Source organism: Schistocerca gregaria, chromosome 5 (genome assembly GCF_023897955.1).
Source record: "Schistocerca gregaria isolate iqSchGreg1 chromosome 5, iqSchGreg1.2, whole genome shotgun sequence".
In the NCBI taxonomy this organism is placed as follows: Eukaryota; Metazoa; Arthropoda; class Insecta; order Orthoptera; family Acrididae; genus Schistocerca; species Schistocerca gregaria.
The window spans coordinates 119,942,337-120,014,425 of NC_064924.1; positions in this window are offsets into that span (position 1 = coordinate 119,942,337).

Below are 72,089 nucleotides of genomic sequence, written 5' to 3' on the forward strand. Positions count from 1 at the left end.
TATATTCGTCATCGCCATACTGGCGCCATTGGTTACACGTCTCGGTCACCTCTTGTTCGCATTGACGGCACTTTGAACAGTGGACGTTACATTTCAGATGTGTTACGTCCCATGGCTCTACTCCTTATTCGATCCCTGCGAAACCCTACATTTCAGCAGGATAATGCACTACCATTTGTTGCAGGTCTTGTACGGGCTTTTCTGGATACATAAGATGGTCGACTGCTGCCCTGGCCAGCACATTCTCCAGATCTCTAACCAACTGAAAACGTCTGGTCAATGGTGGCCGAGCACCTGGCTCGTCATAATACGCCAGTCACTACTCTTGATGAACTGGGGTATAGTGTTGAAGCTGCATGGGCAGCTGTACCTGTACACGCCATCCAAGCTCTGTTTGACTCATTGCCTAGGCATAACAAGGCCGTTATTACGGCCAGAGGTGGTTGTTCTGGGTACTGATTTGGCATGATCTATGCACCCAAATTGCGTGAAAATATAATCACATGTCAGTTCTAGTATAATATATTTGTCCAATGAATACCCGTTTATCATCTGCATTTCTTTTTGGTGTAGCAATTTTAATGGCCAGTAGTGTACAACGGCCACAGGGACGCCGACATTACCGTCTCACTATAGGCTAGTTTATAGCATGTGACAATGTTGGCGCGAAACTCGATGTACAGTTGACAAAAAGCTTGCGAGAGGTAAGAAACTAGGCACGTAAATATCTTTGCTGAGCAGCACAGTCTAACGAAGACATTTGGAACAGTTTCCTCTGAGGGCGTGCTGCAGCAGGCGAGCACAGACTCGGGTCAGGTCTCCTCCGCCTCTACTGTGTTGCTGCTGCTATGTTCGCCTCAGGCCCCTCCTTGTTCAGACAGTGCACTGCGCGGCGCACAGGCAGCAAAGCAGACGCCGATATCGATCCGAAACCAACAGCGTGTAGAGGTCCATTATGAAGCAGCAGGCGTTCCCCAAGGTACTGTTGCAGGCCCTTTGATCTTCCTTATCTATATAAACGATTTGGGAGACAATCTGAGCAGCCGTCTTCAGTTGTTTGCAGATAACGCTGTCGTATATCGACTAATAAATTCATCAGAAGATCAAAACAAACTGCAAAATGATTTACAAATGATATCTCAATGTTGCGATAAGTGGCAGTTGACTCTAAATAACGAAAAGTGTGAGGTCATCCACATGAGTGCTACAAGGAACTAGTTAAACTTCGGCTACGTGATAAATTCAGCTAAATACCTAGGTATTACAATTACGAACAACTTAAATTGGAAGGAACACATAGAAAATGTTGTGGGGAAGGCTAACCAAAGACTGCGTTTTATTGGCAGGACACTTAGAAAATTTAATAGACCTACTAAGGAGACTGCCTACACCACGCTTCTCCGTCCTCTTTTAGAATACCGCAGCACCGTGTGGGATCCTTACAAGATAGGACTGACGGAGTACATCGAAAAAGTTCAAAAAAAGGCAGCACCTTTTTTATTATGGCGAATATGGGAGAGAGTGTCACAGAAATGACATAGGATTTGGGCTGGAAATCATTCAAAGAAAGGAGCTTTTCGTTGCAACGGAATCTTCTCATGAAATTCCAATCACCAACTTTCTCCTCCCAAAGCGAAAATATGTTGTTGACATCGACCTACATAGGAAGGAACGATCACCACGATAAAATAAGGGAAATCAGAGCTCGTACGGATAGATATGCGTGTTCACTCTTTGCGCGCGCTATACGAGATTGAAATAACGGAGAATTGTGAACGTGGTTCGATGAATCCTCTGCAGGCACTTGAATGTGATTTGCAGAGTATCCATGTAGATGTAGCAGGCCGCTAAACGGCCAAAGATGCTCAGTTCTTTTTTGAAAGCGTTTGGTTATTTCTAAACTAAAATATTACTAGAAAAGAGGCAAATGAGTGTAAAATTATTCTGACTTGTACAAAACTGCATCAATATCACACTCCACCCCTCATCACTCAATAACAAACGCAAAGAAAATACGATTACAGTGGCACCAAAATGTTCTGGCACAGGTACCTTTCTGTATCGAATAGAAAATGTATAAATACTAGGAACATTATATGTATAACATTAACACTGACTCAATAAAGGCGATAATTTGTACAATAAAATATGGTCCCAACACAGCAGAAAGACATGTAATCAGTTATTTTTATTTTTATTTTTATTTTCCACATCAAGTTTAGTAGAACGAAACTGAAGAGCAAATCTCCAAGGTCATGGAACGGGTCACTACGTGAAATTACAACATAAAAGTAATAACAAATAAAATGTTTATGAATCCGAAGAAAGTGAATCCTTAAGTTTAAGTAAACGCAATCAACAAAACAAAAAGAATCAACTTAATTTTTCAAGGAACTCCCCGACGAAATAGAAGGAGTGTGGCCTATGAGGAAACTCTTCAGTTTTCATTTGAATACGTGTGGATCACTGCTAAAATTTTTGAATTCGAGTGGTAGCTCATTGAAAATGGATGCAGCGGTATACTGCACACCTTTCTGCACAAGAGTTAAGGATGTTCGATCCAAATGCAGCTTTGATATCTGCCGAGGATTAACTGAGTTAAAACTGCTTACTCCTGGGAACACGTTAATATTGTTAACAAGAAATGGCAGTAAGGAAGAGGCCAATGTCAAAATACCCAGACTCGTGAACAGGGGTCGACAAGAGGTTCGTGAACTTACACAACTTATTGTCCGAGCTGCCCATTTCTGAACAGAATATATCATTTTAAAATGGGAAGAGTTACCCCAAAATATAATACCATATGACATGAGAGAAAACAAGAAAAGTAGACTAATATTCATGTCGAATGACCACTTACTTCAGATACCGTTCGAATAGCAAAAATTTCAGAATTAAGTCCTTGAACAAGATCCTGAACGTGGCCTTTCCACAACAGTTTAGTATCTTTGTGAACAACTAGAAGTTTGAAGTGTTCAGTTTCTGTTGTGGTTATCAGGAGAGCCAACCCGTATAACTAAAGGAGGCCGAAATGCACGCGTTTTAGCTCACGCAGGCCGACGTGAGGTCTGGAACATGACAAGGAAATTAGAAGTGAGAAAAACGGACGTAGCTGGTGGAATACTTAACTTTAATCCATTAATGACGAACGTCGCTCTTTATGGTACATGATTCACAATACCAATAGTACGGATAATGGCACCTTGCTAGGTCGTAGCAAATAACGTAGCTGAAGGCTATGCTAACTATCATCTCGGCAAATGAGAGCGTAGAAGTCAGTGAACCATCGCTAGAGAAGTCGGCTGTACAACTGGGGCGAGTGCTAGGAAGTCTCTCTAGACCTGCCGCGTGGCGGCGCTCGGTCTGCAATCACTGATAGTGGCGACACGCGGGTCCGACGTATACTAAAGGACCGCGGCCGATTTAAAGGCTACCACCTAGCAAGTGTGGTGTCTGGCGGTGACACCACAGTTTCACTAATCATATTCCCATTCTGTGAAATTAAAACGTCAGGTTTTGTTGAACTGTGTATCAGAAATGGTAAAAACTGAGTCTTACGGTGATGTAGAGGTACTATATTTTCTGCATGCCATGACCTTAGGTCATGAACTGCACTATTTCAAACAGAGCCAATGTTGCACACAACATCCTTTACTACCAAGCTAGTGACATCAGCAAACAGAAATATTTTAGCGTTACCCATAATACTAGAGGGCATATCATTTATGTAAATAAGGAACAGGAGTGGGCCTAACCCCCTCCCCCCCCCCCCCCCACTTGATTTGTTGGTTGGTTTAAAGAGCCGTGGGGGGGGGGGGGGGGGCGGAAGGGACCAAACTGGTAAGTCATCGGTCCCTCCCAGTTGACTGTACCCCATTCAGACCTCACATCACAGCCATTCTCAACATCATGAACTTTTGCTGTCTGTCGCTAAAGTAAGACGTGATCCAATTGTGAGCTACTCCCCATATTCTGTAATGGTCCAACGTCTGGAGTAATATTTTCTGGTCAACGCATCAAATGTCTTTGTTAAATCAAAAAATATGGCTAGCGTTCGAAACCTTTTGTTTAACGCATCCAGTACCCCACAGAGAAAAGAGAATATAGCATTTTCAATTGTTAACTCACTTCTAAAGCCGAACTGTACATTTGACAGCAAATCTTGTTATATAAAATGTTCAATTATCCTCACATACACAGCCTTTTCCATGACTTTAGCAAACACTGATGGCATAGAAGAAGCTCTTTAACTGTCTACATTACCACTTTCTCCCCTTTTTTATAAAGTGGCTTTACTACTGAGTACCTGCATCGTTCAGGAAACTGACCATTCCTAAAGAAAAAATTACAAATATGGCTAAGTACAGGGCTAACAGGTGCAGCACAGTTCTTCAACATTCTGTTAGACGCTCCATATCCAAGAAAGTCCTTAGCCTTCAGTGATTTAATTACAAGAAACTTATATGATTCCATTTGCATACCACATAATCTTTGCCTACCTAATAACAATTACAAGCACCTTACAATGCTGTTTGTGATGGGCTACTGTAGCTTGACTGGGACTACTTCTAACATTTTGATATAATTCCCACTTTATTCTACATGATATCCCTATCCCACTAGACAGCCACTTGGGCTTCCTATTACTGCTAGTACCCCGTTTAGAACGTTCTAATGGAAAGCAACTCTCAAAGAGCATTAAAAATGTGTTAAGGAAAACTTTATATTTATCATCTATGTTATTGGCACTATAAACATCTTGCCACTATTGTTCCTTGAGAAGGTTTACAAAACTATTGCTGTTGCATTAACTTTCCTACATAGTTTGTAACTACATATTCATCTACATCTACATCTACATCTACATCGACGTGATTACTCTGCTATTCACAATAAAGTGCCTGGCAGAGGGTTCAATGAACCATCTTTATGCTGACTCTCTATCGTTCCACTCTCGAATGGCACGCGGGAAAAAGGAGCACTCAAATTTTTCCGTGCGAGCCCTGATTTTATCGTGATTATCGTTTCTCGCTATGTCGGTGGGTCCCAACGGAATGTTTTCATAATCGGAGGAGAAAACTGATGATTGAAATTTCATGAGAAGATCCCGTCGCAACGAAAAACGTCTTTGTTTTAATGATTGCCACTCCAATTCACGTATCATGTCTGTGACACTATCTCCCCTATTTCGCGATAATACAAGAAGAGCTGCCCTTCTTTGTACTTTTTCGATGTCATTCGTCATTCCCACCTGATGCGGATCCCACACCGCACAGCAGTACTCCAGAAGAGGGCGGACAAGCGTGGTGTACGCAGTCTCTTTGCCTACCCACAATATTATATATGTGATCGTTCCAATTTAGGTTATTTGTAATTGTAATCCTTAAGTATTTAGTTGAATTTACAGCCCTCAGATCTGTGTGACTTATCGCGTAATCGGAATTTAGCTGATTTCTTTTAGTACTCGTGTGAATAACTTCGCACATTTCTTTGTTCAGGGTCAATTGCCACTTTTCGCACCATACAGATATTTTGCAAGTCGTTTTGGTCGTCTGATGACTTTATAAGACGGTAAATGACAGCATCATCGTCAAACAATCTAAGATGGCTACCCAGATTGTCTCCTATGTCGTTAATATAGATCAGGAACAATAGAGGGCCTGTAACACTTCCTTGAGGAACGCCGGATATTACTTCTGGTTTACTCGATGACTTTCGGTCTATTACTACGAACTGTGACCTTTCTGACAGTAAGTCACGAATCCAGTCGCACAACTGAGGCGATACTCCGTAGGCACGCAGTTTGATTAGAAGACGCTTGTGAGGAACGGTGTCGAAAGCCTTCTAGAAGTCTAAAAATATGGAATCAATTTGACATCCCCTGTCGATAGCACTTATTAGTTCATGAGTATAAAGAGATAGTTGTGTTTCACAAGGACTATATTTCCTGAATACGTGCTGACTATAAGTCAATAACTCGTTTTCTTCGAGGTACTTCATAATGTTCGAATACAGTATACGTTCTAAATCCCTACTGCAAATCGACGTCGGTGATATAGGCCTGTAAGTCAGCGGATTACTCCTACTTCCCGTTTTGGGTATTGGTGTGACTTGAGCAATTTTCCAGTCTTTAGGTACGCACCCTTCTGTGAGCGAGTGGTGACATTGGCTTGAGTAAAAGAGCCTTTTAGTGTTAAATTTTGTGCATCATTGTCTGAAAAGGCATTCACCCTTTTACTAACAGAATGCCCAACTAGTAATGAAGAATGAATAAAAATATTGTCTACGGCTGTGCTACTGTTGACCTGCACCTAAGTTAGAAAAAACACATTCTGCAACAGATCAGATGAATTTAGGAGATCTATGAACATTTTTTTCTTACACCATCATATACAAAATTTATGTTGAAGTCACCACATGTAACTAATTTCTGGTACTACCTGCAAAGTGAATCAAGAACCCTCACTAGCTTGAGCAGAAATGCTCAGAAGTCAGAGTTAGGGGACCGATAAACAACAATTAGAAGTTTAGTTTCACTAAATTCAAGTGCCCCTGCACAACATGCAAACACCTGTTCATTGCAATGCTATAATACGTCTATGGACTCAAATGGAACACTGTTTTTTACATACACAGTCACTCCTCCACCCCACAAGGAACTCCTTGAAAAGCAGACAGCTAATCTGTATCCTGGTAAAGGAAGCCTCTGAGTTTTCCAATTATTTAAGTGATCCTCCGATATACCAATAATTTCAGAGTCAACATCTATAAGCAGTTCACTAACTATGTCTCTAATATCTCTTATATTTTGATGAAATATGCTAATTCCTTCTCTACTTGGAAAGATGACGTCCGCTGAAGATGAGCTCTTAGTTAGCGGGACTTCCTTTAAGCAGGTATACTTATCAGCTGACTTCAGTCAAAAAAGTTGCAGCTCTAAAACCAACACTACAGAAATTTTTCCATGAGTGATCCCACCACTACCCACTACACTGTAACTGTTAGCTTTGCCAGCCTCCCTTCACATGCCTATTGAGGAGCAGGCCATGCCTAGTGAAACCCGATTTGCTGATCCACCGAGCTGGCACCACTGAAATGTGACCCATGCCCTCTTCCATCGGTGTCCCATGTTAACGCATCTAACAGCCGCATTAAGATGAGGCTGATCATGACACTGAAACAGTTGCACGAAATGCACATTAGTGTCACCAGTTTGAATAGCTATCTTTACTAGGCCACCAACTACATCGTGTTCCCTGTCCCCATCAATACTGTTTCCTGCTCCACCCACTATCACTACATGATTCTCCTTCGTAAAATTCCTACGTAACTGCCCTATCCTGTCAGTCACATGAGCCAACCCTGCACTAGGCTTCACGGTGGTGGTGATCTGGTACTCACTCCCCAACACTTCCGGCAACTGCTGGCCACACCTTTACCGTAAGAACTGCCTAGCAGCGGAACCTTCTTCTTTCTGTTAGACTTTGCAACTGACCCAGACCTCCTAACAGCTGAGGACTGCTGCATGTTCGCTACATCTTCAGCTACAAGAGGCTCCTCTCTACTCAACTCTGACAGTTGGTCAAGTCTATTGCATACAAGCAAAATATAATTTACTGGATACGTCCTCCTCCTGTCTGCCTTCTTGCCAACAGCCAGTTCCCATTCCTCACCACCCTTCCCCCTCCTCGACCTATCTAGATCCTCCTTTGCGTGTTGTAACTGCACCTGAAGGGCACAGATCATATGCTCCTGCTCCTTATCAACTTATTTCTACTACAGATGCTGCATTCTCAGGATAGAATCTCACTAGACTGCCCACTGATTTCCCCACTGCACCCCTTCCCCTCCAATGAAAGTAGTGTGAACAAATCCCACACCGTAACCCACTACTCACAAACCTACGACAGAGCCCACACTTCTCCTTGATGGTAAAATGTTACAGTTACTGAAAAAACTATACGTCTACATTACCTACGTTCAGTTACACCAGTAGAACTATTTATAGAACTAACAATTGTGGTCTAGAAATTCTTTGTCTACTGAGAAAGCAACTACTTGTATTAATAGTACTATACCACAGCTAATACCAATATATAAAAAAAAATCACAAAATTATTAGTTAAATCCAAAACTTCAAGCGGACACTGGAACACTCAACGATGAAATACTCCACTAGAAACAATATGAAAAGTCAGCTGGAAACTAAAACACGAAGTTTACTAAACGACTTCAACTCACAGAAAACTCTAAAATACACGGCAAGCGAACGTTTCCAAAAGCTTATTAACTCATTATCTCGTCACAAACAGCACAAAACGCCGCTGAAAACTACTAAATTTAGTAACCGTTCAACTATGTACAAATAACGTTGTCAGAACGTAGCTTCATAACCGCTGCAGTTGCAACTGCACACCACAAAATGTAAACACACTACTGAGGAGTGAGGTTAGGACGAACGACGTCAGCACACTCAAGAATGTAAATGAGGGCTTTCTACTGCACAAAAAGTAATGGCACACTGTGAGACGTTTATTATTGTACCTGGCATACAGCGCCGCGCTTTTCGATCCGCCGTGGCCCTCAGTGGTTCACAACCCCACCCCACCACCGCACCACACCGAACCCAGGGTTATTATGCGGTTCGGCGCAGAGTGGAGCCCCCCCCCCCCCCCCCCACACGGATTCATGCTGGGGACCGGTACGCCTTCCCACTCGGGAATCAGCGCGTTAGACTGCGCGTCTAGCCGGGCGGGCTTACCGTGAGATTTAATAAACCACTTTCTGTTAATTACACAACAGTGCGGGCAATAATCAAGAAGTTTCGAGAGATACGTACAACAGACAATAAACCCAGATCCGGACGTCCAAGAGTCGAAGGATGGTTCGTCTTGCCCAAAAAGAGTCCTTTAAATGCTCAGTGTCCCTTGCATCGGGCGCCCAGTGAACATCCAATAAACAGGCCAGTGCTTAAACCGTTACGACTGTTCTGAGGGCAGCTGATATTCAGGAGAGAAGTCCCAGAAATAAGCCATTCAGATTTCGAAATACTGTGCTCTTTTTATGACGACTCTAAGTTAAACTTGTATGGATCTGACGGAAAGGAAGAACTGTGGCGCAAACCAAATACAGAGTTCCTATAACAACAGTGTTACCTACAGTAAAACGTGGGGAATGAATAAAAAATGTTCGATGATGCTTGGCAGATTGTGCAATTGTTGTAGGTGTCATGGATCTTTCTGAATACATACATCAAGAAATGTTTTGCATCACCCCGATTACCAGAACTCCCGCTCAAAGATGTAAACAACCATGAATGAGCAGCACCTATTAGACGAAGGGGTCCGACAGAGGATCAGTTCCACTCATTCCACCAGGAAGGAGATACATGGCTCGTGTTCTCTTTAGTTCAACCATACGTAGGCGGTCAATACCGCTTTTAGATCGCGTCCCCAGTGTTACTTTGGGCCAGAAAGGGCTTTCAGCAAGGGAAGTGTCCAGTCGACTCGGAGTGAACCAAAGCGATGTTGTTCAGACATGGCGGAGATACAGAAAGACAAGAACTGTCGATGAAATGCTCGCTCAGGCCGCCCAAGGGCTACTACTGCAATGGATGACCGCTACTTACGCATTATGGCTCGTACTAACCCTAACAGCAACGCCTCTATATAGAATAATGCTTTTTGTGCAACCACAGGACGTGATGTTACGACTCAAACTGTGCGCAATAGGCTGCATGATGCATAGCTTCACTCCCGACGTCAATGGCGAGGTCCATATGTGCAACCACGACATCATGCACCACGGGACAGATGCGCCCAATAACATGCCGAATGGACCGCTCAGGAATGGCACCACGTTCTCTTAACCGATGAGTTTATCATAAGCCTTCAACCAGACAGTAGTCGGAGAATTGTTTGGAGGCAACCCGGTCAAGGTGAACGCCTTAGACAGACTGTCCATTATTTAAGGCCGACGTACGCCGCTGGTGGTCGTGGGGGGCACCGTAACGGCTGTACGATACGTTAATGCCATCCTGTGACCAATAGTGCAACCATATTGGCAGTATACTGGCATTCGTCTTCATGGACAACACTTCGCGCCCCTATCGAGCACACATTGTTAATGACTTCCTTCAGGATAACAACGCTCGACTAGAGTGACCAGCATGTTCTGCGGACATCAACTCTGTCGTACATGACTGGGATAGTTTGAAAGTGCTGTTTGTGGATGACGTGATGCACCAACCACTCTGAGAGATCTACGCCGAACCGCCGTTGAGGAGTGGGACATTCTGGACCAGCAGTGCCTTGATGAACTTGTGGATAGCGTGCCACGACGAATACACGCACGCATCAATGCAAGAGGACGTGCTACTGAGTATTGGAGGTTCCGGTGTGTACAGGAATCTGGACCACCACCTCTGAAGGTCTCACTGTATAGTGGTACAACATGCAATGTGTGGTTTTCATGAGCAATAAAAAGGGCAGAAAGGATGTTTATGGTGATCTCTATTCCAATTTTCTGTCCTGGTTCCAGAACTCCCGAAACCGTGGTGATGCAAAACTTTTTTTGATGGGTGTATATCAATGTATTGCAAGGCCGTTTACGTTGCAGTGCACAGGAACTGCGTCTTGATGGCGTATTTTACTTTCAACAAGACAACGACCTTAAACATGCAGCTCTGGGTAGTCGGGAGTGGTTATTATGTAATGGTCCAAGAAGGGTTTTCACACCTCCACAGAGCACTGACCTTAACCCGATATACCATCTATGGGCACACTTGGATACAAAAGTTCGTAAACGGAGGAGCTTCAGACGGTGTTCTCAGATCTCACCAGACATTAGTCGCAGCAGATTCCACAAAGTAGCATTTCTACGGAGGCACATAGATAGCAGCTTTCCCTCGCGCTATTTGCGAGTGGAACAGAGAACGAAGCAACTAGTTGTGGTACACGGGACCCTCCGACACGCACTGTACGGTGGCCTGCACAGTTTCGATATACACTACTGGCCATTAAAATTCCTACACCAAGAAGAAATGCAGATGATAAACGGACATTCATTGGACATATATATTATACTAGAACTGACATGTGATTACATCTTCACACAGTTTGGGTGCATAGATCCTGAGAAATTAGTACCCAGAACAACCACCTCTGGCCGTAATAACGGCCTTGATACGTCTGGGCATTGAATCAAACAGAGCTCGGATGGCGTGTACAGGTACAGCTGTACATGCAGTTTCAACACGATACCACAGTTCATCAAGAGTAGTGACTGGCGTATTGTGACGAGGCAGTTGCTCGGCCACCATTGACCAGACATCCTCAGTTGGTGAGAGATCTGGAGAATGTGCTGGCCAGGGCAGCAGTCAAACGTTTCTGTATCCAGAAAGGCCCGTACAGGACCTGCAACATGCGGCCCTACATTATCCTGCTAAAATGTAGGGTTTCGCAGGGATCGATTGAACGGTAGAGCCACGGGTCGTAACACATCTGAAATGTAACGTACACTGTTCAAAGTGCCGTCAGTGCGAACAAGAGGTGACCGAGACGTGTAACCAATGGCACCCCATACCATCACGCCAGGTGATAGGCCAATATGGCGATGACGAATACACGCTTCCAATGTGCGTTCACTACGATGTCACCAATCACGGATGCGACCATCATGATACTGTAAACAGAACCTGGATTCATCCGATAAAATGACGTTTTGCCATTGGTGGACCCTGGTTCGTCGTTGAGTACTCCATCGCAGGCGCTCCTGTCTGTGATGCAGCGTCAAGGGTGACCGCAGCCATGGTCTCCGAGCTGATAGTCCATGCTGTTGCAAACGCGGTCGAATTGTTCGTGCAGAGCGTCGGCCGCGGTGGTCTAGCGGTTCTAGGCGCTCAGTCCGGAACCGCGCGACTGCTAACGTTGCAGGTTCGAATCCTGCCTCGGGCATGGATGTGTGCGATGTCCTTAGGTTAGTTAGGTTTAAGTAGTTCTACGTTCTAGGGGACTGATGACCACAGATGTTAAGTCCCATAGTGCTCAGATCCATTTGAACCATTTATTAGTGCAGATAGTTGTTGTCTTGCAAACGTCCCCATCTGTTGACTCAGGGATCGAGACGTGGCTGCACAATCCGTTACAGCCATGCAGATATGATGCCTGTCATCTTGACTGCTAGCGATACGAGGCCCTTCTGAACCCACCGATTCCATATTCTGCCAACAGTCACTGGATCTCGACCAACACGAGCACCAATGTCGCGATACGATAAACGGCAATCGCGATAGGCTACAATCCGACCTTTATCAAAGGCGGAAACGTAATGGTACGAATTTTACGCATGTCTCCTCCTTAGACGAGGCATCACACAACGTTTTAAAGGCAACGCCGGTCAACTGCCGTTTGTGTATGAGAAATCGGTTGGAAACTACTCATGTCAGCACGATGTAGGTATCGTTACCGGCGCCAGCCTAGTGTGAATGCTCTGAAAAGCTAATCATTCGCATATCACAGCACCTTCTTCCTCTCGGTTAAATTTCGCGTATGTAGCACGTCATCTTTGTGTTGTAGCAATTTTAATGGCTAGTAGTGTAGAAAAACGTAATTTAATGCGAGTGAGTAGGGAGATCAAACATGTGATATTCGGATACAGTATTGCTAGTGTCCTGCTTGACACTGTCAAGTCGTTTAAATGTCTGGGCGTAACGTTGAAAAGCGATATGAAGTGGAACGAACGTGTTAGAGCTGTGGTAGGGAAGGCGAATGGTCGATCTCGGTTTATTTGGAGAATTTTAGGAATGAGTGGATCACCTATAAAGGAGATCGCATATAAGACGTTGGTGCCGCCTGTTCTTGAGTACCGCTCGAGTGTCTGTGATCCTTTTCTGGTGGGATTGAAGGTAAATTACGCGAAGCGAAATGTAGTGTGAGGAGGGCTATGCGAGAGGCTTTCAATGAATTCGAAAGTAAAGTTCTATGTACTGACTTGGCAGAAAATCCTAAGAAATTTTGGTCCTATGTCAAAGCGGTAGGTGGATCAAAACAAAATGTCCAGACACTCTGTGACCAAAATGGTACTGAAACAGAGGATGACAGACTAAAGGCCGAAATACTAAATGTCTTCTTCCAAAGCTGTTTCACAGAGGAAGACTGCACTGTGCTTCCTTCTCTAGATTGTCGCACAGTTGACAAAATGGTAGATATCGAAGTAGACGACAGAGGGATAGAGAAACAATTAAAATCGCTCAAAAGAGGAAAGGCCGCTGGTCCTGATGGGATACCAGTTCGATTTTACACAGAGTACGCAAAGGAACTTGCCCCCCTTCTTGCAGCGGTGTACCGTAGGTCTCTAGAAGAGCGAAGCGTTCCAAAGGATTGGAAAAGGGCACAGGTCATCCCCGTTCTCAAGAAGGGACGTCGAACAGATGTGCAGAACTGTAGACCTATATCTCTAACGTCGATCAGTTGTAGAATTTTGGAACACGTATTATGTTCGAGTATAATGTCTTTTCTGGAGACTAGAAATCTACTCTGTAGGAATCAGCATGGGTTTCGAAAAAGACGATCGTGTGAAACCCAGCTCGCGCTATTCGTCCACGAGACTCAGAGGCCCTTAGACACGGGTTCGCAGGTAGATGCCGTGTTTCTTTACTTCCGCAAGGCGTTTGACACAGTTCCCCACAGTCGTTTAATGAACAAAGTAAGAGCATACGGACTATCAGATCAATTGTGTGATTGGATTGAGGAGTTCCTAGATAACAGAACGCAGCACGTCATTCTCAATGGAGAGAAGTCTTCCGAAGTAAGAGTGATTTCAGGTGTGCCGCAGGGGAGTGTCATAGGACCGTTGCTATTCACAATATACATAAATGACCTGGTGGATGACATCGGAAGTTCACTGAGGCTTTTTGCAGATGATGCTGTGGTGTATCGAGAGGTTGCAACAATGGAAAATTGTACTGAAATGCAGGAGGATCTGCAGCGAATTGACGCATGGTGCACGGAATGGCAATTGAATCTCAATGTAGTGAAGTGTAATGTGATGCGAATACATAGAAAGATAGGTCCCTTATCATTTAGCTACAAAATAGCAGGTCAGCAACTGGAAGCAGTTAATTCCATAAATTATCTGGGAGTACGCATTAGGAGTGATTTAAAATGGAATGATCATATAAAGTTGCTCGTCGGTAAAGCAGATGCCAGACTGAGATTCATTGGAAGAATCCTAAGGAAATGCAATCCGACAACAAAGGAAGTAGGTTACAGTACGCTTGTTCGCCCAATGCTTGAATTCTGCTCAGCAGTGTGGGATCCGCACCAGGTAGGGTTGATAGAAGAGATAGAGAAGATCCAACGGAGAGCAGCGCGCTTCGTTACAGGATCATTTAGTAATTGCGAAAGCGTTACGGAGATGATAGATAAACTCCAGTGGAAGACTCTGCAGGAGAGACGTTCGGTAGCTCGGTACGGGCTTTTGTTAAAGTTTCGAGAACATACCTTCACCGAAGAGTCAAGCAGTATATTGCTCCCTCCTACGTATATCTCGCGAAGAGACCATGAGGATAAAATCAGAGAGATTAGAGCCCACACAGAAGCATACCGACAATCCTTCTTTCCACGTACAATACGAGACTGGAATAGAAGGGAGAACCGATAGAGGTACTCAGGGTACCCTCCGCCACACACCGTCAGGTGGCTTGCGGAGTACGGATGTAGATGTAGATGTAGAAACATCGAAGCAGTTCAAAGGCGGGTAGGTTCTGACCACACGTGTTATTGGGATGCTTCGGGATCTCAAATGGAAATCCCTGGAGGAAGGCGACGTTCGTTTCGACAAGCACTGTTGGGAAAATTTTGAGAACCGGCATCTGAAGCTGACTGCAGAGCGATTCTTCTTCCGCCAACATACATTGTGCGTAAGGATCATGAAGATTAGGTTCCCAAATTACGTAGACTCTATTTGCGAGTGGAACAGGGAAGGAAACAACTAGTTGTGGCACAAGGTACCCTCGGGCACGCACTGTACGGTGGCCTGTGCAGTATCGATGTAGATGTAGGTAGCCACGGGCCAGACTGCGACGCTCCTACGGCCAGGCTAAGTGCTGATGCGCGCTGCTCGGGTTGGCCGAGTCGACGCGGAAGGCGGCCCGGGCCGAGCTATGTTCCCGGCCGCTCTCGAGCGAACCGAGTTGCTGCCGGCGGCTGCGGCTGCGGGGTGGGGGCGGAGGCAGGGGCCGTCTCGTCTCGGTGGCCGGGAGCGCCTCCGTCGGATCTGCACCCTCGGCTCGTTACGTGTATATGGGATGGCCCGTGGCGTCCGAATGGCCGCATTACGGCCGGTGGCCGTAAAAGGGGGTGCCGGCCGGCCGGCGGAGCGCGAGCTGTGTCTGCGAGCGACGACACGGCCAGGAGCGACGACCGGGAGGGCGCCAGGGCGCATCCTGTGAAGGTCCCCTTAGACGACCAAAGTACTTTGTCACACTTAACCACGCGCGCCAAATATCTGACCGTGTGCGCTGCAGTACAACGTGTTTGTCAAGCATAGAGAAATTATGACTGACAGAAAGTTTGACAAAATGGTGGACCCTGTTTGTGTTGGGATTTCGCCGCATACGTTTCTTGAATACTTGTTTTATTGCGATTTATCTCACTTTACAGTGAGTTTCCACAACTACGAAAACTACGGTCAAGTAAAAAAACAAAATAGCGCTAACAGTTACCGAAGTGGTACTGTTGTGGCTGGCAGGAGAGCCAACACCTTGGTACTAAAGGAGGCCGAAAGGTACGCGTTTTAGCTCACGCAGGTTGGCGTGAGGTCTGGAACAGGGCAAGGAAATCAGAATTTAGAAACAACGGACGTAGCTGGTGGAATACTTAACTTTAATCCATTAAAGACGAACGTCGCTCTTGACATTACATGATTCACAGTATCAATAGCAACAGATAATGGCGCCTTGCTAGGTCGTAGCAGAAGGCTATGCTAACTATCGTCTCGGCAAATGAGTGCGTATGTTGTCTGTGAACCATCGCTAGCAAAGTCGGCTGTACAACTGGGCGAGTGCTAGGGAGTCTCTCTAGACCTGCCGTGTGGCGGCGCTCGGTCTGCAATCACTGATAGTGGCGACACGCGGGTCCGACGTATACTACCGGACCGCGGCCGATTTTTAGGCTACCACCTAGCAAGTGTGGTGTCTGGCGGTGACACCACAGCTACAGGTACCACACCTGTCCCAGCCATTTTTTACGCATGACGAGGTTCCCAACAAAATCAACATTTTACGCATACAGTGACGTACAAGCGGAGTGGAATGAAATAAAAGAAATCGTAGTTCTTCGGCTCTTCCGCGGACGATGTGGGCTATATTGATCCCACGTTGCGGTATTTTCATGACCTGTCATTAGAGGACCAAGTAGAAGACAATATATTTCGCTTACCTGCGCCGTCTTTTTCAATGTGGGGGCGAAGAACGCTAAACAAATTATTATACGTTAGATGGTCCATCAGTAGAAAGTTGATGTAATCACCAGGTTCTGAGTGAAACATTTCCATTAACAGGTTTCCAGATGAACCTTCAGTTTCAACCATTCCCTGGACTAGCGTCTTGTAGTCTTCTTCTTTAAACACAATTACAGAGGCAATGTTAGAAATGCTTTATCTGCATTTGTACCCATTCCCACAATTGCCAAAATACAGCATACACAAAAACTCTCTGTTTTAAAAGTAAGGTTAAATAGACAAGTTTCCTCAGTATGTGTTAGGGTGTGGTGTGCGTACTGTAAGACCTTCGGTACACACACCATCAGATTATTTGACTTGTCGCTCTAACGAAGTAGGCGAGTGTCAGCAATATGTCTCGTGGTCTTATCGTGGCGTGTTTATCTTCTGCCGTTAGGTCAGACGATAGAAATGCCACTTGCACGCATAGAGTAGCATATTGACGGTCACCAACTTTAAACAGAACTTGATTAATTTTCACACATTTTTATTAAAATAATAACAAGCCTAAAAATTACTTAACTTGGTTCTGGATGCTATTTACAATTGACAATCTGAAGTTCCTTCGGTCTTGGTCAGTTAATCTTGTTCTCACATACCTCTGATACTTGACAAAGTGTCTATACATGTATCTTCATGGCTATGTACAGGAATATGGTAATCTTATTACATGCAGACTGAAACTTGACTATAGACTGGTACAGACTGGTGCAGACAAATGCAGACTGACTAATCGGAGATCTGTACACTCGTTATAATACCTCACGCGTTCATGTATCACTACGCGAGTGTGATCCGCGAGGAGAAAAGGTTCTACGTTAGCAGCAATCTCACTGGTTGTGTTACATATTAATACGCGGATCGTCGAAAGCTGAATTTGGTCTGACTAAGACAGCGCCATCTCGTAGTGCGGAGACGGAAAGGCGCTGCGCCTGCGTTGATGTGCTTAGCGGGGCGCGCTCTAGTGGGAAAGTTGTGTACGCGCTGACTAGGCAGAACTATGTACACAACAAAGGGCTTCTTTGACACATCCGTCGCTGAACAAGAGCCAACTTGGCAGGGAAGTTTTAAAATGCCTCATTGCCCATTCGAAGAAATTTGATGGAATCATCGGGTTCTGAGATTAATACGAGGGTTGAAACTTTAATAGTGACGACTATTTATTTACAACTCGTACAAAATAGATACGTGTTTCAAAGTTTTACTCACCTTCAGAGTGGTCACCAGCTTTGTGTATAACCAGTTGCCAGCGATGTGGAAGTCGTTGGATACTCTTAGCATTGCCAGTTGTGTTGACAGCTCGAACGGCGCGGTCTATTGCCCGACGAATTTGTAGCTTTTCTGAAGGGAATTCCCTAAAGTGTTTCCTTCAGTTTAGAAAACGAATTGAACTTACGAGGGCTTAAGTCAGGGGAGTGCAGTAGGTGGTATAGCACTTAGCAGCCTCATCAGTCAGACAAATCAGTAACAACTTGTACTGTACGTGCTTGAGCATTGTCCTGCAGAAAGTGTCACCACTTCTTTCTCTACGCTGGTCGTAGGTTGTATTCCAACACCACTTCTTTCTCTACGCTGGTCGTACGTTGTGTTCCAAAAATGAAAGTTCCAAGCCTCGTACTTCCTTTAGCATATTTTCAGGCATAAATGTCTCACTTTAAGCCATTTCGTCTATATTTGTGGCCATACACACTACGCTCAGTATACATACGAGCGCGGATAACGTCTGCTCCAAAGTAAAGTTAAACTGACAAACATCATTTGAACGTATACGGCCTTGCTTGACAAATTCGTGGTTAGATAAGAGCGATTTTGTCAAAGACGTTTGATCGTTTGTGGGGGCCCTAACGGTGCCCAGCTCCGCTGCATAACTTCGCAGCTACTTTGTCGATGAAATCACTTTTCGACGTAAACCGACCGCAAGATGCGTATTGCCACGAAGGAAATACAACTTCACAGAATGTTCACGAAGTCTCCTTAGCAAATACTGAGAGGTTTGCGAAGAGTGCTATCTTCGTTTCATATCTGTGGCACAAAGGACTCAATCCAGGATATACTATATTATCTCCACACACGCGCTATTGCCAAAGACACGACATAAGGCTGGATTAAACGTTTGGTCTACAGCAGTGGTTGTCAATGCGGGCGTCTGCCTTTCTGCAATTTTTTCTACATAGGTTTAGCGAATTTTTAATCATCTAGGTGGCCTTAATGGCAATGAAGATTTAATGAAAAATGCTCCTGTAGTATGTATCACTTCACTAAGTAAATTACAAGTTATATAAACTTTCTAAATAATCATTGGTTCAGTATGATCAATAATAAAGAACGTATTTTCATTTTTCTCTTAAACTGTTAACAATGCACAAATTAGTAATTAAAAAGAAAAAGCCCTACAATTGGGCATGAGAAAATATCAATTTTCAGGGACTATGCATTTTCTTCAGATTTATCTTGCATTCCTTACTTTCAGCGAATCAAACACATTATGTTACTGAAATCAAGTTTAGCAGCTGTGTCGTATTCTATCGACAAAACAGCTATAAAATTACTAAATCTGACAGTCTTTCTCCATTCATAGTCCGCCTTAAGTAGTTTTTTTGTCACCTATTATTGCTGAAACGGCGTTCACGATATGCTGACATCAATGCCATTACCTTAGATATCCTCAAAGCTATTTCGATTTCTCGATAAGCATTTCCTAACGCATACTTTGAAAAAACCTTCAAAATATTCATATGGGAAGCCATATCAATGCACCTCATCAGCTCTTCCGCATTGAACTTGAAAACAGCTATTTCGTTTACTAGCTCTTCTATAAAGAGCAGCTGTTTCGTTTACTAGTTCTGCTATAGGGGGGGGGGGGGGGGGGGAGTGTTGTTTAACGTCCCGTCGACGGAGCGCAAGCTCGGGTTAGGGAAGGATGGGGAAACAAATCGGCCGTGCCCTTTCAAAGGAACCATCCCGGGATTTGCCTGAAACGATTTAGGGAAATCACGGAAAACCTAAACCAGGGTGGCCGGAGACGGGATTGAACCGTCGTCCTCCCGAATGCTAGTCCAGTGTGCTAACCACTGCGCCACCTCGCTCGGTAGCTCTGCTATAAAAGCATCTCTTCTGTAATTGGCACCAAAACAAACTGCACACTTTTCCAAAAAAGAGTCAGAGTTTTCATTTAAGCCTCTTCCTCATAGATAACTGAAATCAGATGAAATGGTGTGATGTTCCAGAGATCTTTTTCCATTTCACTTATTATTATATTAAAGTCTTAGAAGTACTCTTTATCGAACTGTCTCGCTCCAGTCCTCAGTCGGCAGAAATCGACCAAAATAGTAATCTTTCGGTCAAACTGCATTCTTAATTCAGCACTCCTTTACCAGTCTTCGAGATCCTACAATACGTTTCCGAAACTCAGCTTCACTCTCTCTCACATGATAGCTCCTGAACCATGGATGAAGGGTAACAGGCAGACTCCGTGTTCCTAAATACCCAGAGAGAATTTGAATCTTCATACTGTTAACGAAGCTCCGAGTATAGGGATAAGGTTCCAGATAGCTGACTGCTTCCAAGATTTCTTAATTAGTAGAAACCATCACATTGCCCCCTCCTTGGTGAGTGTTTAGCAGATCAAGGCTATCTTCAGGAGTGCCACAAGAAACTTTCGCAGAGGACCGCTCTCATCTCAGTATACCTGAAATATCTGACGCAGATCGTGAGCAACAACTTGTGGCTGCTGCTGACGCTGTGGCGTACGGGAAACGAGTAAGAGGCTACAAGATTACTTAGATAAAATTTTAGTTGTTGTGACAAATGGCAACTTGCTCCAAATGCCGAAAGGTAATGTACATGAGTAGCAAAAACAATCCCGAAAGGTAATGCATATGAGTAGCAAAAACAATCCCGTAATCTTCGACCACATCGTTATTACTCTGCTGCTTGGCACAGTCGCTTCGATTAAATACTTACGTGTAACATTGCAAAACGATATGAAATGGATCGATCACGTAAGGACAGCAGTAAAGAAAGTGAACAGTCGATTTTGGTTAATTCGAAGAATTTCAGGAAACTGCAGTTGATCTGTGAAGGAGACTGAGTACAGTTGATCGAGTATTCAGGAACCACAGCTGGTCGGACTGAAGAAAGACATCGAAGCAAATCAGTGGCAGCTACTGAATTTTATCACTAAATCCCAGCAATACCCAATTAGTACGAAGATGCTTCGAGAACTGAAATGGGAATCCTTGGAGGGAGAAAGAAGTTCTATTGCGAAACGCTGTTGAGAAAATTTAGAGAACCGGCATTTGAAGCTGACTGCAGAACGATTCTACTGCCACCAACGTACAGCTCGTTCAGGGACAACGAAGATAAGAGAAATTAAGGCTCAAACGGAGTCTATTTGCGAGTGGAAAAAGAAAGAAAATAACTAGTAGTGGTACAAGGTTCAGCCCGCCAAGCTCCATACAGTGGCTTCCGGAATATGTAGATGTAGTTGTAGATGTCACTAACCGCAGGCAGCCGTTAAAGGGAGCTAAGGGCGCTGTCCTGATCCAGGGTAAACCTGGGGAGCGTGAGCAATCAAACGACGAATGTTACACAGGCAGAAGAAACTGTCGTGAGCGCGTGGGCAAAGCGGTTGAAGGACGTTGAAACCATGTGTAGGTGACTAAGTGCCGCTAGCCCACACCTCATTACTCGACGTCGAAGTCAGAGGCTTGCCTACCTGCTCTGTCAAACACGACTGGCGGTTGTCTGTGGCATATCTGGCTACAGACTGGTGCAGGAACAAGTGTTTCGTGGTCACACCATTCAGTGTAAATTGTTAAAAATGGCGCCCCGCAGCAGACTATCGCTACGTGTTTCCTGTCGAATGTAAGCATTACTAACACCTTCTGCTCATTAGTAGAGTACTGTGTTAAAGACAAAAACATTATCTGTAAGCATCTCAACATATGACCAGCTCCAACTTCTATTTGCAATTTTGGGGTTATTTATTACATTTTTGACCGATTTTCTTACATTTTCCTAGATCTTTAACAAAAGATGAACGTAAATATGAGACTAGTAAATTTTAACAGTTATCACATTCTATCATTTAAACACATGGAGTACTTTTTCTTTCTTGTATAGGCAGCGTCTAACAGATAAACTGCACTCACAAACTGTTAAACAGCGTGCATAACAATTTGAAAATTACCCCGAAATTAGAGTCAGAAAAGATTATCAGCTTCCTTGACTTAAAAATGGTATGTAGAAATTTGGACATAATTTTGGATTTTATAGGATCTCTTCAACAAGATATATGGTAGCTAATAGCATCTCTTATCACCCAACAGCACATTAAAGAGTATTCTCCCATTCCATGTTGAATCACATTACGTGCCTTCAATTAGAAAAACACAAAACTGGTAGAGAACCAAGAATATTAGAAGTTATAGCTAAAAACAAAGATTACAATTCAAACATGATGAACGAAATGTAACAGCCGATGTTGGGGGCTAAACAGTTAATAAAACTGATGAAATTACGGTTCCTAGGGAAGTAAAACAACAATATCTCAAATACATTGTGATGCCTTACATAGGAACGATTTCACATAAACTAGCGTGTGTGTTTTGTAAGAATAACAATCATATTAATTTCGTTACCAACAATATAATAAATGATGTGAACCATCACAAAACGCAGAAAGAGCCGCCTTTCAATTAATCCAGCATTTACAAAATAAAATTCGGAGAATGTGACAAACAGGGAGAATTTTTAGCACATGGTTTGAAGAACATGGCAGACAGAATGAAAGTAATCCATCCACATTTAGTATGCATCTGACAGGAGACAGGCACTTCAGATTAGACGTAGATAAAGCGTAGCAAATTTTACACAGTGGAGATAAGCAAAACCCATGTATATCAATGAAGAGATTGAAATATAAGAGCCCCTCATACAGCAGCTGATAGAAACAGGCTTGTGAAATAGAAGATATTTAGACAATTTAATTGGTATTTTGTATTTTATGTGAGTTAAGTAACCAGAGTGGCTGTTTTTACCATCAAGAAACCTGGTAGTTTTTTGCTGAGCCACATTGAACCTTTTTTTTTACTAATGATGTAAATGATTAATTTCATTACACTATTTTAGCAAAATGAGCGTTTTAGACCATTTCAGAATGACACTTATCTTTATGCAGCAGTTGTGAATGTAAATAATTTTAGTATCTGAAAGTACTGTAAACAGTTTTAATTGAGTGGAGACAAAGGATTTCAGTGTAATACAAGGATTGTTTTACTATGGTGGCAAGAGACAATAATGTTGTGCCACTTTATAGTTTGTGTAATGACAACGAACATAGAGGCTATTTCTGCCATTGCATATAAAACAGAATGCATTTTTTAAAAATATTAATAAGACTGCACCCAAACTTGCAACAACATCGAACGTTTGGTTATGCCTGTAATAGTTGCAGGTAATGTCAAAGTCTATTTTCTAACAATTTTAATAAAAATTAACGACATATATCCAACACTGTGATCATGTGACAACACTTCCCTCTTGTGATATCTTTGTCCCTGCAAAATGACAGATATTACCATACTCTTCGGATGATGCATTTTCTCATGATCTGTAACACGTGTTTTTATGAATGTGTAAAAGCACACAATATGCTGTTAAACGAATATGCATGAATTAGAAAAGCAAAGTTTTTGGCCTACATTACGTGTTGTGCAAAGCTGCTTGGTACGTTCAAGACTATACTCTGTATGTAATGTGCATCTACCTGTTTCTGGGGCTCAGTGACTGCTCCACTAAACTTCGGGCACACAGCCACATAAATTCCTCTTCTTCTTCTTCTTCTTCTGATATTTTGGTTGTATATCGTTCAGCCAGCTTCAGATTGACCTCACTCTGTAGACAGCTGTACGACACACAGCTGAAACATCAGAAGAAGAAGTGGAATATATGTGGCTGGGTGCCCGAAATTTAATAGAGCAGTGTACACATAATACTTGGCATGTGTATATGTGGGAGCAAGTCCATATCCCACATAACATTCAATAATTTTTTTAAAATATGAGGCACCACATCACCAATATCCTATAAGCAATTTAAAAAATTCAAGCATGTTGTTCTCAATAAAGTTTACATCTGAAAATCGCCAAGGGTCAAAACTGGTCAGTAACGTAATTTATATGCATGTTGCATTCCACAAATGAAACTAACAGCCTACATTGATTGATAGATTTCCATCATACAGACAAAAAAACTGTTGCTTCATGCCAAGTATATGATACAATTATTAGTAGAGTAAAATATCATTAATATTTGGTGTTAAAGTGCGTTAAAACAATTGCATTTTCTGTAAGCAATCCAATATACGACCACCTTCGACTCCTGTTTACAGTTTTGGAGCATTTTGTTGGGAGTTCGTCGATTTTCTCTCCATATTCTAGAAATACCCTTTCTTGAAGACGGCATATGTAAATATGAGGTAGCAGATGTTTGACAAACCCACCACAGTGCTTTATTTAAACACATTCACCGATATCCCAAAACTTAAGTGTTTAAAAATTACATCAGTATGACAAATACTCTCTTGCAAGGTTCCAAGTGTACAACTTTCTGTAAGAGATTCACCTCTGCTTTGTTATTGTACTAAAAACAATGGTGCCCTAGTGTCTTAAAAACAGTACTGTCGCTATAAGGCTACCTTAGATGAGTCTGATGCTGTAAAACTCTAAAACAATGGTAGGAAGCTCAAGAAGTAACATTTCCATGAACAACAAGCTAAATATAAACTGTAAATATCATTTCCAAACTACCTACGCTACTATCTACCGACACCAGGACAAAAATGAATTCATAGAGGATTATAGGAGAGGAGACAACTTTATGAGTATCTGACACCATGGGATTATAGTAGATATGTAAATAACGAAGGAAAATCCAAATAGGTTCACACCCTTCATTAAATTTACAGTGTAACTAATAACCCCCATCCACCACCATCAATCTCATAGGATGGGAATATTATAGATAAACCCCTCATTTAAAACAAACTAAAAATGTAAGGTACACTCTACTCTATGTCCATGTGTGACTTTCCAGATAGTTGGCTCAAGACTCATTGCAGCAATAGCTCAGTGCCACAAGATGCAGTACACGTCAGATGGTCCTGACTCGACAATAGCTGACAGGGTGGAAATCACTTACATCATGTGCCTTGGCTGTAATCAGCTGTCAGAATGACTCACACATCTGACAGACATAGCTTGGATGTTCTTTGTCGTTCCAGAATCATCCTACACATCTGAGATTAGACTGGCAGGCCATTTCCTATCATGTGTGAAGTACTCAGCAGGGGGCAAAGAATGCATGTCATCTTAAACCACTCTAATATTTTCTTCTTACCTTTCTGACACTAATCCTTGAGAATTTTTCCAGGTATAAGTCGTTATTAACATTCACTCACCTTGATATATTACTACTGCCGCTAGCAAATTTATCCTGTACAGTAATTTTTTTTTTATGTTGACAGTTCTAATACACATTTTGGGACACTGGCGACAGTACTTATGCTTACAACTGAACATGACCAACTGATGTGATGGAATCACTTTTTCTTAACATACAAATATACGCTGCTAAACTATGATTGCTGAAAGATAGTGTCAGCCATCATGTATCACACATCATTGTGCAAGATGTTTCCTCGCGTTGGTTCCTCTAAGTCACTGCCAAAACTTGTAACCTAAGACAGTTCTCTTCAAAGAAAAACTGAGGCCAAAACCAATCATAAAATTAGATATTTCTACTTGCATGAACTAAATAATTTAAATGTAGAATTTTACATGATCATTCGGTACATTGATCCCAAATTAGTTTATTTCCAGTTTTCCTTAACGGCTATTTATTACCTGTGACATTAAAAACATGAAGAACATAGCTAAGAGCTGATCTTAGATGCCAACTTTCCTACTAATACAATGACTATATCACATATTCCTCGGTTACAACATTAGCATTTCTTAGTATATCAGATTACAATGGTCAACATTTCATTAATACGTATACCATTTTCTTTTACATACTGGGATGTTACGGCTGTCATACTGCTTTGTGAAATTTGAAGCACCCTTTCCAGTATACAGGATGGCGAACTGTTAGATGATCATCGAATCGTGACATATCTTCAATTACACTTGCTTAGATGCCTCTTCCTGTCACACATTACCCTTCCAAGGCAGGAGAGATGCTACATTTACCATGAAGCTGTATTTTGCAGAGACGAATCAAACAATTCCACTTGACTCTAACATGTGACATTACATAATTTTTCGTGCATCCCTTATATAGTAAACTCCCATTGATCAATTGTTATCTGTGAGCACTTCATGTGTGACCAATATCCATCAGTATTTACAGTAAATGAAGACTTTTGTATTATCCACTCGTATGGAGATTTTACTACACACTGTGTTTAATGTAATATGTGATACTTTCCTGCACATCTGAGGCAGATTCCGCTTTTCACAATAACGGTTTATATTCCATCAACAAAGGAACTGTTTTTGATGTACATGCAGTTCTCATTTTTTAAATTCTGCTTGTACCAGTTACAGTCTTCTTTTTCGCACATGTAACAAATTATCTGTACTTAGGGCTGGAATTTCTTTAAAGGGCTCGTGTTGAGTCTGTTCGATAAGTTTCTTTTCTTTCTTAAATCTTGCAGAACAACGTTATTCGTGGAAATAAACCCTTATTCAGCATTATAAATAATTGACAGTACTGCAGAGAATGAGGTTCTATATTGACAAATATGTTCTCTCCAGCTTATTTGCAAAATATATACATCGTATTTCTTGGAGTCTCTATCAGCAAGCTGCTTCTAGTTGGCAGATAGAGAATTGAAACTATGGCCAGATGGAGCATACTTCAAATCTTTACTCAATCTTCATTTTTTGGAAGGTGTACTTCTACAATAGTCAACTTCAGTTTGTCCTTATTCAGCACTCGCCCTCCCCTCGCCTGGTACACAAACAGCAGAACGAAATCACTAATAGGGAAAGGTATAAGTCGGCTTGATACATTGCTTCCTTTGCATATTATCCATCTTGGAACAAAATTGCAGAGCATAGCATTCCACATTATCAAAGTCCTGAATTGACAACTATTATGTATTCCCCAATTTTAAATTATTGCTGATGTGTAAAATGTGCATTGTGGTTGTTATCTGTATTAACAACCTCCACGCTGTTTACATCTACACCTATAGCATCACTCTTCAGTTCGCAATTAAATGCATGTCAGAGGCTTGATCGAAAGACTTTCACTCCACTTCTGTACCGTCCCACTCTTATACAGCGCATGGGAGAAACGAACACATAAATCTTCCAGTTGTCATTTCTCTGATTTTATTACGATGGTCGTTTCATCCTATGTAATTCAGTGTCAAAAATATTTTGCCATTGGGAGGAGAATTTTGGAGATTGATATTACGTAAAAAGATCTCGCCGCAGCGGAAAACGCCATTGTTTTCTGTTTGCTTCCCCAGCTTGCATCCGTGACACAATCTACTCTATATCGTGATAATATTTAACGAGCTGTCCTCTGAACTTCCTCGACGTTCTCCGTCAGTCCTATCTGCTAAGTACCCTATACCACACAGCAGTACTTTAGCAGAGGGACGACAATCATGGTGTAGGCAGTCTCTTTAGTAGACACGTTGTTTCTGAGTGTACGTTCAATAAAACATAGTTTTTTGTCCTAGAAGCGAGCCAAGACGGACGCTTTTCTGTGATTATGGCAGATTTGTACGGCACACCATCATTACTTATATTTTCCTTAATGTTAAGTCTCGTTGTAAATTTATTGTTTGTGTGTGGTGGTTGAGTATAGTGATATTACTTAATACTTGTTTCATTTTATGTTAAAAGTCATTGTCAGCTATATTGCATCTTGACATGGCGAAACGTTCCGTGTACTTTAACTGCACATATTTAGTCCAGTACGGACCATTTCTTCAGTGATTAAATGTTTTTGAAGTCCGAGAGAAGTTGCAAGGAGTCCCACAGTCGAATAAAAAATGTCAGAACGGACCTTACACACAACGCATTTTCAAACGCGCCAAATGAGAGAAATGAATTAACAGAAATTATTTAATAAATTACTTAATTATTTTAATAAGTGTCACTCATCCCTAGCATTCATCCAAGCAAGACCCTGTACTAATTAATAATAAAAGAAAATTTAAACTGGCGGCTTCGTGCCTGGCCCAATTATTGTATACACTATATTGCGTTTCTTCGTTGCATGGTCGATGGGAACATATATGAGGAGCCATTACCACTGAAAAAATGTAACAATACAACTGGAGAAAATATAATGGAAACTATAACGAAACCTGGAATCTGCATTGAAAAATAGGATCCAAAGTAAGATATCACATTTATCTGTAGCACGCTAGTTCACGCGCATTCGATAATTGTACGTTGCTTCGTAGCTTCCATAAAAATTTTCCCAAAGTGTAGCAACCACTTTTGCTCAAAATCGTGAATTGTAATTTATTTTGTCTAACAGTCCACTGCAACAATGGACTTACACAATTTTACAAAATGGCAGAATTATGCCTAGTACGTTGCAAAATGGCATAGAGCCATTGCTGCTAAATATTTTCCCGCCAATTGCTGTTCTTGCTCATTAAAACCATCATTGTTCCTATACTGTATTTGGCGAAATGAATTTTCACGAATTTAATTTCCTACGAGTATAAAGATTTTTCCTTCCACTATACGTTACTTATAGCAAGGTGATGACACGGAAATAGTTCGCGAAGATGGGAGCACGATAGACAGCAAACCCAAACAGAATATAACATGGACATTGAACAGAATACTAATAATAATTTTAATGTTGACACAGATGTTCATGAGAATTAAATAGTTGAAATGCCTAATGACGACAATTTTGGTTAATTTTCTGGTCATCAATCAATTATTAAAAACCAGCCCTGAAACAATTCTTGACCGTGACATGTAGACAGGCGTGGTGGCGACAGAGCAGTTTCAATCTCAAGATATATGGTTAATATTGTAACCCAACAAATGACCGAAAATTTAAAAAAAGGCAGTGACACACATGACATCAATACAAAATCATCTCATCAAAAATATACAAAATCCTATGACCAAAACTAGAAAAGGCACTGACGCGCGTATCGACACACTACGTGGGGTCATACAAAAAGATACGGCAGTATTAAAGGACACTTCATGCGAAACCATAGACGAAATAAACGTAAGACGAGTGGACAAGGGACTGAATCTGTTAAAAAAATTTCCGAACTAAATTTACACCAGGAAAATACCCCCAAGGACGTAATAATCATTCAGAGCGAAGTCAAACAGTTAAACGCCACGTGCGAAGCTGTCGCGACTCGTGTGAAGTCTTGTCCGTCAATACATGAATCAATAACTAAGCGGGTTACAGAAATTGAGGACAGCTGAATACATTGATCAAAAAGTTAACAGGCAAGCTTCAGTTAGATACAGACAACCACTTCGCAAACATAAACGAAAAATTTCACAACTGAATTGACGAGAAGAACAAATTATTTCTGTCAATGCATAGATGAAAAATCACCGACAGTTGTGCATGAGACCGTTAATGAATATGTTAAAAACAATAAACAAATCATAGCTGATGCAGCACAAAGTAAAGCAGCACAGCATGTTTAATGATTATATCCAACTGGACTGTACTAACGATCACAGTAAAATGTTCAATATGGAAATGAAAACCGATACATGTATGACATCTAACCCATGTATACACCATACACACCAGGATACACATCATCAAATCGCGATGAACATTACAGTAATTACAGTGAAGGAAACATGTATTACACTGATACAAAGGAGGAAAGCCTAATCAAACATTGCTAATTTCAAACGTTTATTCAGGATAAAACGTTGTGTAGACTCTTTGGTTTTTATCAAAGTATTCAGAAACGGGTTCCCCTGATCATGGTGTGACCGGAGAAGAATTTCATATGTGGTAAGAAAACTACGTCCAGGGAGACGCAGCAGTCCGGGCATACTACGAAAGCCACAATGCATAACTTACGAACAGTTCGATAAAGCTTTGTTGGTAAAATTTTGGTCTCAGACTGTTCAACAGCGACTCAAAAAACAGATCATGCAACCAGAACCGCTCATTGTCAAATATGGTAATTTACGAAGATATTTTGAGATATACCTGAGTATGACGATAGCGTCGTTAGGCGTGAAAACAGATCATGCAACCAGAACCGCTCATTGGCAAATATGGTAATTTACGAAGATATTTTGAGAAATACCTGAGTATGACGACAGCGTCGTTAGGCGTGATACACTCCGGCACTGAAAGACTTCCGTTCTATATCAAACAGAAACTACTGCGCATTCTTGACAACGAGACGGAATATTTTTGACAGTGCTGGATTCAGTTGACATGCTGTATGAAAATCAACGGTGCGGGCGGAAAAACAGCTACCTCAATGGTCACATGACTGCCAAACAAGGCACGCAGGTTAGCCAACACAATCCTGGCGCGCCAGCTGCATTCGGTTCAATAGCGCAACAGAATCCACAACTTGCTTCCGCAAACTAGTTTACTCATCAAAATCAGCAGACACGTTCTCATATGAATGTGAATCATAACATCATACACATGGCAGGTGGTAACCCAAAAATGAGGCACTGAGACAATAATGGTAACAATAGAAACGGAAACAATTGGTGCTGGAATACGAACCCCCTAGTTCCGGATCGGAAACTATTGGCAGCAATCGGGATATTTCATGACGTGGTGTGGCAATTTATTCCTGTTGCCAACTGTGCAGCGTAGAGTGCATTTCTCATCTGCTTTGTTGCGTGCTATGTCGGTCACTTAGCTGTGCTGTTGCTGTTAGTGTGTAGTAGCTGTGTTTTCATTGTTGTCACTCTTCCGAAAACGAGTGATGATCCGGTCGCTGGTCCATCGCGGGAGTTACCGTCGACTCCAGTTCGGAAATAGAATCTGGTTATAAGGAGCGCTTGTCGTAAAATGATGATGAATGTAGTGAAACGCTACGATGATGAGAAAAACCAAAAATCATTATTACTCCAGGTTTGGCAATCTCCCCTCAGAGCTGCGACGTACACTGGGAAGAGACTGCGTAGTATTTCGGTAGTTAGAAAATTTGCCAGGAATCACCAAGATGTATCTCTAGAAACTACAGTTATAATTCTATTAGAGAATATTTCTAAATAGCTCCACGTTTGGTTGTAATTAATCTAAAATGTGTGATCTTTTACTGATTGAGCCAGTAGAAAGTCAGAATGTTCGAATGCAATTCGACGCATTCGAGAACGCAACGTTACAGGTGAGCATTCTGAAAGTCTGTTGACTCTTGCGAGCGCTTTTTCTCAGGCTGTTACTGAGGAAGGCTGGAGAGATTACTGCAAAAAGGTAGAACAACTTGAGCAGGAGCACTGGAGGCATGACCGTGTGACGCAAATAGCTATTGTCGACGTCGGCCTTAAAGATACCAGTGACGAATCAGAGAAAACCATTACGTGCGAACGTGAAACTATTAGTGCATCAGTATTATCAGAAGCTTCAGCAAAATTGGCCTGTTCGATTCTTGTTTTATTCAACATTTGTACTGAATGTTATTATACATTTGCTGAAATGTGTGGCATCCAGTAAATTTAAAAAATAAACATTTAGTTAGTATCTTCCGGAAACATTTACGTTAGTGATTGTTTTGCTTTTCAGTAGCTGTTATATATCAAATAACTTTTTACGTCTGCAGTGACGACATAGAATAGGCAAACGTTGCATACAGAAACGACTGAAAAATTTGAAAGCGAACACATCACCAGATCCGGATGGAATCCCAGTTCGTTTTTACAATGAGTACTCTAGTGTAGTGGTCTCTTACCTACCTTGCATTTGTCGTGAAACTCTCGCCGACCACAAAGTTCCACGCGACTTGAGATAAGCGCAGGTGACTCTAGTATGTAATAAGGGTAAAAGAATGGACCCGCAAAATTACAGACCGATATCCGTAACTTCTGTTTGCTGCAGAATGCTTAAACAACTTTTCAGTTCGAATATGATAAACTTTCTTGGGACTGAGAAGTTCACGTCCACGAATCACCACGGTTTTAGAAAGCATCGCTCATGCGAAACTCAAGCTTCCACTATTCCCACATGATATTCTGAGAACTACGGGTGAAAGGCAACAGGCAGATTCCATCTTTCTAGATTTCCATAAGGCACTTGCAACGGTGCCCCATTGCAGGCTGTTACCAGCATATGGAATACATTCAAAGATTTGTGAGTGGCTCGAAGACTTATTAAATAATATTACCCATTATGTTTACTCGACGGTGAGTGTTCATCAGAGACATAAGTACCGTCAGGAGGGCCCCATGGAAGTGTGACAGGACCGCTGTTGTTCTCTATATATATAAATGATTTGGCGGGCAGGATGGGCAGCAATCTGTGTTAGTTTTCTGATGATTCCATGGTGCACGGTGACGTGCCGAAGTTGAGTGACTGTAGGAAGATACAAGCCGACTTAGAAAAAAATTGCAGTTGGTGTGATTAATGACAGCTAAAGGGAGAGGATTGTAAATTAATGCGGATGAGTACGAAAATCAACCCCTTACTGTTCGAATACAGAATTACCGATGTCCTACTTGGAACAGTCACGTTGTTTAAATATATCGGCGTGACGTTGCAACGGAGTATGAAATGGAACGAGCATGTGAGAACTATGGTAGGAAAGGCGAATGGTCGACTTCGGTTTATGGGAGAATTTTGGGTATGAGTGGTTCACCTGTAAAGGAGATCGTATATAACGCTGGTGCGACCTATTCTTGAGTATTGCTCCAGTGTTTGGGATCCATACCAGGTCTGAGTGAAGAAGAAATCGAAGCAATGCAGAGGCGGGTTGCTAGATTTGTTACCCGTAGGTTCGAACGACACGTAAGTGTTAAGGAGATGCTTCTGGAACTGAGATGGGAATCCATGAAGGGAAGGCGGCGTTATTTTCGAGAAAATTTACAGAACCGGCATTTGAAGCTGAGTGCCGAACGATTTTACTGCCCCTAACATACATTGCTCGTAAGGACTACGAAGACAAGATTCGAGAAATTAGGACTCATACGGAGGCATATAGACAGTCGTTTTCCCCTCGCTCCATTTGCGAATGGAACAGGAAAGGAAATGACGAGTGGTACAAAAAATGGTTCAAATAGCTCTGAGTACTATGGGACATACCTTCTGAGGTCATCAGTCCCCTAGAACTTAGAACTACTGAAACCTAACTAACCTAAGGGCAGCACACACATCCATGCCCGAGGCAGGATTCGAACCTGCGACCGTAGCGGTCGCGCGGTGCCATACTGTAACGCCTATAACCGCTCGGTCACCCCTGCCGGCACAAGTGCTACAGGGTGCTGTCCGCCACGGACCCTAGGGTGACATCCGTTGTATCTGTGTAGATGTTGATGTACGCATATACAAAGAGCTTCAAGCGTTTTATTAAAGTGTATGTAAGAAAGATAAAGTCAATAAAAGGTGATTATTGAAATTAGAATCTTGAGAAAATCCCCTGTACAGTTTCTTAGAGGTCACATTTCGTTATCCCATGTGAACCATTTTATTTCTAACTAACGATCGCTCTCCGTCCCTCCTACTAGGGATGGCACGATGACTTGTCCAGCGTAGCGGTGATTTCATCCGCAGATAGTTGAGTAGAGTTAACGATTAAAAATCAGAGAACAACACCAGATAACTGAATACCATCACTTTCAGATAAATTAATCGGTATTTGCAGCACACGCCACTTCCAGCCTACAGCAGCGCCTGAAGCCATGAGCGGACTGAGCAATAGGAAACGGCTAAGAGCGCGAGACCTAATGAAGACCTAATGGACACTGGTATGAATCCCAGGACTCAACCACATCACTGACAACGTTTGTGGGTGCTCCGGCACACTGAGCAGCTACCTTGTACTCTGGCTGATCGATTACACTACTGTTCATTAAAATTTCTACACGAGGAAGAAATGCAGAAGATAAACGGGTATTCATTGGACTATTATATTATACTACAGGTGACATGTGATTACATTTTCACGAAATTTGGGTGCATACTTCCTGAGAAACCAGTACCCTGAACAACCACCTCTGGCCGTAATAACGGCCTTGTTACGCCTAGGCATTGAGTCAAACAGAGCTAGGATGGCGTGTACAGGTAGAGCTGCCCATGCAGCTTCAACACGATACCACAGTTCAGCAAGAGTAGTGGTTGACGTATTGTGACGAGCCAGTTGCTCGGTCACCATTGACCAGACGTTTTCAGATGGTGAGAGATCTGGAGAATGTACTGGCCAGGGCAGACTCGATCATGTTCTGCATCCAGAAAGTCCCGTACAGGACCTGCAACATGCGGTTTTGCATTATCCTGCTGGAATGTACGATTTCGCAGGGATCTAATGAAGGGTACGGCCACGAGTCGTAACACATCTGAAATGTAACGTCCACTGTTCAAAGTGCCGTCAATGCGAACAAGAGGTGACCGAGACGTGTAACCAATGGCACCCCATACCATCGCGCCGGGTGATACGCCAGTATGGCGATGACGAACACACGCTTGCAATGTGCGTTCACCGCGATGTCGCCAAACACGGATGCGACCATCATGATGCTGTAAACAGAACCTGGATTCATCCGAAAAAATGACGTTTTGCCATTCGTGCACCCAGGTACGTCGTTGAGTACCCCATCGCAGGCGCTCCTGTGTGTGATGCAGCGTCAAGGGTAGCCGCAGCCATGGTCTCCGAGCTGATAGTCCATGCTTCTGCTAACGTCGTCGAACTGTTCGTGCAGATGGTTGTTGTCTTGCAAACGTCCCTATCTGTTGGTTGAGGGATCGAGACGTGGCTGCACGATCCGTTACAACCATGCGAATAAGATGCCTGACACCTCGACTACTAGGAATACTTAGCCGTTGGGGTCCAGCACGGCGTTCTGTATTGCCCTCCTGAACCCACCGATTACATATCCTGCTAACAGTCATTGGATCTCGACCAACGCGAGCAGCAATGTCGCGATACGATAAATCACAATCACGATAGGCTACAATCCGACCTATATCTAAATCGGAAACGTGATGGTACCCGTTTCTCCTCCTTACACGAGGCATCACAACAACGTTTTAATAGCAACGCCGGTCAACTGCCGTTTGTATGAGAAATCGCTTGGAAACTTTCCTCATGTCAGCACGTAGGTGTCGCCACCTTGTGTGAATGCTCTGAAAAGTTAATCATTTGCATATCACAGCAACTTCTTCCTGTCGGTTAAATTTCGCGTCTGTAGCATGTGATCTTCGTGGTGTAGGAATTTCAATGGCCAATAGTGTATATTCCCAGTTTCTTCGTTTGATGCAGGTGCTACACAGACTGCAGTTACTGCAGCTCCGGGTCAACTTACTACACGCGAGGAGATTTCGAACTACCGCATCGCCAACTGTTCTATCGAACAGATATTATTAAACAATAAAAATCATACACAATGTGGAAGTGTGGCATGCAACCAAAAAAAAACGGTATAGGCCAATTAATGACGGCAGTAGTAGGGTAATGAGGCTCTACCCCAGTTTTTATATCAAATTCTTATGCAGATTAATTAAGCTGATTAGCTAGTTACAATTAACTGCCCTCCACCTACTCCCACCCCCGCTCCAGAAGCCGTAATGTGTCCCCCCAGCATGCGGGTCCTGGCCCCCTCTCCCTCCCCACCCCCCCCTCTCCTGCTTCCCCACCTGCCCTATTGGCGGTAACTTCTAATTTTGGCGGGAATTTCGAATTATTCTCTGAATTTCTTTGTCCCAGCACTGTGCTGAAGTACCACCCCACCTCCCACCCTGGAATTCGTGGTAAATTAAAAATGGCGGTGCCCTTTCTGTGGCCGAACCATGGTTCTTCTGGACAGAATTCCCAAGTGTAACCCCCCCCCCCCCCCCAACGCATGAAAACTGTCCAGATGAAGGAGTCGAAGCTTAAGAAGTTAGTGTACTTTATTTTGATTGGGACACTGCAGTAAAGGTCGGTCCTAATTACGTAATTAATCATAAAGATCGGTCCTAATTACACAACTATATGTATAGTGCTACACAAGGAATGCCTAAAATCGCAATGAAGATCCGAAATTGGAGATGGCATACAAATGGTGTTATTCTGCTGGAAAAAATATCACAATATCCCTCGAAATTAGTGGCAGACGTACTCAAACTGTTCCCATTATCAAGAAGATGGCAGGAAAAAGAATGGAGTGGAAGCTACTATCTTTATTTTTTGGTGGGAAATATGTTCAACTGACGAGATGCTGGTGCTGGATGGAGCTTCATAAGTGTATTGCCTGTAAGCATACAATTGAGGACAGTATCTAGCGCTGTTTGACGTCAGAGTTCGCTACAGATGGTTTCCCATGCATTACTCGACGATCACCCAGCAGCCCAGGGCCAATACACGCTACCATAACAGAGAAAATGCTTCGCTGTTCTAATTACACATCGAAATTGTCGTAAAAAATAACAGCCCTAGTAATCAACGGGTCATAATGCAACACATGTTAATTGATTAATTTACTTAATTTACATATCAATTTGATATCAAAATTGTGATGGTGCCGCAATCTCCCTGCTGCTGACGGTTAATGTGTCGCTACAATAGCAGGAAAAGCATGAGCACCGAGCGGGTAGATACTCGTAGTTACCGCAGTAAACTGGCGCACAAACCATCTGGAGATCGAAAGTAGTTAGTGAATGATTTTAAAAAGATATCTGCACCGTGGAAAAGTAGCAATTCGCCTTAAATAATGAGAAGTAAGAGGTTCTCTATGTGAGTAACAAAAAATCGCTTAAATTTAGATTACGCTGTAAATCACGTTGCAAGTAGGCTGTTTAGGTTTTTATGTTGGTAGCGCCATGTAGCGCTCTATATGAAAATCACTGACTGTGCTGTGTGCAGACTGTGGCTGGTTGGCATTGTTGGAATTTGGGCAGTTGGCTGTTAACAGCGCGTAGCTTTGCGCAGTTGGTGAGCCGCCAGCAGTGGTGGATGTGGGGAGAGAGGTGGCGGAAGTTTGAGAGCGGATGATCTGGACGTATATATATATATATATATATATATATATATATATATATATATATATATATATATAAAATCACTTTTGAACACTATTAAGGTAAATATCAAAATCTCTCATTTGCTAATTATGCCTATAAGTAGTTAGTGCCTACGTATATATATATATATATATATATATATATATATATATATATATATATATATATATAAAATCACTTTTGAACACTATTAAGGTAAATATCAAAATCTCTCATTTGCTAATTATGCCTATAAGTAGTTAGTGCCTTCAGTGGTTAGAATCTTTTATTCAGATGGCAGTATTGGCGCACGCTGTATTGCAGTAGTATGAGTAACGAAGATTTTTGTGAGGTAAGTGATTCTTGAAAGGTATAGGTTATTGTTCGTCAGGGCCATTCTTTTGTAGGGATTATTGAAAGTCAGATTGCGTTGCGCTAAAAATATTGTGTGTCAGTTTAAGCACAGTCATTTACAATGTTTCTAAGGAGACGTTTCAACGTTAAGTTAAAGGTTGTTGATTCAACTAAATATCTTGGGTCTACAATTATGAAAGACTTAAATGGACCCATCCCACAGATACTTTTGTGGGAATCCGAGGAAAAGCTGCGTTTTAGTGGCAGAAAAATGAGAAGATCCAACATATCTGCGCTGTGTTGCCTCCTTACCAAATAAATGCTACTGACCGACATCAAAAAATTCTGTCAAGGGCAGCTCGTTTTCAATTATTGCGGAAAAGGGAAGAGTGTGTTACGTTTATGGCAGCCGATTGTGAGTGGCAGTCTTTAAAACAAAGGAGCTTCCCGACGTGGCGACTTTTTTCACGAAACTTCAGTAACCAACTTACTTTTACGAATGCGAAAATGTTTTGTTGATTCGCACTTACATAGGAACAAACCAGCATCGCAATAAAATAAGAGAAATCAGAGCTCGCACGGAAAGGTTTTCGTGTCCATTTTTGCGACTGCAACGATACAGAAATAGTGAAGGTGGTTTTAGGAACGCTCGTCCAAGAACCGTATTACGAATTACAGAGTAGTCATGCTGGTGTAAATTTATATGAAATGAAGATTCGAAATGAAACCAAGAAGAGTTACACTATTCCTATCAAAAATGTTCAGATGTGTGTGAAATCTTACGGGACTTAACTGCTACTGTCATCAGTCCCTAAGGTTACACACTACTTAACCTACATTATCCTAAGGACAAACACACATTCCCATGTCCGCGGGAGGACTCGAACCTCCACCATGACCTGCCGCACAGTCCATGACTGCTGCGCCTGACACCGCTCGGCTAATCCCGCGCGACACTATTTCTATAAAACAGCTGGGAGGATTAAGATGTTATTGCAACTAGGAGGGACCGAGGACATGTGCAGGTAGTAAATTTTTAGCGGCGAGGGAAACTTCCACGTAAGCACAAGGTTAACCGTGACAACATGTGTATATGGGGTGTCATTGAACCAAAGTTAATGCGTTCTGTGCAATTTCATCATAAGAATTGTATGGTTCATTTGAAAGCTTCCTTTTCCGTCTTTAATACACAACTTGGTGGTAAAACTAATTAATGGTATCACTGTCGAGTATCTAAGAACAATTTCTTGTGGGGTGTGCTAAACGGAATGTTAAACTTACGCATGCACTTCGAGCCCAGCCTTCTCCACACTAATTTGGAAATTAGAATGAGCGATTAAATAGCGGGCACAAATAGTGATCATCGAATTGTCGCGCAACGGAATCGAAATGTATCGATTAGGTGGCGGAAGATGGCTTCGAGGAGACTAGCGGTTCGAGTGATTATTTCGTAAAACACGATCAACTAGTCGAAAACATATGAACAGTACCAAAACAAGATCCTCTTTCTGCTGAATGCCTCCTTCGCTATGGCAATTCGAGTTTCCCTCATTCTCCATTTTCTCTATTTCGTCGCATTTCTGTTTCAACCATTTTCCCTTGCTTCTTCAGTTTCTCTTCTTAATTCATTATTCAGTTTCCTGTACCTCTTTTTCCCTTCGTCAGTTGCTACACTTTTCCACTTTCTCCGCTCTTCCATCTTTTTCAACATGTTTTCTGTTATCCATTCTCTTGATGCTTTGGGATACTTTATTCTGTGAACTATATATTTTAGATGATACACTTTGACGACCGTGCTAAGCACAGTTAGGCATGGCTAGCGATGTTTGTACGACGAGACGATGACGACGAATCCAAATCTGTTATGCGTAATTATTATGTTCGCGATAACCCTAAATCGGGTATAAATGTGTTGCTTGAATGTTGTAATTTTCTTCTCATTATGGCGCGTTGTTTTGTTTTATGCACTTCAAAACGAGCCATTCCTGAGACTAGTACTGCTAAATGAAGTACGTTTGTAAAATACATCGACGGTGGTATGACGTCTTTCCTGAAATTTATGGAGGCTGTGGTGCCCACCCAGAAGAAAACTAGCAATGTATTCTTTCCACCCTTCAGTCCGCCCTTCCCCCTCTACCATCCAGCTTGTTTACGTTCTACTGTCTTGCCATTTGACCTCTTGATGCTCTTATTCTTTCTTCCAGAGATTTGTTTATTACGGCTATACGTAGCATTACCTTATAGCCGTTCCTGTTTTTGCAGTTTTACACATATGTTCTAGCCATTATCACTTTCTGTCAATCTAATTTTTTATACATTTGTACGCCATTTATCAGTCACTTCTTCCGTCGTTTTGTATTTTTCGCTTTCGTCAAATAAAATTTATAGGGGACGCTCAGAAAGTTTTCCGTCTGAAGGCATTGCTGCAGCGTGTATGCAACGTAGCACGACTCCGATGGGCTTGTATGTGCTACCGCATGTGGCATTCGGGTCTTCCCGACGCCCTCTCAGGTGGATGAGACTCGAGTAGCCGCCCTATGCTTATGGTCTGTCGCCATGGGATTATCACCCCTTCGCCCGGTCCCCTAAAAATGGCACTGATGATGCGCAGCAGGCAGTTGCGAACTTCTTCACGCAGCAGGACACTGCGTTTAATCCAATGGCCATCTCCAACCTGGAGCGTCGATGGGGTGATTGCTGCAGTGCCCACTCTGAACTGTATGGCCTTCGAACAGAAACGGCTCGATCGCCAATTTCAATATCTCGTGTGTTACGCAAGATTTCTACATATTCTCTTCCCTTTCCCTGTTTATTCCTCTAGTGCCTCCGCTATTTCATCTCTCTTACGTACCAACGCGTATCATGATGAATTTCGTTGCCCTGTGTCAGTCAATGGTTGCCTATTTCAGACTTAGAAGTTCCCAACAACACTGTGGTTCTTTCATCTTATCCAGGTACCATCTCATAGGTTTCATAACTTTTTTTTCAATTTTTTCAGCCATAGCAATGCACTATCCATGATCTCGCAAATATTTATATCGATGAGCCAAAACATTATGACCCCGTATTTGACAGCGTGTTGTTCCACCTTAGGAAAATATAGCAACCCTTTAGCGTGGTATGGATCCGAAAAGTCCTTGATAGGTTTTTGCAGATGGCTGGCACCAGCTGTCTACATACAGGTCACTGAATTGCCATAAATTACGAGTCCGTGGCTTGTGGGCGAAGAACTGGTGAACAGCAACGCCCCAGATGTGTTCCATCTGGATCAGAAAAGTTTGGTGCCCTGGCCGTCAGCATGAGTTCACAATCATGCTCCTCAAACGACTGTAGCATCAGCCTGGACTTGTCATACTGACAGTTATCCTACTGGAAGATGCCGTCGCCACCGGGAACAAAAGCGGGCATGAACGGACGCATGTGGTTCACAGTTATCTTCACATTTCATAACTGTCAATGTGCCTTAGATCACTACCACAGTTTCCAGTGAATCCAATGTGAATGTCGCCTCACAGAAAAGCATTACCACCACAGCCATGTGTCCGCAAGTGCGGTGGGCGTTTCGAGCAGCCATTATCCTGGGTGACAGCTTAACGGGACACGATCATCGACCTGTCGTAATGAGAAACGTGATCCACGCTGATCCTGTGGGCACTGCAGTAAGGGAGGAGCAGAAACTAATTACCTTGGACCCTGGAGAATCCGAGCTGGCTGCTGGGCGTTACATCGGTTATCTGACGGAAATAGCCCATCGCAAATATTAATTTACCTTATCCGTCTAGATCCAGAGAAAGCTGCAAGCACTTGAAACGAGGCATAAGCCGCACCAAGTTTTTGAGACAAATCGAAGAGCAGATGCCTAAAGTTCACGTTAATATACGAGTAATTGTACTGATTAACTCCGGCGGTTGATGGTAAATTTTTTTTATACATTACGAATGAACACTAGTATTGTTATTTGTTACACGAACCGTATGCGGCTATTACGCCATCATCAGTTACAAATATTAAGTATGTAGAGCAGTGATATTTTGGTGGATCAAAGATTTTAAACTAGTGCATGACGGAGTATCTCCATTTCCAGAGATGAAAAACATTAATGTTAGAATTGCGAATAAAACAAGAGGGACTATTTCAGGATAAATGCGATGTAAGATTGCTTAACTAAGATAAAATATGTGACACATTAACTAATGAACTATAGACCAATTACAATAGTTTCACATAAAAGGAAATAGCTGAACAATAAACTTTTTTGACGTATTCCAAATGTTCAAATCTGTGTGAAATCTTATGGGACTTAACTGCTAAGGTCATCAGTCCCTAGGCTTACACACTGCATAACCTAAATTATCCTATGGGAAAACACACACACCCATGGCCGAGGGAGGACTCCAACCTCCGCCGGGACCAGCCGCACAGTCCATCACTGCAGCGACCTAGACCGGTCGTCCAGTCCCGCGCGACGACGTATTCCAAAGATGCGGTTGAACAAAATAATCGTGTCTTTGTTAAATGCTAAATTATAAACAGATAAGATAGAATAGAGATACTAAGCAGGAGAGTGAAGCAGTTGTGATTATAGAGAGTAAATTTTTTTACACAAGCAGAGAAATTGTAGCAACTGAAATCATGGAAATGGAGCATATGAGTAAGAGGGATAATTTACCACCTAGTTTGGATGGGATTATGAGTGGTATCTGCAGTTCGAAGTGCCACCAGTAAGGGAACTGAGTCTGATGATTCAGTACTAATCCTGAATTGATGGACATTTGTGTATTAATTTCCATTATTTCAAGACTTCATCTTCCTTCCTTTGTGGATGTGATGTAATACTTAATGTTTCATCTTGTAACTATGGCCTTCTTGAAGCAGGTCGTCTGTGAAAGTACAGTTTCCTTTTCTGAGTTTTAACTTCTGTGGGAAGTTATTTTATGCATTCCATTCTTGTCCAAGGCTGGAGTGCTGTCTTTATCTCTGCCTCATGATAACTGGGTGTTGTGTGATGTCCTTAGGTTAGTTAGGTTTAAGTAGTTCTAAGTTCTAGTTGACTGATGACCATAGATGTTAAGTCCCATAGTGCTCAGAGCCATTTGAACCAACCATTTTGCTGTCTTTATCACCGGGCTAAAAGTGATGCGCACATAAAATGATGTGTTTAAATTCCTGGATATAAGCTGTCTGGCTACATCCAGTGAGAGTTTTCCGAAGCGTGGAATTGTGCACCATTTATTGTATTCTTGAGGTGCTGGGTCGACGATATGGCAAAGAAGGGAGTACACCTCTTGTTTCCGCTTTTGGTGCATAATGGAGTCCGCGAAGGTAGGAGGATAGCCATTGCTTGATGCTATTTGTTTGATTGCATTTTGATACAGTTAGAAGTTGTTTCACTCATGGGCATAGAAATTAGGCGATATATCATAGAATGAGAGACGACATGTTTAGAGGTCACTGGGAATTGAGAATTAGCCACTATTTCTATATCTGTGCTAATAGGTTTCCTATAAATTTTGAGAGTATGAATACGGAAACCTATGTCTGTGGTTAAATCTGAATTATTTATGCACTTACCATCAGACTCCATTGTGAATGGAGTTACTTGAGGAATTTTTGAACTTGCCTGCCCACAACAAATCATGGAGATACCTAAAGCAGTATACAACACTGGAAGATGGTGCATTATTTTCCGAAAAGTGTGTTTCAGAATTGCCCATGATGACTTCAGCAAGGACTCGATTGAGGGGGAGATCCCATAGCTAGACCATTCAACTGTCCGTATATCCTGTCATTGAAACAGAAATTATTTTGTATCAGACAAGTTTCTGTAGCTATCTTATGTCATCTGTGACAACTAGGTTAACTCCTGATTTATCCAGTAAGTCTGTGAAAATCTTTAGGCACTCCTGAGCAGTTTAAAATCTTTGATCCTACAAAATTTCACTGCACTACATACTTATCTTTGTCCCTGACGATGGCGTAACAGCCGAAAACCGGTTGGCGTAACAAGAAATACATATTGTAGATTATTACACCAGTTATGTGTGTTTCATTCATGATAAATTAATATAATTTACGTCAGGTTTTTTTTTATCGTACAACTTGTGTTGTACTCAAATTTTGATGACTGTATCAGAGACATTACCACTCAACGGAGAACTTAAGTAGCGGCTCAAATTGACGAAATTCGTTGGATTGCAGAGAGTGTAGCCCTCTTGTATAACTTCCCGACAGTCTTCTTTCGATGCAGTTACGTAACGTGAGATTATAAACATAATGCATTTTTTTATGAGTAAAACAAGATTTGTGATCCGATGAAGACTTCTGGCGAAACGGAACTCAGCGTGAGGTCTCCCACCATGAACTATGGTAAAAAGGATATCGGCGCCTGGTATATCGTAAGAAAATGCTACTGTGCCACTATTGCTCAATAGACGTACAGGTCAAAGGCCGGACGATGTGGCCGAGCGGTTCTAGGCGCTTCAGTCTGGAACCGTGCGACCGCTACGGTCGCAGGTTCGAATCCTTCCTTGGGCATGTATGTGTATAATGTCCTTAGGTTAGTTAGGTTTAAGTAGTTCTAAGTTCTAGGGGACTGATGACCTCAGACGTTAAGACCCATAGTGCTCAAAGCCTTTTGAACAGGTCAAAGTGGACAGACTCCAGAGACTGTTCGCGTTTGTTGCACAGACCGTAACAGTAGAGACACGTGTACTGTCAAGCATGCCTACATGCGAATCTATGATACCATTTGCCTGCACTGTCAGAGAGTAACCACTATAGAGACTGACAGTCGCAAAGTGCCTTTTTTTATGCGGAGTAATTTAATAGGACGTCTCGGCGTAATTACTTTTGTGGAGAAGACATTTGCGAGGCAGGAAATTGGAAGAACACTAATCAACACGATTTTGTGTACGAAACGAAATGAAGCAGAAACAATGTGTTAGAAGCAGCTATTCGTAAGATTTTTTTCTTATCATTTGAGTTAACTCTAGGGAGCCGACGATATTAATAATCTATGCCGAAGCGATCGTGTTAATCCAGATACACTCGGTGAGAGGGTTCAGAATATATCTCGTCTGTTTTTCCTCGCTATGTTATGAAATATACACTGAAGCGCCAAATAAACAAGTATAGGCATGCGATATTTAAACAGACAGAATTCGGCACTGCGGTTGGCAAAGCGTGTAGAAGACAAGTGTCTGCCGCAGTTAGATCGTTTCTGCTGCTACAATGGCAAGTTATCAACATTTAAGTGAGTTTGAACTTGGTGTTACAGTCGGCGCACGAGCGATGGGACACAGCATCTCCGAAGTAGCGATGAAGTGAGGATTTTCCGGTACGAGCATTTCACTATTGTATCGTGAATATCAGGTATCCGGTAAAACATCAAATCTCCGACATCGCTGCAGCGGAAAAAATCCGGTAAGAACGGGACCGTCGAAAACTGAAGAGAACGTGACTGAAGTGCAACCCTCTTGCTAGTTGCTGCAGATTTCAAAGCTGGGCCATCAACAAGTGTCAGCGTGAGAACCATTCAATGAAACATCATCGATATGGGCTTCCGGAGCCGAAGACCCACTCGTGTACCCTTGATGACTGCACGACACAGAGGTTTACGCCTCGACTGCGCCCGTCAACGCCGACATTGGACTGTTAACGACTGGAAACATGTTGCCTGGTCGAACGAGTCTCATTTAAAATTGTATCGAGCGGATGGATGTGACCCATGGTCCCTGCATGTCAGCAGCGGACTGTTGAAGCTGGTGGAGGCTCTGTCTTGGAGTGGGGAGTGTGCGGTTGGAGTGATACAGGATAACTGGTACGTCTAGATACGACTCTGACAGGTGACAAGTACGTAAGCATTCTGTGTGATCACGTGCATGTATTCTTGTCCATTGTGCATTCCGACAGACTTGGACACTTCCAACATGACAATGTGTCACCCCACACGTCAACAATTGCTATAGAGTGGCTCCAGGGACACTCTTCTGAAATTAAAACTTTTCCTAGCCACGAAACTCAGACGTGAACATTATTGTGCATATCTGTAATGCCTTGCAATGTGCTGTTTGGAAGAGATCTCAACCCCTCGAACTCTTACGGATTATTTGACAGCCCTGCAGGATTAATGGTGTCAGGTCCCTCCATCACTATTTCAGACATTAGTCGAGTCCATGCCACTTCGTTTAGTGGCACTTCTGCGTGTTCGCGGGAGACATTCACAATATTAGGCAGGAGTACCAGCTTCTTTGGCTCTTCAGCGTAGAAGAGTAAATTGTCAACCAGACTCTACCATTTTGTCTTCGAGAGTTACGTAGCTTAGACTGGCGCCTACGACTACCACTTTGTAAGCTGCATTTCGCCAACAAATTACTCATCTTGTCCGGCGGTCTACATCTGCAGATTAACATCTTATTGTTTCATTAACCTTATTAAGAAGGCTATATGAATTTTGCAATTACTAGTTTATGTGTAATAGCCGTGTGTCTATCTTAAGATAAAACCAATCAAGGAGCTGAATGCTCATTGTTCGATTACACATCTGTTGTAATTCACTATTCCGGAAACCGGCATCGGTGGATAACTGCCTATCTTACAAATTACAGGGCCAACAAAAACTTTGTTTTCAGTACTTAGTATAGCTACTGACCGAAATTAAAAATTAAAAATTCTGTCATGATCTATTCATTATGAGGTATGATCGTATGTTAAAAATTTAAGACAGTAAGACAAACGTTACTGTTAGAAACAATGTGTTTGTGCCTCGCTAAATTTTCGCCGTCGTTCAGTCACTCATCAGCGTCATGAGTAGCGTTTTAATTTTTCACACTGCCGACTCTGGACGTATCACAGTTTGCAGACAGTATCCATATTACCGCTGGCTCTAGTTTCAAAATTACGTCGTCGTACGGTACATAGTTCAGGGTATATGACGTCATAGACACTGAGATGCAAAGAAAAGAAGCTTTTGCTGAAAATGGCGCCCAGTGAAATTTCAACATCTCTCTTGAAACTTTAATTTATTACTTATTTTCTACCGCCTCTATTTGCAAAACAGTTTGCAGCCGGTATCTACATATATCACTAATTGTACCTGCAAAATTATATCAATGTGTGACAACACATACTTCAGACACTATGACGTCTTAAATATTGAGATATATAAAAAAACTAGTTTGCGCTTAAAATGGAGCGCAAATTATCCAGGTTATAATCATCCGCTGTTTCATAACGAGCGTGTTCGTCGACTTGCAACAAACTTAGAGCATAATTCGAAATCATTTGTAAATTTTTTCTCGCTTGCATGTTTGAAGGCAAACATTTAACGTTTTAACTTCCTTGTACAATAATCAGTTGTTTAAAGATACATGCGAGTTCGATTGTTTACTGAATTAGTGGTTTTCTGGTACTTACTACGATCGTGTTTCTTCGTGAGAGTTTTTCCAAAGATTATTTTCATTTTTTATTACAACGCACAATTTCATTTTATCAGTCGTAAACCGGTGCAGATAAATATTTATACTACTAGGCATAAAAGCAGTCATTCTTTCCACAATCCACACTTGCAAGTAGTACTAACGACAGAGGTAGAGGGGAATCAAAGAAGAACTGTGTGACTCGTCACGTTTGTTTCCAAGTGGCAGTGTTCAAAGAAACCTTGAACAAACTCTAGCGCGAGGCGCTGCAAAAAAGAAGATGAGTATCATGGGGAGCTTTATTCTTACAAGTTGACGTCGGAACGTCAGTAAGATAAGCACATGCGTCTCATGAAACTGCTACGACTGCAAAAATACAGATATCTAGTCTTATACTGATGTGTGCCGGTATCAACGCGCCTCGCGCACCATCCGGGAGTGTTTTAGGGTGAGGTACTGGAACCGGCTTTACCCTTGTTGTATTTCAAACTACCGTCATACAGATCCATGCTGTATTTGTTTTGTATTTCTCACCCTCAGAACACTCAAACTTGACGCACGATTTGTGCTAGCCGAGGCTGAGTAGTAGCATAAAACTATTTCGTTAAACAAGATTCAGTGTGCTCTGCTCGGCATGCGTATTTTGTCTGATCAAGATTACCTTCTGTCTGGGTCAATCAACGGGGAGCTAATCAAGAGTAGCGCAGCTAGGTCAGGAGAAGAAATATGCCTCACAAAGTTTAATTAAGGCGGAAAATACCGTGATCGGTAAAGCAGAGGCTACTGCAGACAGCCACTGAAAGGCTGATTAACTACTTCACCTTGCAGATTTACGTCGGCGTTACTTGCACTTGAAAAGTTTGACTTCGAGGCTGCACCCACGCTCCGTTCCTCTTTAGATTTGCTTCTATCCCGTTAAAACATAGGAAATTCAGTGAACTTTCCGAATCAACGAGCGCGAGAATCGTTCATTTTAATGAAATCTAGTGTGTTATTGAACTCAACTGCATAAATATGGCCGTTTAGTGAGCACTTTCTCGAGTTTAAAGAGTTTTCACATAAAAAATTCAAAGGCGTCATTTTTTAGCACGCCCTCTTACACTGAAAGGCCAAAGAAACTGGTACACCTGCCTAATGTCGCGTAGGGCCCCCCAAGAGCACACAGAAGTGCCGCAATTCCATGTGGCATGAACTCGAATAACGTCTGAGGCAGTGCTGGAGGGAGTTGACACCATGAATCCTGCAGGGTACGAAGTGGTGGAGATCTCCTCTCAACTGCTCGTTGCAAAGCATCCCAGGTATGTTCGATAATGTTCATGTCCGGGGTATGTGGTGGTCAGCGGAAGTGTTTAAACTCAGAAGGGTGTTCCTGGAGCCACCCTGCAGCAATTCTGCACGTGTGGGGTGTCGCATTGTCCTGCTGGAATTGTCCAAGTCCGTCGGGATGCACAGTGAATATGAATGGATGCAGATGAACAGATAGGATGCTTACATACGTGACAGCAGTCAGAGTCGGATATACACGTATCACTCCAACTGCAGACGCCGCAAATTATTTCAGAGCCTCCACCAGCTGACATGCAGGGTCCATGGATTCATGAGGTTGTCTCCATACCTGTAGATGTCCATCCACTCGATACAACGAGACTCGTCCGACCAGGCAACATGTTTCCAGTCATCCACAGTCCAGTGTCAGTACTGACGGGTCCACGCGAGGCGTCAAGTTTTGTGTTGTACAGTCATGAAGGGTACACGGGTGGTCCTTCGGCTCCGGAGGCCTATATCGATGATGTTTCTCTGCATGGTTCGCATGCTGACACTTGTTTATGGCCCAGCATTGAAATCTGCTGCAATTTGCGGAAGGATTGCACTTCCGTCAGGTTGAACGATTCTCTTCAGTCGTCCTTGGTCCTGTTCCTTGCAGGATCTTTTTCCGACCGCAGCGATGTCGGAGATTTGATGTTTTACTCGATTCCAGATATTCACGGTACATTCGTGAAATGGTCGTACGGACAAATCCCCACTTCCTCGCTACCTCGGAGACGCTGTGTCCCATCGCTAGTGCGCCGACTACAACACCACGTTCAAAGTCACTTATATCTCGATAACCCCTCATTGTCCGCCCCTGATAGCTGAGTGGTCAGCGCGACGGATTGTTACATCTAACAGCCCGGGTTCGAATACTGACTGGGTCGGAGATTTTATCCGCCCAGGGAATGGGTGTGGTGTTGTCCTTATCATCGTCATTTCATCCCCATCGACACTCTAGCCGCCGAAGTGGCGTCAACTCGGAAGACTTGCACCGGGCGAACGGTCTACCCGACGGGAGCCTCTAGCTCAGTGGTTCCCAACAGGTGGCCCGCGTACCCCAGGGGTCCGCGAGCTATGCCAGAGGGGTCCGCAAGATGCTATTAGAATAAAAAGTATATTAAATATATTTCGTATGATTTAGTTTTTGTTTTGGCTGCTTCCTGCACGAGCAGAGCTTTAGCGAACGCTAAATTCTGAGTCTAGCGTCTTCCTAGAGCCAAGTGAAACTAGCACACTCTATTTTTTTAAGGAGTTTGTTATGCTGAACACCCTGATTTGAAGAAATAGATTTTGAGCAGTAATTAAAAATTTTACAATAACAATGAGGGCTAAATTGAAAAACTTTTAAGTTCAATATTTTTTCAATAATGAATATGTCAACGTTTTTTCCAAGCACCAAAAATAGAAAATGTATAAAAAGATTCTTAATTTGGCTTTTTTAGGTACTTGATACTGTGAGATGACAAGGTACCAATCACACTCGATGAGGGGTCCTCGAGATAATTTAGTAGGGAACCTCTGCTCTAGCCACACGGCGTTTCCATTTACCTGTCATCGTAGCAGCAGTAAACGTTATAACAACTGCGCCAAATGTTTTTTTGTCTTATACAGGTGTAGCCGGCCGCAGCGCCGTATTCGGCCTGTTTACATATCTCTGTATTTGAATACGCATACCTATACGAGTTTCCTTGGCGCTTCAGTTTATGAAGCAGTATATCCCCAGTAATCTTTGGTTTTAATGAAATCATTCGCTCATTTACAAGTGACGAACATCTCACAGGCAGGGACGATGTGGAGTATAAGTTTCGTATCGTACTGTCAACCTCTTCAGCGTGTAACACTTCCGTCTGTGTACAAGCAAACGAACTCCAAGACGACAGATTACTAATATGTAACGATTTCGTGAGTTCTTTTCTGTACTTATTAAAACTAACGTGGGGGAAACTGCGAAGTGTGTAACGCGAAAACATCCTAAGGCACCTGAGGACATCAAAATATCCGCGTAAAGGAATCTGTGTCCACTGGACATCGCGCCATATTGTGTATAAGATGCTTGCCAAAACGTGCAGCAACTCACATCTCAAACACACTGTCATTACTATCTATTGCTTGCAGTGAAGACAAAGCCAGAAAGATCAGCTCTATGTAATCAGCACATCAACTTCAAAGGGAATTGGTACTCAGGATCCCCCTGTAACACATAGCTCATATGCCTTGATTTCGTAACTCTGGTCTCAAACGGAAGGAGATTATGATGATAAGTAGGTTAAACATAGTGTACGTGTCTGCCTACAAAATGAAAAATCTGTTATGTTTCATTCTCACTCTCAATTGTGGCTGCTTTTCCTTTTTTTTTAACTGTGTAAAATACAACAAAGAGGGCAAGAGCTGCACGGAGAATTCAATGTTGGACTCTACTTCTCACTCCGATTTCTGAATTATCAAAGTCGAAAGCATGTTTAGATGTTCATTACACTTTTCTTGATATTTTAAATATGCTTTTGTTACCTTCAATTTTACTGCGAGGGTTACCCAGAAAGTAATACACCGCAATTTTTTCTTCAACAGTTCTTTACTGAACACAATGAAAATTACACACATGAAAGAATGGTGTTTTATCTACACATCCTATTTTTCCACGTAATCTCCACCCCATTCTATGGTCTTCCTCTAGTCCGAAAAAAGGGCGCGTGTGCCCTGTCGATGCCAATCCTTGTCCTGGTGGCACATCCAGTGCCTCACTGAATGAATCACCTCCTCATTGTCCTCCAAATGTCTTCCACGAATGCCATCGTTTAATGGCGAATGACATCAGACCGCTGTAAACATGTGAGGCGTGACGGCTGTGGATGGTCTCCCCGATCGCTGCAAATCGTGGAGCTCCGCCGAACCGCATTCTGATGAACTCACCCTCCATACCCAGCGAGTAACTGTATTTCTGTCGACAGGAGGTGCTCCACAGCCTCTGCGCAAACGTCTGTGAATATTTCCCCCTCTTTCTTTCTCTGCACTGAGATATTCAACGATGGTACGTTGCTTGTAACGTACGTCACCTCCAGACGTCATTTGTAAACTGTCTTGCAGCTACGCTGTCAGCCGAAAGTGACGAAATCTTGGCGCGCTCACTCAGGAGACTTCAAATAATACATGCGTAACTTTTCGCACTCATAGCATTGTTTTCGGCTGAGAAAAGAAATGCGGTGCATTGCTTTCTGGGCAGTTCTCTTACTTTATGGAAGAGCTTAATTTTGAATCACACGATATTCAGTGTCATTATATTTACTATGATAAATTTTAGAGATATTAAATTTAAACAGTTCAGTATGTTCTTGTCATGAATATAAAGGAATTTCAATTCGGTTTTCTCGTACGTATTCAAAATTTGTACTCAATTATAATCGGCCATTGTCCTTAGTAATTTTAAATAAATAAATGAAAAAGTTTGTTCTAAATTTTACAAGCTGCTAAGGTAACGTTGTAGTTACGACACGCTAACGAGAACTATAGTACAACTAAAAGCAAGTGTTTACGTAATCTAATTGTTAATATTCTTCAAATATTATTGTGTTAACCGTTTATAACTTTTTTCTATGAAATAACTGTTTTTGTTTAATCTGTACTATTTTATTTATCATTCAATTCCTGTTTCATATTATTCGAACAACACATGTATTCTTAGCAGACCAGATTTTTTTTTCTTTTGAACTCATGCTTTTATTCATTTCAAGTTGTGTCAGCCAAGTCACATGTTTGCTGACAGTATATAATGTCATTGTACTTACGTGGTATCATCCGAAAGGAAGTTACGCATGTCGTACCATGCCTGGACTATTGCACGAGATTGGAATGGTGTATTGTCACAAGGAAGTACACGGTCCGAGATTTCCTGCAGACATAGTTCTGCTGCGGTCTGGATGGGACTGTGCTATTCTTGTGGGAGAAACATCTAACTTGCACACAGACTGATGAAAGGCATTTTTATTTGTGTGTATAACGAGAAGGGTGCTTGTTGTTTACATTTTTTAATAATAAAAAAATATAAAAATTACGCACCCTTCTCGTTATATACATTATAACAGAATGCGTTTTCAATGAGAACGAACGTACTAGTTGAAACTAGACTATACTTTATTACAGCTGGAATTTACTGCTGTTCGAAAATGAATGTCAGTTAGAACAGGTTTTAACTACTCAGAACACCTGTAGACAGGATGATTCTGTTAAAACTGTTTTGAATCAGGTCAGGAATCATTTAGCTTACACGTGAAGCATTAGAGTGGCTCTGATTGGTAGCGCGGCGTCGCATGAGGCTCGTCTCACGTGTGTTATAGGTGAAAATTGAGACGCTATATCGCGTGTGGCGCGGCGCAGCGCGAATTTTTGTAATTTCACAGGTTCCAATGGGACCGCATAAACTGCGACGCGACGCGACTGGGACGCGACACGCGCCTGCGCCAGGTCGCGCGGCGTTGTAGTTGTGGCACAGTTTCTCGGGCCGCGCGTCGCGCATGCCTCGGGAGCACCGTGGGATATTTGAGGCGGTGAGCGGAAAAGTAGTCCGGCCATATGCTCACATCGGAACGGCGCATATGAGCAGTGGTAGTATTGCCCATACGATAAATTTTGCCTTACTGTGTACTAAATCTTATTGCCTTTGTGAAGTGTTTCGTTTTTCGCCATTTAAACGTTCCAGTTTTTTTTCGTTAGTACATTATACTTTTCTGTTATTTGTATCTGTATGGTTTTGTTTTGTTTTGTTTTTCTTCTGTCAAGAAAGATGCATACTTCAGTAACTGATGAGCTATTGGCCGCTGGAATTGTTATCATGTGCCTCCGCGATGTTTTCATATCGCAAGAAGGGACAGAGGATAGAGAATAAGGAAGCAAGGAATATTATAAAATCATGTGATTAAGAACCAAGGGAGGAAAGTAAAACCAGATTATCTTGTCACTGCCTAGCATGCCGGCGCATATTATAAAATCATGTGATTAAGAACCAAGGGAGGAAAGTAAAACCAGATTATCTTGTCACTGCCTAGCATGCCGGCGCATCTGTACGGTCTGTTACCAAAATTTGGAAAGATATAATCTCCACGGGTGTGACCTCTTTGTGCTCCTGGTAAAATGCGTCCTAGATCTGAAGTATGGAAGTCTCACTGTGATGAATTCGATATGGATGTAATAATGTAATACAAGACACTGTACTACATGCATGTGAACATCACATTTCCACTGCAAGCTAGAAACATTCGAAAAGCAATATTTTAATTGGTTCGCTGTGATGAGAGAAAGAATTTCAATTGTTGCATGCATATTATCAGCGTTAATAAACTAATTATATACCAGGCTACACAAATGAAGAAAATGGTCGGTATTATTACGAAAGTAAGAATATTCTAAAGGAGTGTCATGATTATACGTATTTAATTTGCTCAAATGTACTGCTGACAAAGGCAGATGTACTTTCATGACAATGTTTTTCGAACTGCAACTCACAAGGCACACATGGCTAGCTTGTTCATTGCTGTCGTGCGTTATCCTCCGCTGCTGACAATACACTGACCATTGTGCTGTGCGACAGATGAATTGCTTATTGCCCGCATCTCGTGGTCGTGCGGTAGCGCTTCCGTGCCCGGGTTCCCGTGTTCGATTCCCGGCGGGGTCAGGGATTTTCTCTGCCTCGTGATAGCTGGGTGTTGTGTGTTGTCGCTAGGTTTAAGTAGTTCTACGTTCTAGGGCACTCATGACCATAGATGTTGAGTCCCATAGTGCTCAGAGCCATTTTTGAATTGCTTATTTTTCTCAATAACAACTATGTTATTCGCGATCACACATTGTCAGTTCGGCAAGCCGTAGGTGAGAAATCAGTATCTGAAGGAACGCTTGTCATTATTTTAAAACTGCTCAGATCAAGAGAAGGAATAAAATCCTTTGGTAAGTTTCCACTCTACTCTCCCAGTGTTAAAAATGCGATGGGTTACCTGAATTCCACTCAAATGCCAACAGAATTGGAAATCTATTTTTGTGTGAGTTGTTAGCCTTTTCTCATTCGAAGAAGCATCACCATTTATGAGTAACGGCCACGTTTCTCTTGGTGACAGGTTTAACTGTACTTCCTTTGTCACAGTGTAATTTGCCAAACTCATCTCACAGCAGCTACTGCCTCAGTAAACAAGTAATTTGCTAACACAGAGCTCAATAGCTTACGAAATATTCCATACTGTCGGTTTGCAGTAAAATAAAACAAGAAATTTCATACTAGGGACTCTTGTTTCGCTAGCTGTCGATAACTCTTAAAAAGTTAGTCACTGGAGTGGAAAAAATAAAAAGGGAAGTGTAAGTACTGATATATCACCGTAGATAAGAAAGTTCCGTGTGTTTACGAATTGGCATCTACTCTCCTCCTTGTGTGCTATCATTTGAAGACGAGAGAGATGTTGCGAGTATTTCATTCTCGCGGGCATGAGATCGGAAGAGAGCGCGCTACGTACGATCCATTTTCTCGAGATCGGAGGCAGATAGAGACCTCCTCCCAAGTCTAAACAAAAATTCAACGTGTCAGGTAAATTTGATACCCAGCAACATACAGTGTAATACGCACCAGACGCAAAATCATAGCGACCCCTAATTTTCGTTGCAAGCTTTCTGAGTTTTACATAGTGTATTACTAAAATGTGTACATCACAATAAGAATGGCCATTAGCGAGAGGATGGGCACTTCGCCACGAAGCTGAGATATAACGCTATAAGTAAGGCAAAATCAAATATTTTCTGTTAATAGTTTCTGTAAAATCGTTTGATTTCGCGCTTCGGTTCTGTGAGCGCAGACCCTAGCCAGTGGGCGCGTGCGAAATAAGGTGTAGGGGTTGCGCTGGACCCGCGCGACTTGTGCAGTGTCGCGCTGTAGTGTCGTGTCACGTCACACGTGCTATACGCGCCTCAGTTTGCGACTAGCCTAGTAAACTGTCGGTACAGCTAAGTCCTCATCACAGGCTGCCCAGTCAAGACCAGTTCTAGTGCGAATCAAAATTAAATTGTGCGCCTGAATACGCAGAATAGTGAGACAGTGTCTCGTCCTCTCTCAACATTACTGAGAAAGCAAATACTTCCGTCGTAAGTATTACTCTTTCTATTCGCTCTGCGTTTATAGTTTCTTAATTCCTCAGTTTCAGATCGATGGTGTTACTGTTCTGAGTCACTCGAATGGTGGCATCAATAAATTCATGGAAGTTGTGTAAATGTATCGTCTGTGTATGAGATATGTTTCAACGAAGCTGTCACTAGTTTGCACTCGTTCCATTACACACACACGTTACATGGCTTGTGGAGTCCTTTGTTGATACTATCGCTCACCGAGACGGATGTGTACTTAAAAACTACGTTGGGTAGTGGTTGCTGGAGCGTGACATGGGTACAAACTGTGGTGCACAACCAAGACACAGTTCAGGTAATGTGGTGTAATTCCCAAACGGTTTCTCGCTGTTGCCGAAAAGCATTATGGGAACGACTATTTTTAGAGAGCCGAGTATTTTAAAGCCAAATAGTGTGAAGGCATCACGCCTTAATTTTTCGAAACGAGGGGCAGCGTGGTCACTGTGACACGTATAATATGTGAGATTTGTTTATATCATAACTTCTTATGTGGTCGTTCACTGTGGCGCTTGATTGAGATCTCTTGGTAGCCGAACGAGAGAATACGATTTGCAGTACACTGTTATGCGAATTGTTACGTTCAGGCATTTTTGTATTTTCTTTAATCAGATATTTAATTACTATTAAGGTTGTCACATTACGCTACCGTCTTCAGCAGTAGCTTACAGATGTACTGCATCCTAGTGAGACGTCATTCCCATATCTGGAGATAGCGTGAGCAGCAATATGCCGCGACATGTGGAGGTTACAGCTAGTCTCTGGTGTGAGGAGCAGCTCAGTACGCGGCAAGATGACTTACAAGCTGACACACAGACCGGGGTTACTCCGATCAGCTCCGAACGGCAATAATGCGAAATGCAAGTCTTAATGACGATGAGTAATGTTTCATAAAGAATAACTGAGCAGGGAGTCTGATAATTACAGGTCGTAATTGTAGTACTGTTACTATACAGCAATCTTCTGCGTTTTCGTAAAGAAATGGCAAGAACAAAGTTAGTGTTCTGGCGTAACCACGAACGCCGGAATGAAGATGCGAAGTGAAGGACCCGGAAAGGCAGTGAAGAATCGGTGGCCAATGGTGCGCGGAATCGAACCTCGCAGCTCCAGGCGCGACCCCTGCAACAGCTGCATATACTCTATGTGATCAAAAGTATCCGGACACCTCGAAAAATATTCGTTTTTCCTATAAAGTGCGTTGTGCTGCCTCCTACTGCCAGGTACTCCATATCAGCGACCTCAGTAGTCAAAAGACATCGTGAGAGAGCTGAATGGGGCGCTCCGCGGAACTCACGAACTTCGGACGTGCTCAGGTATTTGGGTGCCATACGTCTGTACGCTGGATTTCCACACTCCTAAACATCCCTAGGTCCACTGTTTCCGATGTGTTAGTGAAATGTGAACGTGAAGGGACACATACAGCAGAAAACCGTGCAGGCCGACCTCGTCTGTTGACTGACAGAGACCCCCGACAGTTGAAGAGGATCGTAACGTGTAATAGGCAGACATCCGTCCAGACCATCCCACAGGAATTCCAAACTGCATCAGCATCCACTGCAAGTACTATGGAAGCTAGGGGGAGGTGAGAAACTTGGATTTCATGGTCGAGCGGCTGCTCATAAGCCACACATCACGCCGGTAAACGCCAAACGAGGCCTCGCTTGGTGTAAGGAGCGGAAACATTCGACGAGTGAACAGTGGAAAAACGTTGTGTGGAGTGACGAATCACAGTGCACAATGTGGCGATCCGATGGCAGGGTATGGGTATGGCGAATGCCCCAAGAACGTCACCTGCCAGTGTGTGTAGTGCCAACAGTAAAATTCGGAGGCGGTGCTGTTATGGTGTGCCGGCCGTGGTGGCCGTGCTGTTCTAGGTGCTCCAGTCCAGAGCCGCGCTGCTGCTACGGTCGCAGGTTCGAATCCTGCCTTGGGCATGGGTGTGTGTGATGTCCTTAGGATAGTTAGGTTTAAGTAGTTCTAAGTGCTAGGGGACTGATGACCACAGCAGTTGAGTCCCATAGTGCTCAGAGCCATTGTTATGGTGTGGTCGTGTTTTTCATGGAGGGGGTTGCACCCTTTGTTGTTTTGCGTGGCACTATCACAGCACAGACCTACATTGATGTTTTAAGTACCTTCTTGCTTCCCAATGTTTAAGAGCAGTTCGGGGATTGCGATTGCATGTTTCAATACGATCGAGTACCTGTTCATAATGCACGGCCTGTGGCTGAGTGGTTACACGTAATAACATTCCTGTAATGGACTAGCCTGCACAGAGTCCTCGCCTGAACCCTATAGAACGTATCTGAGGTGTTTTGGAGCGCCTACTTCGTGCCGGGCCTCACCGACCGACATCGATACCTCTCCTCAGTGCAACACTCCGTGAAGAATGTACTGCCATTCCTCAAGAAACCTTCCAGCACTTTATTGAACGTACGCGGGTAAACGGAGATATCCACGACTCAGATATCCACTCAGGACTTGAGACTTGACGCCACAGCTTTACTTCCCGCAGTGACTTTGTCATACTTCCCAAACTTCACAGTGGTCCTTCTCCCCACATAACAGCACTTGCACACGTGGAAGGAAGAATGTTACGGGTAAATGGCAAATCACTTCACAGTCCGCTGTAGAGTGAATATTCCTTGTGAGAATAATCCCCTAGGCTGTGGATAAGATATTTTTCGGTATATTCCTTCTTCTGCGTGTGCTTCTCCTGTATTGTACGCAAGGAAACTTCTGTGAAGTCCAAAAAGTAGAAGAGTGATAGTGGAGTACTGTCATAAAATCAGTAAAAGCAAAATACTGTTTCAATCTTAACTGGAGAATTAACAAAATGAACAATAGCAACAGTTGGACTATTACAGTAACAACATTACGCAATAAAATAAAAGATTCATTTCTTGAAACCACTTAATTTTCTTCCATTCCGACGCATGAGGCTGAAATTTGGCTCAAAGGTGTCTCCAACCTTCCTCTTTAATGACGGAAAAGCGCAGAGACGTGCGACATCACTCTCAGGCTACGTGATGATTCAAATTGGAAGGTGGCGATAAATGTGTAATAAAGACGACAGCTCAGAAGTTCTCGTGAGCTGTAAGGTGTCTTAATGATGTTCCACTGGCACCAAATTTCACAGCAGTTCTTCCCAACCCCATCCAGCACTCGTCACAGGATGGGAACGTCGTGACTCCCCCTCTTCCTTCATTTCACCCCTTCTTTTGACGCCTGAGCGATGGAGGTCAGAGCCGCGACAACCATGTATGAAATCATGTGGTTTTGTTATTGGCGACCGAGGAAAACATTTCAGGCACACCACCACTCAGAACCGCCACAAAAGGTCTCATTGGTTGGTACAAAACTCATCAATGAGACCACCTATTTACTTGTTGAGACCACCTATTCACTTGTGGCGTTGGTACCCATAATTTCGCGGTCCAAAACGGCAGTCTGCAGTGGGATAAGAAAATGACAACGGGTTTTGACAACGTTCGACTGTGCTACAAACGTCTGTCCGAACCCTACTGTAAGGACATAGCGGGGCTACAGCCCCAATGAACGGGATCTGATCCCTTTGGAATGTAGTGCGACTGCAATTTTTGCTCCAGACGGTGGAAACGGTACAGACCATTGAAAACCATTTCACGAAACCTTAACGTGATTCGGAGCAGAAATCTGATTTTACGCTTTTTCATCCCTCCTTTTCTGCGCCCTATTGTAGCGTGATCATGAGGGGCGGGAGGGGGATCCTCCTTAGTACACAAAACGGGTTAGAACACTGTTGCAGAAACAACGAAAAAAAAATGCCAAATTTAAACAGACGCAAAATCACCAAGATTGCCGATCTTTTACAGAAGGTCGAAATTTAGCACGGATTTCAATGCGAGATGCTTATAACAGTTTCCTCAACGAAACTTCGCCTCGAAACCTGGCAGAAAATACAAAGAGATTCTGATCGTATGTGAAGTATGTTAGCGGCAAGAAACAATCAAAGCCTTCTCTGTGCGGTAGCAATGGAGATACTATCGAAGACAGTGATGCCGGAGCAGAGTTACTAAACACAGCCTTCCCAAATACCTTCACAAAAGAAGACGAAGTAAATATTCCAGAATTAGAATCGAGAACAGCTGCCAACATGAGTAACGTAGAAGTAAATATCCTCGGAGTAGTGAAGCAACTTAAATCACTTAATAAAGGCAAGTCTTCTGGTCCAGACTGTATACCAAATAGCTTCCTTTCGGAGTATACTGCTGCTTTAGGTCCATACTTAACAATCATATACAACCGTTCTGTCGAATAAAGATCCGTACCCAAAGACTGGAAAGTTGCAGGTCAAACAAATATTCAAAAAAGGTAGTAGGAGTGATCCACTAAATTACAGGTGCATATCGTTAAAGTCCATATGCAGAAGGATTTTGGAACATATAGTGTGTTCAATATTATGAATTACCTCGAAGGTCTATTGACACACAGTCAACATGGGTGTAGAAAACTTCGTTCCGGTGAAACACAACTAGCTCCTTATTCACATGAAGTGTTAAATGCCATTGACAAGGGATTTCAAATCGATTCCATATTTCTGAATTTCCGGAAGGCTTTCGACACTGTACCACACAAGCGGCTTGTAGTGAAATTGCCTGGTTATGGAATATCGCCTCAGTTATGTGACTGGATTTGTGATTTACTGTCAGAAAGGTCACAGTTCGTAGTAATTGACGGAAAATCATCGAGTTAAACAGAAGTGATTTCTGGCGTTCCCCAACGTAGTGTTGTAGGCCCTTTGCTGTTCCTTATCTATATAAACCATTTGGAAGACAATCTGAGCAGCCGTCTTAGGTTTTTTGTAGATGACGCTGTCGTTTATCGCCTAATAGAGTCATCAGATCAAAACAAATTGCAAAACAATTTAGAAAAGATATCTGAATGGTGCGAAAATTGGCAGTTGACTCTAAATAACGAAACGTGTGGGGTCATCCACATGAATGATAAAAGGAATTATTCGTTAAACTTCGGTTACATGATAAATCAGTATAATCTAAAAGCAGTAAATTCAACTAAATACGTAGGTATTACAATTACGAACAACTGAAATTGGAAGGAACATATAGAAATTTTGTGGGGAAGGCTAACCAAAGACTGAGTTTTATTGACAGGACACCTAGAAAATGTGGCAGATCTACTAAGGAGGCTGCCTACACTACGCTTGTCCTTCCTGTTTTAGAATACTGCTGCGCGGTGTGGGATCCTTACCAGATAGGACATCGAAAAAGTTCAACGAAAGATAGCACGTTTTGTTATTACGTCGCCAGCATCCAGTTACCCGTAGATTGTTCAGCCGCCATTGGAACGGCTGATCGATCATCGGCCACACGCAACGCGGCTATTTGGGATCCGTGGAAGGGAGTACCGATAGAGGTACTCAAAGTACCCTCCGGCACACACCGTCAAGTGGCTTGTGGATTATGGATGTAGATGTAGAATTATTACAGGTCGGTGGCATTAATGTGCAAAGCCAAGGTTGGAGTAGAGCATCCCCCTGGCTGCTGCCAAGGCCCAGATTGCTTTTACAAGTGATTGGATACAAGAAACATTGGACCCCAGACTACGTTTTCAAAATTAAATTTAAGGAGACTTTACGTAGCCACCCATATTTTATTATTTTTTACACGGATGGTTCTAAGCAGGGAGATTTTTTCGGTTGTTCTGTCGAGTTCTCCGACATTTTCCTCAGGATAGGGCTCCCAGAGCAGTTTTCCGATTACTACATGGAGTTCTTTGCCATCCTGAGAGCAACGGAGCAGGTGAGACGGCTACGTGACAAAAAATTTATCGTCTGCTCTGATTTCTCAAAGTGCCCTTCTCGCTCTTGGACAGATGTACCCAGCAAATCGGATGGTGCAATAGTTACAAGCCGCAAAACAAGGAAATCACTTTTTGCTGAGTTACAGGGCACATAGGCATCCAGGGAATTGAACTCATTGCTGCAGCTGCCAAGGAGGCTTGCTCCCTTCCTCCACCTGCTCGCTATTCAGGCCCTCTGCGGGCTGTCACTTCATTTGTCACCAGGAAGTCCATATGTTGGTGGGAGTCTCAGCGCCTGGCATTGAGGAATAATAAACTGGGGTCAATGAAGACACTAGTGCGACCGTGGATTACCTCCTTCCGCTCGCGACGGTGTGCAGAAGTAGCCGTCACTCGGCTCCGAGGGGGACGTTGTCCATTGACACATGGCCTTCTCTTACGTCGGGAGGAGTCCTCAGTACGTCAGAGACGCGGGACATAGAAATCAATACGACATATTTCGACTGAGTGTGTTTTACACGCCTGGGAATGGAAAAAAGAACACATTGACACCGGTGTGTCAGACCCACCATACTTGCTCCGGACACTGCGAGAGGGCTGTACAAGCAATGATCACACGCACGGCACTGCGGACACACCAGGAACCGCGGTGGTGGCCGTCGAATGGCGCTAGCTGCGCAGCATTTGTGCACCGCCGCCGTCAGTGTCAGCCAGTTTGCCGTGGCATACGGAGCTCCATCGCAGTCTTTAACACTGGTAGCATGCCGCGACAGCGTGGACGTGAACCGTATGTGCAGTTGACGGACTTTGAGCGAGGGCGTATAGTGGGCATGCGGGAGGCCGGGTGGACGTACCGCCGAATTGCTCAACACGTGGAGCGTGAGGTCTCCACAGTACATCGATGTTGTCGCCAGTGGTCGGCGGAAGGTGCACGTGCCCGTCGACCTGGGAACGGGCCGCAGCGACGCACGGATGCACGCCAAGACCGTAGGATCCTACGCAGTGCCGTAGGGGACCGCACCGCCACTTCCCAGCAAATTACGGACGCTGTTGCTCCAGGGGTATCGGCGAGGACCATTCGCAACCGTCTCCATGAAGCTGGGCTACGGTCCCGCACACCGTTAGGCCGTCTTCCGCTCACGCCCCAACATCGTGCAGCCCGCCTCCAGTGGTATCGCGACAGGCGTGAATGGAGGTACGAATGGAGACGTGTCGTCTTCAGCGATGAGAGTCGCTTCTGCCTTGGTGCCAATGATGGTCGTATGCGTGTTTGGCGCCGTGCAGGTGAGCGCCACAATCAGAACTGCATACGACCGAGGCACACAGGGCCAACACCCGGCATCATGGTGTGGGGAGCGATCTCCTACACGGGCCGTAAAACTCTGGTGATCGTCGAGGGGACACTGAATAGTGCACGGTACATCCAAACCGTCATCGAACCCATCGTTCTACCATTCCTAGACCAGCAAGGGAACTTGCTGTTCCAACAGGACAATGCACGTCCGCATGTATCCCGTGCCACCCAACGTGCTCTACGATCGTCTCCATGGGAGAATAGCAGCCTGCATTGCTGCGAAAGATGGATATACACTGTACTAGTGCCGACATTGTGCATGCTCTGTTGCCTGTGTCTATGTGCCTGTGGTTCTGTCAGTGTGATCATGTGATGTATCTGACCCCAGGAATGTGTCAATAAAGTTTCCCCTTCCTGGGACTATGAATTCACGGTGTTCTTATTTCAATTTCCAGGAGTGTATATGACGATCTCAGGGTTGAACTGGGTCTTCCACAGGATTTCCCTCTGTTTTAACTGATAACGAGGCGAGTGTTGTTCCTGTATTAAGAGTTTGTGTGGTGTCCGGAATTCTTCCCAAAATACTGAGTGTGAGATCTTAATGTGTCACAGAGTTGGTGGCTCACGTATTATTTCTAAGTCGTCATCCTGCCACGGTTATTTGCCCCTTCTTTAATAACAGCATATTTACAGGCATTTTAACTATATTTTATTTAGTTATCCCACTGTGTCTCGCTGGGATTTTATTACCGGCTTTTCTGAAGCTCATCTTCTTGGGGTTGCTTTATGATGAAAACTTGGGCACCTCAGTCTTGTTGCAACCCTTGTTCACTAACGTACGAGCAGCCCTTAGCGGCTCGCCATCTTACAACTATTCAAGACGTCGCCTTTCCAGCTTCGATCTTTTTCAATATGTGACTTGTAAGTACTGCATATTTTTCCAGTCAGTACAAAGTTTAATTTTATTAATGTATTATATACTTAATATGTTTTACAACAGTTACTCTAATTCTGAAGACGACGCTCATAGTAGCATCGAAACCTGGTCAATTTTGACTTAATGTTTGTGACCGAGGGCATTGTCTCGAAATTTGGTAGAGAATCCGAAGAAATTCTGGTCGTATGTAAAGTACACAAGCGGCAAGACGCAGTCAATACCTTCGCTGCGCAGTGTCGATGGTACTGTTACCGACGACTGTGCCGCTAAAGCGGAGTTATTGAACGCAGTTTTCCGAAATTCCTTCACCAGGGAAGACGAATGGAATATTCCAGAATTTGAAACACGAACATCTGCTAGCATGAGTTTCTTAGAAGTAGATACCTTAGGGGTTGCGAAGCAACTCAAATCACTTGATACGGGCAAGTCTTCAGGTCCAGATTGTATACCGATTACGTTCCTTTCAGATTACGCTGATGCTATAGCTCCCTACTTAGCACTCATATACAACCGCTCGCTCACCGATAGATCTGTACCTACAGATTGGAAAATTGCGCAGGTCGCACCAGTGTTCAAGAAAGGTAGGTAGGAGTAATCCATTTAACTACAGACCTATATCATTGACGTTGGTTTGCAGTAAGGTTTTGAAGTATATACTGTATTCAAACATTATGAATCACCTCGAAGGGAACGATCTATTGGCACGTAATCAGCATGGCTTCAGAAAACAACGCTCTTGTGCAACGCAGCTAGCTCTTTATTCGCACGAAGTAATGGCCGCTATCGACAGGGGATCTCAAGTTGATTCCGTATTTCTGGATTTCCGGAAAGCTTTTGATACCGTTCCTCACAAGCGACTTCTAATCAAGCTGCGGAGCTATGGGGTATCGTCTCAGTTGTGAGACTGGATTCGTGATTTCCTGTCAGGAAGGTCGCAGTTCGTAGTAATAGACGGCAAATCATCGAGTAAAACTGAAGTGATATCAGGTGTTCCCCAGGGAAGCGTCCTGGGACCTCTACTGTTCCTGATCTATATAAATGACCTGGGTGACAATCTGAGCAGTTCTCTTAGGTTGTTCGCAGATGATGCTGTAATTTACCGTCTACTGAGGTCATCCGAAGAACAGTATCAGTTGCAAAGCGATTTAGAAAAGATTGCTGTATGGTGTGTCAGGTGGCAGTTGACGCTAAATAACGAAAAGTGTGAGATGATCCACATGAGTTCCAAAAGAAATCCGTTGGAATTCGATTACTCGATAAATAGTACAATTCTCAAGGCTGTCAATTCAACTAAGTACCTGGGTGTTAAAATTACGAACAACTTCAGTTGGAAGGACCACATAGATAATATTGTCGGGAAGGCGAGCCAAAGGTTGCGTTTCATTGGCAGGACACTTAGAAGATGCAACAAGTCCACTAAAGAGACAGCTTACACTACACTCGTTCGTCCTCTGTTAGAATATTGCTGCGCGGTGAGGGATCCTTACCAGGTGGGATTGACGGAGGACATCGAAAGGGTGCAAAAAAGGGCAGCTCGTTTCGTATTATCACGTTATAGGGGAGAGAGTGTGGCAGATATGACACACGAGTTGGGATGAAAGTCATTACAGCATAGACGTTTTTCGTCGCGGCGAGACCTTTTTACGAAATTTCAGTCACCAACTTTCTCTTCCGAATGCGAAAATATTTTGTTGAGCCCAACCTACATAGGTAGGAATGATCATCAAAATAAAATAAGAGAAATCAGAGCTCGAACAGAAAGGTTTAGGTGTTCGTTTTTCCCGCTCGCTGTTCGGGAGTGGAATAGTAGAGAGATAGTATGATTGTGGTTCGATGAACCCTCTGCCAAGCACTTAAATGTGAATTGCAGAGTAGTCATGTTGATGTAGATGTTCTAATATAATTCTAATATTGCTTTACGACTCCTCTCCTGGGATCAAACGTATTTTCTCAGTTTATTGATCTCTTTCCATAGATTTTCACAATCTTCTTCGGTATCTCATTACTGCCAGGGCGTTGATGACCTAGCTGTTTAGCGCCATCCGCCATCAATCATGATCATCATCATCACCAAACAGATTTCAGTTTTCTCGGCATTATTTATCAGCCTCTTCAACCAGTTACGGGAAAGTGGTAGTGTGACACCTAGACAATGTAACAGAAGGAAAGCAGAAACGACAGAAGAAGAGGAAATTAATGTTCTTGCTGCTGTTCCACTTAATCCATACATTACCTACTGTGCCGTCCCACAAGGAAGTGGCATGAGTCAGACAAGTATCCTACACATTCTCCAACGACATAGGTTTCATCCCTATCGCATCTCTCTACGTCAAGAGCTGCATGGATACGATTATGAGAATCGTGTTAACTTGTATACAAGGCTACTCTGGATGTATCACTTATCGTGCTTAGTGATGATGCCAGATTTACCAACCATGGCCAGGTAAACACCCGAAACATGCACTATTTCCCTGTTGACAATCACTGTCAGCTTCGTCAGGTGAAACGTCGCTGTCCATGGAGTGCAAACTTTTGGTTTGGTATAGTGAACCATCAGCTAATAGGCCCGTTTTTCGTAGATGTAACAGGGAACGATACTAGTATTTCACCCTCCTAACTAACCATCTTCCAGGGATACCATAGGACATCGCTCTCCTGACTAGGATGAACCTGTGATACCAACATCATGACTGTTCAGCCCATAGAGCACGAAGTGCTACAGCATGTATTCACCGACTGTTTCCAAATTGTTGGATTGGACGCAGGTTCGAATCCTGCCTCGAGCATGGATGTGTGTGGTGTCCTTAGGTTAGTTACCCGGCTGGGGTGGTCGAGCGGTTCTAGGCGCTACGGTCTGGAACCGCGCTGCCGCTACGTTCGCAGGTTCGAATCCTGCCTCGGGGATGGACGTGTGTGATGTCCTTAGGTTAGTTAAGTTTAAGTAGTTCTAAGTTCTAGGGGACTGATGACCTTAGAAGTTAAGTCCCATAGTGCTCAGAGCCATTTGAACCTTAGGTTAATTAAAGTAGTTCTAAGTTCTAGGGAACTGATGACCTCGGATGTTAAGTCCCATAGTGCTCAGAGCCATTTGAGCCATTTGTCTGGACGCAGGCCCTTTTCCTGAGTTTAACGCCTGTAGACGTTTTTCTGTGAGGAAAAATGAAAGATGCTTTCTGCGAGGACATACCAAATACACCAGATGATATTCAATGACGTATTACTGCAATTTGCGCGGACGTCACTGCTGAAATGCTAGTACATGTCCAGCAGTCGTTCCATACCATACTGAAACCGTGTATTGCCACTGCCGGTGGTTATTTTGAACACAAAATTTGATGGTCAATTGCCTCTTTACTGGTTAGAATCCACATAACCAGTGTATGCGCTTGCGCTTGTGTTGATTTTGGTGTGTGTTATCATAGGTATTGAACAAATGTCGACGTGGGAACTTTCCAAAATACGATATCTCGTACAAGACTTGCAATAGAATCCTTCAAAAAACACCACTGCTTTTCTAATTTACTCTACTTTGAGTTTGTTAACGTTGGTAGGCATTGTTCCATTTAAAAAATATATGTCTGCACCAAACTAACACTTTGTAAGTATTATTACAATTTGTTGATTGCCTAATAATACGAGCCACAGGCAATGACTCCATTCTGTGAAAACCACACATTTCGATTTCCGCATAATATACGCTGTAGTGATTCACCCTCTTCACGGAATATGCGCAACTGATTCACTACATTTCTCCATCGTTTTTCTCTGGTATTATCTCCCCCCCCTCCCCCTCCCTCACCATTAGGCTTCTCCACGATCTGATGTCTGATGACGTTCTTTGTCATGCAGTCAACGTCACAAGTGCTATCCATCACAGCATCGGCATTTGCTATGCATTGGAGTTTCTGTCAGCATTTTTTGGAACTGTCTAGTACTCTGTGGGGCGAGGTGTGGCCACTACCTGGTCTTTAAGATGAGGTGGAATATTTCTGTCACACAGTGTCTCCTTACTTTACTATACTACATACACTACTGGTCATAAAAATTGCTACACCAAGAAAAAATGCAGATGATGAACTGGCATTCATTGGACCAATATATTATACTACAACTGTCATGTGATTACATTTTCACGCAGTTTGGGTGCATAGAGCCTGAGAAATCGGTACCCAGAACAACCACCTCTGGCCGTAATAACGGCCTTAATACGCCTGGGCATTGAGTCAAACAGAGCTTGGATGGCATGTACAGGTACAGCTGCCCATGCAGCTTCAACACGGTACCACAGTTCATCAAGAGTAGTGACTGGCGTATTGTGACGAGCCAGTTTCTCGACCACCATTGACCAGACGTTTTCAATTCGTGAGAGATCTGGATAATGCGCTGGCCAGCGAAGCAGTCGAACGTATACTTTATCCAGAAAGGCCCATGCAGGACCTGCAACATGCGGCCGTGCATTATCCTGCTAAAATGTAGGGTTTCGCAGGGATCGAATGGAGGGTGGAGCCACGGGTCTTAACACATCTGAAATGTAACGTCCACTGTTCAAAGTGCCGTCAATGCGAACAAGAGGTGCCCGAGACGTGTAACCAGTGGCACTCCATACCATCTTGCAGGGTGATACGTCAGTATAGCGATGACGAACACAGGCTTCCAATATGCGTTCACCGTGATGTCGTCAAACACGGGACCACCATGATGCTGTAAACAGAAACTGGATTCATACAAAAAACAAGATTTGCCATTCGTGAACCCAGGTTCGTCGTTCAGTGCATCATCGCAGGCGCTCCTGTGTCTGATGCATCGTCAAGGGTAACCGCAGCCATGGCCTCCAAGTTGATAGTCCATGCTGCTGCAAACGTCGTCGAACTGTTCGAGCAGATGGTTGTTGTCTTGGAAACGTCCCCATCTGTTGACTCAGGGATCGACATGTGGCTGCACGATCCGTTACAGCCATGCTGATAAGATGCCTGTCATCTCGACTGCTAGTGGTACGAGCCCGTTGGGATCGAGCACGGGATTCCGTATTACTCTCCTGAAACCACCGATTCCATATTCTGCTAACAGTCATTGGATCTCAACCAACGCGAGTAGCAATGTCACGATACGATAAATCGCAGTTGCGATAGGCTACAGTCCGACCTTTATCAAAGCCGAAAACATGATGATACGCATTTCTCCTTCTTACATGAGGCGTCACAACAACTTTTCACCAGGCAACGCCGGTCAACTGCTGTTTGTGTATGAGAAATCGGTGGGCAACTTTCCTCGTGTCAGCACGTTGTAGGTGTCACCACCGGCGCCATCCTTGTTTTAATGCTCTGAAAAGCTAATCATTTGCATATCACAGCATCTTCTTCCTCTCGGCTAAATTTCGCGTCTGTAGCACATGTTCGCGGTGTAGCAATTTTAATGACCAGTAGTGTACAAAAATACCTTTGTCCTAACACTATGGTGCAGTCCCTCTTAAAGGACGTAGGTGTATTTAATTTATACGGCCTTATTTGCACGAAATTCTCATTGAGCATACGATATTAATTAAATAAGCATTCACCTCTGAAACACCATGGCCCTCCCATTAAATTGCCAATGGCACCCAGCCAGTTACATGGAACTTCAATCGCCAAATTCGCTTAAAGGTGGCCCTCAGGGGCTTAGTATTCGTTTGCAGGGTAGAGGCTTGGCGACCCCGGGCCTCTTGATCTGGGGACTGGTAAGTGCCGTCAGTCCTCTGTTACCGTACGCTCTGGACATGCTTCAGCGGCCACTGAACGGCGTGGCGGTGGAACATTGTGTGCCACGGGGAATAGGAATCTTGGCTAAGCCTCCCAGAAATCATGGATGGTAGAAACCTCTATAAAAAAAACCACAGTCTTAACATGTACCGTGCGTCACCGGGATGCATCGTTGTTGACGTGGAGTAGTCGTTAGCGGGCAACATCTGGGGAACTGTCGCACCTTAGTTGTCTAAGTCTTACGCAGCCATGTGGTTCTCTGTCTGGGTGGACCCTCGCTCCCCCAGACACTCGTGGGACCGCAATTGAGCCCAAGAAATCTTCACCTTCTGCCAGCGGAATGGGTGGCCCAACTTCTGGAGTAGTTAAGAGCAGGACAATGTTTAGTAACAGAATGGTATAGGGCGTCATGTATTTTTTGTACTACGACGTGTGAGGATGTTTCAGAAAGATTCCGCTTTTTACATTGAAAAGGGTTTAGAGGGCTCCACAGGACCATTAGAATCACTCAGACAGTTGCGCAATTTTCTCTGTTTATGGAGACTTCTAGTTATCAACAGGCAACGAACTTGCAGAAAGCAGATGGTTCATATGGCTCTAAGCACTATGGGACTTTCCATCTGAGGTCATCAGTCCCCTAGACTTAGAACTACTGAAACCTAACTAACCTAAGGACATCACACACAACCATGCTCGAGGCTGGATTCGAACCTGCGACCGCAGCAGCGCGGTTCCGGACTGAAACGCCTAGAACCGCTCGGCCACCGTGGCCGGCTGCACAAAGCATAAAGCCTTGGGGAATGTGTACTGGAACTGAGCTCCATACCACGTTGAATTACAGTAAAGGCTTTGTGACATGCAGGTTTGTAGTGGACATTCCCAAAGAAGAACTGAAATTTGAGGGGACCCAAGAATGACTTGTTGATGTGCAGAACATCGTTAAATGGGTAGAAGATCTGGTCAAATCCTATTCGTTTATTCTCGATTTTCATAGCATGATACTCCCAGAGCATGTAAGTGCAGATTTTCTTCGCTTAAACGTTCAACAATATGACCCTAACCCTGTGCGCTGTTTTTACGTCAACGTTTTGGGCACGCCAATCTAGGATGTAAGGGAGAAGCCACTTGCAGGAAATGTGTAAAGCAGCCCGCGAAGGAGTCGGTTGTTCATCTCCTACAAAGTGTGTAAATTGCTCTGAGGATCACCCTCTCTCTATAAGGGACTACGCTGTCTTCCTTGAAAAGTGGAAGGTACAAGAGATTAAAAAAAACTGTAACTTGTATGGTGTGGCCGAAAAGGTCATCCACCCCCTTCCCCCCAACCCCTCCCCCTCTCCTGAAGTTCGCTACCTCCATCGCTTCATTTCTTAAAGGGCCAATTCAGAAAACCGATGTTGCCACACAAAAGGTGACTGCTAGTGTCTGCATCAATACCTGCTTTTTTCAATGAACTTGAGTTTCTGCAGTTATTTCGAAGCCCAGACCTCCCCCACAACATTAGAAAGGACCGTGCTTGGCAATATTGCGGATCTCCCTGACCCTTCAAACTTTCAATCTGGTCCAACGTTCAGTATTGCTGCTAGCACTGCTTCGTTTGTGCCACTGAAGCCTCCCCCGGCCAAGAAAAAATGGGTCAAATGGCTCTCAGCACTATGGGACTTAATTCTGAGGTCATCAGTCCCTTACAACTTAGAACTACTTAAACCTAACTAACCTAAGGACATCACACACATCCATGCCCGAGGCAGGATTCGAACCTGCGACCGTAGCGATCGCGCGGCTCCAGACTGTAGCACCTAGAACCGCTCAGCCACTAAGGCCGGCCCCGGCCAAGAAAGCAAAGGCGAAGCATCAACTGCTGATGGAGATGGGAAGTAAGTGTCCAACGGTGTTAACGTCACTCTCTTTGCCGTCTTTCACCATTCGGCTTCACAGTTGAGCGACCTTGATACCAAGCTGGGGCGTTCATCCCGCCCCAAGTTTGTGCCTCCACCCATTGTGGGTTCCTGTCCCTGAAGGAAAAACAGGATGAAAGTGCTACCTCCATGATGAATGGCTTTCATACTACAGTGGAACACGAATGGGTTCAGGACTCATGTGGAAGAACTGAAACTCCTAACATTGGCAAAGTTCCTGTACTTGTGTTTCCAAGAAACACTTTTTAAAGATACTGACGCCCCTGTGCTACATGGCTATATCCCCAAAAGCACAAGGATGAGCTGACTGGTGAAAGAATAAAGGGAAGGTCATGGTGTCTGTCATTAATGCCCCACACTCCTCTGCTGTACTCCTGGCTACAGACTTGCAGGTAGTTGCAGCTGCAGTTAAAGTGTGTCAGAGGATCACTGTTCCTTCGCTGTGCTTACCACCACAAGATGTGATAGACTCTGAAGCTTTCATGGATCTTATAGAACCACTCCCCTGACTATTTCCCCTCTCGGGAGGCTTCACTGCCCATCCTGTATTGTGAGCTCGACCTTTAACTTGTCCTCAGGGTCGGGTCTTGGAGAGCCTCACGTCATCTCACGAGCGGTGCATCCTAAACACAGGCACTCCCTGCTGCTGGTGGTTAACCTCAGCTGTAGGACTCTCTTTCTCCTCTTCAGCCCCTGCGGACTCTGTTCAGTGACGACCTTCATTCCAGTGGCGGTTTCTCACACTGGATTCACCTACTGATAACTGTGGAGGCCAAGAGTAATTATTTTAGTTAGTGCATTACAGGACAGTCTGCTCTCCTGCTTCTGTTTTTAATACGAAATTTTCCGACATTTTTAATGAACCCTACGACTATGAAGATGTTTTCACGGATGTGTCTAAGCAGGGGGATTCTGTCGGCTACTCTGTTGATTTCCCTTATCATGTCCTCAAAATTCTGTTACCTCTATATTTAATTGTCTGCGCAGCCAAATTATCCAAGATTTTTCGGGGCGCTAGACGAGATGAGTTGTGTCACACCTGCTAAATTCCTCGTCTGTTGTACCTACTGGAAGGCCCTTCAATCTCTGCAACGCTTGTACCTTGCTCATAAAGATGTCTAAGATATTCAGCATGGTCTCCTCCACTTACAAAGGCTGGGGAACGAGCTGTCCTTCTGCTGCGTGCCAGGACACGTGTAGTTCAGAGTGCCATCATCCAGCATGTTATTAACTCGCTATTGTGGAAGAGAGCCATGCGTCGATGGAAAGAAGAGTGGGGCGAAGTGATGGACAATAAACTGTGGTTATCAGAACTCACAACGCGGCTATGGCGTACTTCCTTCCAGCCACTCAGACGGGAAGAGGTCCCCCTTACTCGTCTTCACACAGGTCAGAGCCCTATGACGCATGGTTTCTTGTTCCAGGCAGAGGATCCACCACTGCGTGTGGTACTTGTGGCGAGCAAATCACTGTACGACACATTTT